The sequence below is a fragment of the Diospyros lotus genome, chromosome 4 (assembly GCF_014633365.1).
Source record: "Diospyros lotus cultivar Yz01 chromosome 4, ASM1463336v1, whole genome shotgun sequence".
NCBI lineage: Eukaryota > Viridiplantae > Streptophyta > Magnoliopsida > Ericales > Ebenaceae > Diospyros > Diospyros lotus.
In genome coordinates, this window is record NC_068341.1 from 15,460,729 (window position 1) to 15,532,817 (window position 72,089).

Here is a 72,089-nt window from a genome sequence, read left to right on the forward strand (position 1 = left end):
AAATTACATTACTCAAATCCATTCTGTAAAAAAAAATTACCAACCACAACTTATGGGGCAATAACAGAAAAAGAAAAATGACCAATTCCATGGCCACTTCAGGAAGAGCTTCCTTGAAAAGACCCGAGATCCTAACAGCCAAACATCATCCAGGCCAAGAAGGTGCAAACTTATCTCAAACGAAACTTAAATTCATTCCTAACAACACCCACAAAAGAAGTCTATGAAACTTCTGAAGTCAATCAACCACTGAATTGGCAATCACAAGAATGGGCATGGCATGAGTGGATAGGAGAGAGCGCCTTTAATAAGACAAATCAACCTCATGAAATAGATAATGCCTCAACTAGGAGAGTGAATTTAGCCCCACCCCCATCGTGGTAGACACGAACAGGGAGCCAGATTACAACAGTTTACCTTTTAAGACCAGTGAATCATAACATAAATAAATAAGAATATTTGAAAGCACCTCACAAGATCAGATCATCACCCTGAAATCTGAAGATCTACTCCAATCAAAGCCCAACAAAGGAAAGCAAAGATCGATGCTCAGTTTGAAGAAAATTCACTGAATGCACTACAACTATCAAAAGAAAATCACAAGAACAAACACTACGAACATAAGATTTTAGAAAGTAGCTAGGTTGGATAGGGAATGCAATCTCAGGATTCTCAGCCCCCAAACGGATTGCAACATTACAGAGAAGAGAAAGGAGCACAAACATGTCTGAAAGAATTGAATACATAAGAATAAACACATGTGCTTTTAGTAAGTACCTCAGATAGGCTTGGGGTTTTTGCGGTATGGACTTCCGCCATGGACGACTGGAGAGGAAGATTCGGCTGCGAGAGATGCGGCTATCGAGAATAGAAAGAGGACGAGCTCTGGAATTAGGTTTTAGAGATATACAGTGACTCAGTGGACTATACTAGAGGGAGCGCGTCGGCCAAACCCAGTGAGCCACGTCTCGTGAACCCCCACGAGCCAGCGAGTCCTCGGTCCAGGACTCGGAATTGATAAGAACCGAACCCCTTCTATTATATTCTCCTTAAATCCTTCCCTATTCAATTTTTCTCGTGGCATAAGTTAAAGTTAAAGTGATAGCCAAATAATGTTAATATCAATAAGTCATAAATTTGATAATCGATTTAAATAAGGGCTAAAAATTTATCTATAATTTACTTTCTTTGCCGAAATTAAGAACATGAGAGGTGAGGGACTGTGCAAAGACTATAATGTGAGAGTTTATTAGGATTATTTTTATTATTTAACAATTTTAATGAGAGATTACAGTATATAAAGAAAAGTGATAAAAAAAAAAAGGTGTTTAAGAGAGTGTTACTAACATTTTTTATATAAGAAATAATTATAAATGCCCTTATTATAGAACATAAATAGGTTTTAATCTATATTAACTCTTTATTTATCATGAAGTGATAGTTCCTATCATAGCTATCCTTAGAGATTAAATGAATAAATTTGTAAATGAGACAATGATACTTTATTCTTTCAATGGTTTGAGAGAGTGAAAATTTTCTTTAAATCCTCATTTTGAACAAATAAAATGGAAGGAGTAAAAGGGGAATTTTATTTCTGTCCACTAATTTAATCACTTAAGAAATTACAAATATTGTGTAACAATATTATTGAAATTAATAATTTTTCTCTATGATTTTAGTTCTATTTTTAAAAAAAAAATTGTTATTTACGTAGCATTTGTTAAAATGAATAAGATAAAATTGTATCAAAATAAGATTTGAATGTTTTCCCAATCAAAATATAAAATGATTAAAATAAGGTTATGAAGTATTTCAAATTTTTATTAAACTATTTGTTAAATTTTTTAAAATACACTGGAGAACATGTGTTTCTTTTTTTTTTCCTTATATGTAAGATTTAAGATATGCATATTTGAAAGGAGAGATAAAAACACATTTGGAAAATATCAAGTAAAAAGTCACGTGATTTTTTTTTAAGAGTTACCAGATAAATCTTAACAAAAATATTAAAAATGACAAAAGTTTGTAATGCTTTTTATATCTTACATTTTTTTCGGTCTATATCATAATTAACAAATAATACCTTAGCAAGAATAAAGTAAAAGATTTGCTAACATCTATCCAAAATTAACAAGCAATCCAAATTTATTTTTGATAAATGTCTATCTATTCTATTATATATGCAAACATCAACTTTGGGTATTATGAAATTTTATTAATAAAGTATTTGTCTAAAATACACCTATTACTTTTTTTAAATTTCACATAATACCCTTTGTATTTTGCCTTTAAAAGAAAAACAACTACATCTAAAATAGTTAAGAGATTGTTGGAAATAATTAGAGGGGTTGTGGCAGTTGATTATCTTTTATTTTTCAATGCCTTTCTAGTTTGTCATTAGGTTTAGGTGGGGCAGGGAAAAGAGAGACATCTAGATTTCTCCAAGTACATTTATTGACTATAGATTGGCGACCAGGTCTTCACAATATGTTGTTGGGTTTGATTTTTCAATTGTCACATACATTTTAATGGTTAAATTCATTTCTCCAAGTACATTTCACAATATGTTGTTATTAAGTCAAATTGCTCCAATAAATGTATTGTGTTTTTTGATGTTCAATAATATCTCATTCTTAAGTTATTAAGAATATGTTGACGAGATTTTTTGATAACAAGATTTCTTAAATGTTCCTAGTCCTTAGATTTTTCAAATAGGGATTTTGATTAATCAATTATAAATTAGTACGTAAGTTTACTATTTTGATTAATATGTGATACTAATAATAAATTATAGTGAGTCGCGTGCTAAAAAGCATGTGATGCTTATAGTAAACGAATGAGTGGTTGTTAGTTGAACAACACACTAAACGTAATGCCGATAACAAATCACATAGCAAAGTGGATAATTGTTTTGTTATCAAGTTGTGATTGTGTAACTAAACCTTTTATTTGAAGCAATATAGTTGCCTTATGTATTGGTGTATGAGATTTGTTGATGAGCAAACTCATCTAATTGCAAAGTGGGAATGTTCATCGTATGGTCTTGTATTGTTGGCATATAGAGGCAAGTGTTTGTCAATAGGATCCATAATCTTTATTATGATAAAGTGAACATCCTATGCAGTCTTCTATTAATGTGATATAAGAAGTCCTTGGACAAGGTATTAATGATAAAAAAAAAAAAGAGTTTTTTGATGTGGCATCTAATCACATTAATTAAGGTCAATCGCATAGTTATTGAATTTGTAAGTTTATCACTCTATGACTTTTGCTTAATCAAGACGTTATGTGATTGAAGGATTGTATGACATAGTAACTATTGACTATAATAGGTTCATAATGAATAGATTTCATTGCCACTTAAATTATCTTAATATGTTACTAAATGTCACTTAGGATCGTCAAAATATCTTTAAAAGATGGAGAGATTCTTAAGATGGGTCGAAGTGTTCAATCGACATCAAAAGTGTTTGATGTTATCTGATTGCTACTTGGAAGTGAACCTAGAAAGTCACTCGTAGGAAAACGAGGAATGCGAAATTAGATCTATGTCACTTGTAATGTTTTCGACATTATTAATATTTAATGGTGGGTTTTATAAAGTCATTAAGAGTTAATAACCATATTCATTAAGTGTTAATGGATCACATGCAATATATGAAAGATAACGCATCATGCAAACAAAACTGTCAATTACTTTCTACAGTCAGTCAAAAGTTTCTCCAAAAGTCGAGAAAATTGTTGATCGCTCGACATAAACTATCGAATGGTTTTGTTCGTCAGATTGTGTGAGAAAGTTTTGAGAAAAATTGGTTTTTCCACACACATGTTTCTAGTTGTCACTCATCTGAAGGCATGTTGTGGGGACTTGTTGCACTCATATTGGCTATTTCTAATTCAGTTGATGAGAAGAGATTAGAAGAAAGTAATAGAAGATTAATCAGTCTCTCGGCTATCTTGCTAGTTGTTTTTTCTTGTTGCTTTTTTCTTTTTCCAACATCATAGCTACAGATTTTGCTTAAGTGTTGAGCATACTTTAAAGACTAAAAGAAAACTAACAAGTGCTGGTAGCTCGAGATCTTCTAGCTAGCACTTAACGTAGATTTAGAGTTGGTTTTGGAAAACTAGTTTAGTGTGAACCAACTAGGCCCTCAACAACTTGAAGAGGATGAGGTATTCAAGTATAAATGATTTCTACACCTTCTCAGTAACTTCTAACCGAGTATGTACTAAACCATTCACTTTACTACATGTGATGTAATAATGCATTGCTTAAATATCCAAATATTCATATGTTTGTTATGTCAATTCCATTGCGTTTCATGAGATAAAATTTTTAAAATACACATACATCCATATGAGTTCCCCAACACCACGACCATTGGAAGGATAGCTGCAATGATCTAGAGAAACCCCAACTACCATTACCCTTCATCGCTACTCGTGAAGAAGAATAATCAATATCTCATTATTGTGGAAGAAGCCAATCAATCTCACTATCACTCCCAAATTTTTTCAAAAAAGTAGGCATGCTATTGCCCACTGCCTTTATAACCACTAACGGCAGGGGCGTATCTATGCTTGAGCTGCCCTGGGCTGAAGACCAGGGCAGCTCACAATTAAAATTAAATTTATATTAAAAAATATTTTTTAATAATAAATTAGTCTTAAAAAAAATTACAACCTACCCCAAAATATGTTATGTATAATTTTACATATTAAAAAAAAAAAAATTCAGTCTCCCCTTACATAAATTTCTGGATCTACCCCTGACTAATGGTGTCTGCAAACCACCATCACCTAGCTTCTCACCTATCAAGAAAGACATTGTAGTGGGTGGGTTGTGTAAGCTTGACTCATTTAGTCTCACCTGAGCAGGCTTTGCTTAGGTTAATTTGAATGTGTGTGGTTTAATAATTTTGGTAAATGACTTAAGGCATATTGTTTTGGCAATTTTGGGTGAATTTGCTTAAGGTTATACTATTTTTGTGTTTGTGTTGGGTTTGAATTTGAGTTGGGTGAGTTTGGTTTTAGGCAATTTGTCTAATTTGGGTTTGTGGTTGATTTGTAAGAGATTAGAGTTGGTTTGATTTTGATAATATTTTGGTGATGAGTATCTTAATACAAAATTTTAGTAAGTGTTGCTTAAATAATTTTGATATAAGTGATTTGAATTTAAAGGTCTTAACCTTCAATAGTTTAAACTTAAACTATCTTAAACAATTCTTCACAATAGTTTTGAACTTATTGATGTGGCACCACCTAAAATTACCAAAATACCCCTATGCGCCAATAGTCTTACCCGCCACATGGATCGCTTGAGAGACTGACACATGGCAAGTCAACAATCCGGAGCGGAGCCCGAAAAATCTGGGTCGAGCCACAAGACCCATTCCAACTTGACCGAGATCCTCGAGAGTCGTGCCCCCGCTCATCACGGATTTATCTCAGGTACCCTATAACAGGTCTGCATATAAAAGACAAGAGTCCTCACCAGGTATGACCAAGCTCTACAGCTCTCACAGTTATTACTACTTGCATTTATTCTACTGTTTTGAGCGTCGGAGTCCACCCTAGGAGACTCTAGCCCCGCCACTTCGTTGTCTTGCAGGCTCTATCACCGAGGTTCGACATCGCCAAGTCCGAGGTTCGATTCCCGAGGTCCATTCGCAGAGGTGGCACGTAGTGGTCGGTCCCAAAAACCATCATCATTTGGCGCCCACCGTGGGGCCGACATCCAGACTCGCCAGCCTCTTCTTTCCCTGCCTCATGCTTCAGACTTTAACTCCTCACCTCGGACCTCGGTCTTTCCAGAAGTATCACACGACTTTCACTCCTGGCCATAACTAACTACATGGCTCCCCGAAGGGATGTGACTCGTAGCCAGGCTGGGGCTAATTTAAAGGCCCCACCGCAAGGGGAAAATCCACCACCTCCGGCCAATCCAATGCCAGAGGATCGACTCACCAGGCTAGAGAATCAGGTCCAACAGTTAACAGAGTTGTTGACTAGTTACTTACACCAGAATGAACAACATCCTACACACGTGCCTTCTCAGCGTGCAGAGCACCAGTCGCCTCCTCTTATTCGGGAGCCTCGTCAATCCTGCCAGTCGGGCCATGAAATCCACCCCTATGAGGCGACAGGATCTACTTCTTCCCCCTCACGAGAATGAGGGAGTTCGCAGGAGAGGCGACTGCATTTCTTAGAGAGGCAAGTCCAGGAACTCAAAAAGGGAAAGGAAGAGCTGCCCCACCTCGGCTCTAACCAACCCTTGAGCAAGGGCATCATGTCAGAGGTTCCACCAAAAAGGTTTCGTATCCCATCCATCAAGCTCTATGATGAAAGCACCGACCCCTATGATCACGTAGAACTTTTCTACTCTCACATACTAGTGCAATCGGGGTCTAACGCGATGTGGTGCCGGACATTTTCGGCTACTTTGGGAGGTCATGCCCGGACTTGGTACTCATGTCTTCCCCATCGTTCCATCAACAGTTGGGAAGAGCTGAAAACTTGTTTCCTAGCCCATTACGCTCCCTTGAAACGCCATCGGAAGTTTTCCATGGCTCTGGTAAACATTAAACAAAATCAGGGTGAATCCCTAAGGGATTTCGTGGCTAGGTTCAATGAGGAGGCGTTGAGCATTGACGAGTTCGATCAGCGGATCGCAATGGTGGCTCTCTAAAATGGCTTGAGGGCTGGACCATTTGCTCAGTCCTTAGCTAAAACTCCACCTTGTACTTTCATAGAAGCCCTTACACGGGCTAACAAGTACATCAATGCTGAAGAGGTGATGAAGGTGAAGCGGGCTGAACAGCCTGACAAGAAAGAAAGAGAGAAGGAGAAGAAAAAGCCGATGGTGGAACAGAAGACGAACTACTACCCCTCCCGAGCTCTAGACCGCCCGGGTTTTGGGGGTGCAAGGGGAAGCCCAGTGAGTTACACTCCCCTCAATACTAGTCGAGCAGAGATACTCTTGGCACTGGAAGACAAGAATTACTTGCGACGTCTTCCCCCATTGAAGTCTCCACCTAACACTCAAAGCAAAAAGAAGTATTGTCGCTTCCACTGCGACCACGACCACGAGACAGAGGACTGCATCCAATTGAAAGAAGAGATATAGGAGCTTATCAACCGGGGTTACCTCCGTGATTTCGTTAGTCGAGGAAGTGTGAGCTCGGGCAGGGTAGAATCCCAACCGGAGCAAAGAATGAGGTCTCCTACTCGTGATCGCTTTCGAGAGCGAAGTCGAACACCGCCCCGGAGAAAAGGAAAACAGCCCACCAAGGAAGGAGGACAGAAGTTTATCTTGTACACGTTGGTGGCGGGAACAGTTCCAAGGTCTCACTCAACTGCTCCCAAGAGCATGGTAAAGGAGAATGTGGTCATCACATTCTCCGAAGAGGACCTTCCGGGCTACCCCAACTATTCAGATCCGTTGGTGATCATTGCTCAGGTAGGAGAGTGGGAGATGATGCGAATTCTCGTAGACCCGGGTAGCTCTTCAAAGATTCTTTACAAGAGGGCGTTCCTAGGGATGAGGTTCACTCCCGATCAGCTGAGGCCAGTCTATGTCCCATTGGTGGGTTTTGATGGAGTGGTGATTCATTCCAAGGGGTTGATCCGGCTACCCCTGACGGTCGGTAGTGGCTCTCATAAATCCTAGGTGGCATTGGATTTTTTGGTTGCGTATGTGCCCTCAGCATACAATATGATCCTTGGTAGGTCTGGGCTTAGTGCTCTGAGGGCGATACCGAGCACGTATCACATGGTGTTGAAATTCCCTACTCCATGAGGGATTAGCAAGGTAAGAGGAGACCAACAGCAAGCTAGGGAATGCTACGTAGCCTCCTTGAGTGCCACTATTGCCAAGGGGTCAGAGTCAGACTCAAGACTGAACCAGGATGCTGTCCCTTAAGACGGTCAGGGCCAGATGGAGACAGAACAGGGGAAAGCCCCAAGTATAGGAGCAGGTCAGAGATCGGTAAGGGGGGAGGGACAGAGTTCCGCCGCTCCTCCCATGGTGGTTACCAATTTCATCTTGAAAGGTTCGAAGGAGCCTAAGACCTCAGAGCCAGTGGACGAGCTCGAGGAAGTCTTGCTAGGGGAAGAGCTCGATTGGACAGTGTGGATCAGTTCCAAGTTACAGGAGCCCTTGCGGTCCGAGGTCCTTTCACTCTTGCGTCGGTATCAAGATGTGTTTGCTTAGTCTACACTGGATATGCCGGGGATAGACCTGGTTGTCATGACCCATTGCTTTGGGCTCTACCCTGATTGCGTGCCGATGAGGCAAAGGAAGAGGAAGTTTGCCCCAGAGTGGGCTAAAGCTATAGAGGCTGAGGTGGAAAAGCTTATGGAGGCTAATCATATTCGGGAGGTCGACTATCTAGAGTGGTTAGCCAACGTGGTCCTTGTTTCTAAGGGGTCGGGAAAATGAAGGCTTTGTATTAATTTTAAAGATCTTAATAAGGCCTGCCCGAAGGACAGTTACCCTCTGCCCAGGATTGACATGTTGATTGACGGAACAACGGGATGTCAGCTGATGAGTTTCTTGGATGCATTCCAGGGGTACCACCAAATCCCATTACACCCTAAGGATCAGGAAAAGATTGCCTTCATCACAGATAAGGCCACCTATTGTTATCGAGTCATGCCCTTTGGGTTGAAGAACGCCGGAGCTACATATCGAGGTTAGTCAACAAGTTGTTCAAGGCTCAGCTCAGTCGAAACATGGAGGCTTACGTTGATGATATGTTGATCAAGAGTCTCTTAGCTGAGCAGCATCCAGACAACTTGGAGGAGTGCCTTCAGACCTTGCGCCAGTATCAGATGAAGCTCAACCCGGCTAAGTATGCATTTGGGGTGACAGCTGGTAAATTATTGGGGTTCATGGTGCATTACCGGGGGATAAAGGCTAATCCCTCAAAGATAAAAGCGATTCTCGAGATGCCTCATCCTCGTAGTATCAAGGAGGTGTAGAGACTAACCGGGAGGATCACGGCATTAGGGAGGTTCTTGGCAAGATCTGCGGAGAGGCAATTGCCATTTTTTAAGGCCTTGACTCGGGTCCAGAATTTTGCATGGACAGAGGAATGCCAGGAGGTGTTTGAGTAGCTGAAATAATGTCTAGTCTCCCCCCTAGTCCTAGCTAAGCCACAGCCGGGAGAGTCGCTATACATTTATTTGGCTGCCTCGGATAAGGCCGTCAGTTCGGTTTTGGTACGGGAGGAGGACAAAGTTCAAAAGCTGGTCTACTGTGTGCGCAAGAGATTGGCTGGAGCCGAGATTCGTTATACTCCAACAGAAAAGTTGGCCTATGCCCCAGTCATCTCCGCTCGAAAGTTGAGGCCTTACTTCGAGGCACACCATATTACCGTCCTATCAAGTCAGCCATTGAGGCATGTGTTGGGAAAGCCGGACTTGTCGGGAGAATGCTCAAATGGGCGGTGGAGCTAAGTGCCTTCGACATCGACTATCGACCTCAGCCGGCCATCAAGGCACAGACTCTTGCTGACTTTATCGTGGAGGGCACCCTACCAGTGGAAGCAGATGAAGGAGTTTCCCAGACTTGGACTCTTTCTGTGGATGGCAGCTCTAGTGTCGGAGGTAGTGGTGCTGGATTACTGCTCCAGGGCCCCGATGACCAGGCTTAGCTATGTGCCTTCCACTTTGAGTTCAATGCCTCTAACAATGAGGCTGAGTACGAGGCGCTCATTGCCGGGCTCAAACTAGCGAAACAGATGGGAGTCAGGGATTTGGAGGTATATTCTTACTCGAACTTAATTGTGCAACAGGTCACATGGGAGTTTGAGGCCTGGGAGGACGCTATGGCCCAATACTTGGCAATAGCCAAGGATCTAATGGCATGATTTCAAGCAGTGAAAATCAATCATGTCCCACGTGCGCAGAATGCAATGGCGGATGCTCTCTCGAGGATAGCTGCTTCTTCCTTCCCCAGGAATTCTCGAGCTGTCTACATGGAGTCATTGCCCCAGAGGAGCATAGAGACAGAAGCAGAGCAGCTTTGCGTAGAAGGGGTATAAAATTGGATGGATCCGATTGTAGCACATCTAACCAATGGATGGATACCAGAGGAGGAACAAGAGAGTCTAAAACTCAAGCGTCAGGCTGCCAAGTTTCTTCTGATCGGATCAAACCTTTACAAGAAATCCTTCACTCAACCGCAGCTGAAATGCATTGAGCCCGTCGAGGCCTACTACATCTTAAGGGAAATCCACGAGGGAATTTGCGACAATCATATCGGAGCTCGGTCTCTTTCCCAGAAGGCATTTCGGCAGGAGTATTATTAGCCAACAATGATGAGCGACGCTGTGCAGTTGGTCCGGACCTGTGAGAGATGCCAAAGAACTTCCAACCTAGTTCATACCCCGGCAGTTGAACTCACCCACCTGGCTTCACCTTGTCCATTTGCCAGGTAGGGAGTGGATATCCTCGGGCCCTTCCCGCTAGCAGCTGGACGAAACAAGTACCTGATAGCGGCCATCGACTACTTTACTAAGTGGGTGAAGGCCGAGCCTTTAGCAACTATTACAGGCCGGAGGGTAAAGCAATTACTCTGGAAATCCATCATCTGCTGGGTCGGTATTCCAAGGGTGATAATAACGGATAATGGCACCAATTTGAGGACCGATCAGTGCAAGAATGGTGCCGCAAGTTGGGGATTAAGCAGCATTTTACCTTGGTGGCCCATCCTCAAGCTAATGGGCAGGTGGAGCTGACAAACAGGACCATTCTACAAGGACTCCGAGCTCGAGTTGAGAAGGCGGACGGCCGATGGGTAGATGAGCTCCCCAATATACTATGGTCCTATCGAACCACGGCATGAACGGCTATAGGAGAATGCCCTTTCACATTGTGTTATGGCTCGGAGGCTCTTATCCCAGTCGAGATTGTGGTGATGAGCTACCGAGCGGAGCATTTCGATCTGGAGGTTAACGAGCAAGGGCTAAGGTGCAAATTCGACAAGCCGCGTATAATCAGCGCATTGCTAGGTACTACAATCGATGAGTCCACGCTAGGAATTTCATGCCATGAGATCTTGTATTGCGACTGTTTGACATGAGTCATCCTCAGGATACGAATAAACTAACTCCGAACTGGGAAGGATCGTATCGAGTGGTGGAATCCTTAAGTTCGGGGGGATATCGACTAGAAGACATAGAAGGCAAGCCCTTGAAGCATACTTGGAATGTGCAAAACTTAAGAAAGTTTTATCAATGAGCAAGGGAATTCCCCGAACCTCCTTGTACTCTTTTTATAACTAATAGCAAGATTTCGAATCCTTTCCATCTAATAGTAATTTCAAAAAAGACAACACTTCGCCAAGGAAAAATTCAAGGGTCACGAGCCCTAGGCCGTCCTCAAAGGTGGACTAATGGCCACAGAAAAACTCTAACCCAACACCCTCCTTCGTGAGGGAGTGGCTAAAATCCAAGGGTCACGAGCCCTAGGTCGTCCTCAAATGTGGACTAATGGCCACGAAAAAACTCTAACCCAACACCCTCCTCCGTGAGGGAGTGGCTAAAATCCAAAGGTCACGAGCCCTGAGCCGTCCTCAAAGGTGGACTAATGGCCACAAAAAATCTCTAGTCCAACACCCTTCTCCACCAGGGAGGGGCTAAAATCCAAGGGTCACGAGACCTAGGCTGTTCCCAATGGCGGACTAATGGCCAAGGAAATGTTATAGCATAACACCCTCCTGTTTGTCGACTTAGGGAGAACCAAGGGTCGGATTAGCCCTCTTCAACTATGCAATGGATCGGGGTTCAACTAGTCTTGGCCCATATGTCCACAATCAAGAAATGAGTAGTCAAAATGGAATGACATTGTATAAAAGTACAATAGTCCAATACATGGTGATAAATGGAGTACAAAAAACCCTAGCTAGGAAAAGAGGAAAAAACTCCAGCATCAGGCGGAGCATCGTTATCGTCGGCCATCTCTGAGTCCTCCATCTCGGCCACAATTTCTTCAACAAACCGAACATTGGACATGTCCAAGTCCGGATGAGCTCGGAGCACCTCAGTTGCATGGGCTTGAAATCCCTTAGTCCAAACTTCCTACAAGTTTTGCTGGATGAACTCTTCCATCTCAGGAAGTTTGATGGGCTCGGCATACTTGCGCTCGTACTTACGAATAACTAAGTTCGCCTGGGATAACTTTGAGCCCGCCCGGGATAGCTCTGCCTCAAGCTCCTGAATATGTTGGTCCAAGGATTGTCGCTCGGAGGACAACTCATCCATGTTCTTCATCTGGCTCTCTAGTAATTCGTCATTCTCATGCAACTGTGTGTCCAGCTCCAAGGTCTTTCGAGAAGTTTGGGAAAAATGTCTAGAAAAGTCTGAAACTAGTGTGACCACCTGTAATGAACAAGACAAGTAAGGGCAACATAGCTAGGCCTGAAAAATGTTAATAAAGTAGAGGGGATTACCTGGGCCAAATAATTGCACAAGGCGGCTTCCACTGCCTCTGAGGACTGTTCAACCAGCATTTGACGGTCGGCGGGGGTGGCGAAGTGGTGAATCATGCGTCTCGCCACCTGACTATGTCGACTAAGGTCGTTTTCTTTCACACCCTAGTCAGGAACATAGTCTGGATAGTGGGGGGGACTCGGGGGCAGGCATGGGCTGTCTCGGAGGCTGGGAAGTCCTCTTCCTCCTAGTGTGGCTAGGCTCCCCTTCCTCAGCTGGAAGGGGATCCAAGGCGGCTTTCCCTTCGTGAGAGCAGGGGCGCCCTCATCCTCTGCGGGTCTTCGTTTGTTCTTCCCCCAGATGAAAGCGGTACTCACCATCTTAGTTGCAAAGGCATAGGCAAGATATCAGTGGCAAGAAAAATAACAAGTCAAAAAGTATGAAAATAGGGGGAAAATGACTACCCAAAGTGACATCGGACTCGAGACAAGTGTAAGTGGATAAACCCCCCAGGTACAAGGTACGGTCACATATCAAGGCCCGAGCGTTGATGGGGTTCAACTCCCTCAAGATCTGAATATTACGAAGCTCACCCTGCGTGATCTCGCGACTATGGACTTTTGAGGGCTGGAAAGCCCACTCGACTGGCACCCCGAAGCTGACCCCCCCGTCTTTCAAGCCAGCAAAGAAAAATCTACTCTTCCATCGTTTTACCGAGGTGGGGTTATCAACTATGAACTGAAGCTAGTTGAGGGGAGAGAAGGCGAATCGAGGTTCGATTTTACTAATGGGGATTACCTTGAACATCTTAAAGAAGAGTTGGGCAGTAGGCTCAATGTCTCAAGCTCAACAACAAAGAACGAAGGTAACCAGGCACCTCCAGCCATTGGGAGTCAGTTGAGAGGGACATAACCCCATGATAGAGAACACCTCAACTACGGGGGCCGCAAGGGGAAACCTAAGGCCAGCAACGAGGGCTTGCTCGTACACTGTGATACAACCATGGGGGGTCTGGTGAGCTCTCAGACCTCGGGGTTCACTGTATCAATACTCATCATGAATAAGGTGATATTTTCTGAGGAGGGAAAACAACTCTCTCTCAGTTATGGTGGAGTGGTCCATGGTCAGATCCTCGGGTAAGTTTTCTAGGTTGGGATCACTACTCACATGGGACTCCGAAGAGGAATGAGGTGAAACTCTTTCGGGCCACCTAAGTTTCTCAGGCCTACGAAGGGGGCCATGGGAGGGACTGGATAACTCAACGTTCAATTCCTTACTACTAGAACTAGTTCTGGAGGCTTCAGGCTCAGAGGAATAAGAGGAAGAAGACATGCTAAAATTACGAATAAAAATAGCCAAGAAGAGATCACTGATCAGGAGAATGAAGGCAAAGATCAGGGAAGAAAAACCACAATTGGGCTCGAGTCTAAGGGAGCTCAGCAAGCACGGTTTAGCTTGAGAAATCTCGAACTACGCCTGCAACAAAGAAATGCCAAAGAAACGGGTCAGTCAAGTTAAACCTTATTTTGAAGTCTATTTTGTTATTATTAACATAATAATAATAATAATAATAATAATAATAATAATAATAATGATAATGGGAGGGGGGAAAGCCCAAGGGTCGGCCATGGCCGACCTAATGCTCACCCATTTATATATATTTATATATATACATATATATATATAAAGCCAGAAATAGGGCTCCCCAAAGGGAGGTCGGCCATGGCTGACCTCGGCTAGGGCCGAGCTCACCCGGCCCTAGCCAACCTTGGCCAGGCCGAGCTCTGGCTCGGCCATGGCTGAGGGAGCTTGGCCTCGCCAGATCTTGGCAGGGCAGACCTCTGCCTGGCCTAGGGAGAAGATAGTTTAAAAAAAAAAAAATCAAAAGAGAAAAAAAAAAGCATAAGGAAAAAATAAAAGTAAAGGAGGGAAGGAAAGGCTAACCTCAAAGAATTGGTAGCTTGTCTTGGAGTGATGATTATGGGGTGGGGCCTTAGGGCTTATATAGAGGGGGCTCAAGCCCTCCAACCAAACACCCCTTAAAAATTCAAAGCAGCGAATGTTTCCCTCTAACCAAGGACCCTTTGTAATTTCAAGGTAATAAATGAGATTATTAGGCATTAATCTTATGCTTAAAAACACCCTTGTGCGTCCTGGAGAGAATTTACGATCAAATACCTCAGAAATTAAGCTACTCATCGACTCAACAAGATTCTCAACTCGGCTCAAGAAGTGAAGGGCAAATGATGTGGCACCACCTAAAATTACCAAAATACCCCTATGCGCCAATAGTCTTACCCACCACATGGATCGCTTGAGAGACTGACACGTGGCAAGTCAATAATCCGGAACAGAGCCCGAAAAATTCGGGCCGGGCCGCAAAACCCGTTCCAACTTGACCGAGATCCTCGGGAGTTGTGCCCTCTCTCATCACAAGTTTATCTCGGATACCCCATAACGGGTCTGCATATAAAAGACAAGAGTCCTTACCAGGTATGATCAAACTCTACATCTCTCACAGTTATTACTACTTGCATTTATTCGACTGATTTGAGCGTTGGAGTCCACCCAGGGAACCCTAGCCCCGCCACTCCATTGTCTTGCAGGCTCTATCATCGAGGTCCGACATCGCCAAGTCTGAGGTTTGATTCCCGAGGTCCATTCACAGAGGTGGCACGTGGTGATCGGTCCCAAAAACCATCATCACTTATCTTTTTGATCAATTAAATTTTGCAAGAATTTTGAAATATGACCAAAGTTTTAAAAGGTAAAGAAAGTAGTCCTAAAATAGAAAAAAAAATTATTTAAACATTGAATCTAATGGTAAAACTATTGACTTATTTTATAATACTATCAATTAGTTAAGTCAAAATTTCGACTCGTTAAGTCACACTGTTGACTACTTCCTAAAACAAGTCGATCAGTTTTAGTGCATGCCTTCTAAATCAATGTTTTAGGATTAAATAGTTGACTGCTTTTCAAACTTGGAATAATTGTTAACTAGTTTTTCAAATTTTAAAATAAATGGTCTACTGCATATTGAAATTAACAATAGTTTCAGTTCAAGAAATTATTAACGGCTATATTTCTGGAGTCTAATTCTTTGCTATTCTTGTTTGCCAATGACTAGAAATCTACACGAGTCGATAAAGGTTATAAATACAATCCATTTTTGTTGGGATCAATATAGCCAATCCCTAATTTGTAAAAAACTATGAGGAAAGAAAATAACCAGCCAAGTACAATCACAAAAATAAAGGAGACAACTAATTTATGTGAAGACTCCCCTCATGAGGAGTGAAAACCACGGGATTGACGTCCAATAAAAAAATTCCACTAATATCACAAAATATGGTTTACAAAATCCTCTCAACAATCACAAGAGGTAAGAGACAAAACATATAATCAAACTTATCTCAAATCATTAAAATAACAAAGGAGTTAAGGAAGAATAGACTGAACCACAAGGCAGTACGAAAATGTCTTGATTTCCAATGATCCCGCCCTCCAAATTAGATCTCCAATGGTCAAATATTAGAATCATGAGTCTAGAATGTACCCTCCAAATTTTAACTCAATGGATCACAAAAACATCATCTAATTGTTTGTTTGATCATAGCTGCATAAGCAAAAATTGAAAACTACAAGATAGTATGAAAATGGCTCAATTCCCAAGGATACCTACCTCCGAATTAGATCTCTATCGTTCAAATCCTATAACTACGAGTCTTGAATGTACCCTCCAAATTTCAGCTCGATTGGAGCACAAAACCCGTCTAATCGTCTGTTTGATCACAACTGCATAAGCAAAAATGGAAATTCGAATTTCTCCAAGAACTTTGTCGTTTTCCTCTCATTTTTCTTTCTATTTTTCTCACCTATGCATGAATTTTAAAATATAAGAGGCACAAAAATCCTAATCTCATTAAGGGGTATTTTAGTCATATGAGATAAAAATATTAGTGAAGGAAACTGGGTCATCCTTTTAGGAATACCCAACCATTACTGAGACATCCTCCAACTAGGAGGAAGCCCGACCCAACAATTTTAATTTTCAAAGGTATTCAAGAAGAAAGAGAAGAAATAGATTGAGCTTATAAAGTTTTTAATTTTACCATTGCATTGAATTATCATTGTTTTATCTCTCAAATTCGTCTAAGACTTTATCATTTATTGTAAACTTCATTTTAGCATTGTTGAAAGGAAAATACAAGTCATTGTTGATGATACTCACTAGAGAGCTTGATTGGAGGCACTAATAGTTAGTGTGATTTGGTTATGTGTGAGCTAATTTGTTTGGACTTGTGTTTGCATTGTTTTTCTCCTATGATTTGTGTTTTGGGTTGAATTGTCGATATGTTTGGGAATTTGAGTCAAGGGTGAAATTGTTAAAATAACTCCTAAAATTCTAAATTAATTAGGATTGTTTTATTTCATCTATCAGATTAATCTGATGGAGTAGTTGTTTTTCAGATTATCTTTATTAGATGGTGATTTTGATTAGGTGATTATGATAGGTTTGGACAACCTACTTCTATAGTGATTGTAATTTGGTGTCTATAAGTAGGTAAACTTGGTTTAATTATTAATAAATTGCTCTCAATAATTTGTGAACTCATATATTCGGATTATTGTGGTTGTTCGTCGTGTGTTCCACAACATAATAACTCGAGTTTTAATATATGACGTGACCAGTTATTTGATGTCGTAAAGTTATTTTATTTTGGCTAGTAGGTTATTCCGTTATAATGGAATCGTGGACATAAATTATTAAGTGGAACTATATTAATTTTTTGCAAGTCGTTATTTTCTTGGGATGATCGGCCTTGCACAGTTCTTGGTGCTCGTGCCCTCAATTACACAAAAGGAGATAAATCACAATTTAGATATTTGGCCTTTATTCAGGATAAGGATCGAACTCGCAACCCACTGAATTGACACTAGTATATTGTTCATTCGACCACTTGATCTATGCCTTAGAGGTTATGTTATTATTTTCTTGTTTCACTTTGTTTTTGTTTATGGTTTGTGCAACCTCATCCTAACAATTTGGGTTGCCATATTTTAAGCAATTTTTTGCAATTCTTTATAAATTGCCATAAAGGGTTGAATAGTAACAGTCAAAACGACGCCATTTTGATTGGAAGAAAACCCTTGAAAAGAAACCTATAGTTTCTCCCCCGCACATTCGAGATAAATCCCTCATTTTCTGTATTGCCTTTGAAGAAAGGCCCCCTATTGTTGTTGGAGAAGACAACCATCGACTGGAGAACTCGATGAAAAATGAGAATACGAGGGTTTTTGCTCTTTAGAGAACAAGAAGATAAGAAACCTCAATCTCTCTTTCAGATTCCATTCTCTTGCAATCTCATTGTATGTTATATATATATATATATAATTTTCTATCTTTTTGTTCTAGGATATCTATGTTAAAAAACACTAATATTTTCCCATCCACAGGCCTCGACGAGCTTCCCTTTGCCTTGGAGATATTAAGGTTTTAGCTTTTCCCCTTTTCATTTCCATCACGCTCAGATCCCCTCTATTGGTAAACTACGATTCCCTTTTTCTGTCAATGTTTTCAGAAATATGATATTTAATTGGATTTTGTTCATGAAAAACAAGATAGGAAAATACTAAATGCTCTTAATACTCATCTGACATGAGGGAAATTTATTCACATGCATTGATAACATTTATCCATTTTAATGTGTGGATTTTTTTTTTTATTTCATTGCATTTTCTTGATAAAAATGTAAAACTTTACAATAGCATGGAGTTCGAGAAACATAACCCCTATGTGTGTATTATTGAAATTGAGGGGTTGGTTTGGTTTTTACTTGGTTCTACTATTTGGGTTTTGTTTGAAATCATGTTCGATTTCTAGAATTTAGGGTTCATTTTTTATGTATTTTTTGGCAATATGGGAAGAATTATGGAGAAGTGAATATTATAAATATCCTTGCCTGTTGTTGAAGTAGATATTATAGATATCCTTGCTGCTTGTTGTTTCATTGCAAAAAGGTGCGTAGGATAAATTATTTTTCTTCTTCATTTGGGCTTTAGAATTTAGTTTTCAGTGATAAGATAATTTAGTTTTTTCTTTTTTGAGTATTAGTAGTAGGATAATAAATTGTAATATCTTATTGAATTTGTCTATGTTAGCAGCTTCATAGAATTTTAGTTGGCTTTGTTGACCTTTAAATAAAGGATGCCCCCATTGAGGTTGGAGTTACTGCTGAAATCAAACTGACCATGTTAATATTAGTTGCGAAATTACAGGAACCTTAACTCTCTGAATAGAAAAGTTGTGGGACAAGGTGGTAATGTACCTTGGATAACTTTTAATATATAGATTATAAGGCAAAACAAAAATGTAAGTACCTTAGAAATGTAAACATAAGTACCTTAGAAATGTAAGGATTATTTGTATTTAGATTATTAAATTATTGGATATTTATTCCCCTTAACTTCTTTTCCTTCATTGTTACTAATTGTTCTTCTTCTAGGTTTTCTTTACTTGTTATTCTTTAAATTTTTTTTTTCTCTTCCTCTCTATTTGTTGGGTTTTCTCTTTGTCTTCATCACAAACAAAATTAATCTCTCACTCTCAAAGGCGCTTCATTCTCTCGCACATTTTGCCACCATCTCATTCATTCAATGCCTTACAAATGGAATGCTTATTCATTCTCCCCCTTATGAAGGAATTTGAGCCACAATCCACAGTCAAGCGTGTCAGTGACTCTAATTTGGATCAGCAAGTTTGTTAGGGTTTTGGCAATCTTATTGTAGAATTATATAATCTACTAATAGATCTGCTTCACTAATTACTTGAACTTGCACGGAGGTAACTTTAAGTAATTTTTCCAGTTCATGGTTTGTGGATGATTTTCTATTGTTGGGATGTTCAAAATACACAAGTAGATCTTGTGGATATTCTTCATGTTTTGCATGCATATGTTTTGAAGTATGATCTATTGAAGAAGTTATGTTTTGTTAGGATTGAATTGCACAGACCAAGAATGATAAATAGAAATCAAAAGAGAAAAATAATAAGTAGAAAATTTTACATGGTTCAGCCCAACAATCTACATCCATGATCCTACCCCACAAGGGGATCTAACAATTGCTCCCTCGACTCAAATTCCCACAATTGGACCCAGAACACAGATCATGAGCCAAGAATAATGCATATCCAAACAAGTCAAGACATATATTTGCAAACACACTAACTATCAACCTCCAATTGATGATGCATTGATCAAGTTCAACAAATATTTTAAGTGACAATTTTCTCTTCAATGGCTACTTGCATCCTCCCTTCAATTGTATTCTTATCCGACAACAATAATTGCAGTGGCATCATCCTCATGGTAAAAGTAGCAGAACCCTTTTTCTACTTCAAGGTGGTAGGTCACAACGATCTTTAATGGGTCTTACAGCGTTGTTTATGGCAACATGGTAGCTCTCTCCTCCAGCCCTCCTCCGACAATTAGCAATGGTTGACGACTCTTTCCCTAATTTGCGACATCTGCAACAAATGGTGTTTCATAACACACCAAATAAAATCCTTAATTTTCTCTAAATTTTCTATCACAAATTTTCTCAAACACCAAACAGTGAAACGATGATTTGTGAAAAATCTATATCTCACAACCAACCTAGCCAAGGCTCTAATAGCACTTACTATAATCAAATCATGCAAACTAAGAATGATGGACAAGAAACAAATGAGAAAAATAACAATGCGTAAAAAATTAACATGGTTCGGCTCAACAATCTACGTCATGATCCCACCACAACAGGATAATCCATAGCTAAATCAAACTAACCTCACGTTTTCTAATAACTGGTCGCACTACACACTAGGATTCTGGTTATCAAATTGTGGAACATGTGAGACATAACTACAATAATCTAGATATATGTCTCTTCATAATAATCTACATCAATCACTAAACTAAAGTTGGCCATTTATGGGCACAAATCACAATCACAACAAGATCAGGTTTTCCAAACATATCATAATCCTTTATTTGAAATAATCACATGATAAAGATTATTTGACAGGCAATTCTCCATCACATTAATCTTATAGGATAAGATAACAATTTTAATTAAACTAGAATTTGAGGAGTTATCCTAACACATTTTGAACCATGCGGAACCATTTTAGAGTTATTGGGTTATGACATATATCAAGCTTGGTCTAATTTTTTTTTTTTTTAAAAGTCTTGAGTTAAATTGTTGTGAAAGTGATTATTGGTTCAAAGTTTGTGAATTAGATATTGTCAATGTCATTTTGTCAACAAAGAATATTACAATCTATTTTACAAATTATAATCCCCTCCATAAATTGTCTCTTGTTACAATTTGGAGTACTATCGGTCCAAGAAACCACCCAATAAACCAACAAATATAATCACTCTTTAGCACTCTCTCATCGATTCAACAAAACAACATAAACAAAAAATTAAAGAATTGACAAATGATAAAGTTAGAGCAATCAAACCACATGAGTACACCGAGATTTATCCTGGTTCGAACTAATAGAATCAATCATACATCTAGTAGTACCGAGAGCAATCCAATATGAATGAAATCAGATACAAGAGTTCCCACACTTCCTCTCGCACACGAGTACACTGTTCTCTCTTGTGATTCTTGTGATTACAAAGAACTTTTCTTGACACAAAGCCTTTCCTCTCAACACACAACCCTCTACTCGTTTATAACAGAGAGCTTTCTGAATAATGAATGATACCCTAAGCGCTAACTCGAGCCCCCTATATATAGGCAATAGGACGGTTACATCAAGGGAATTAAAAATATAACAATACCTAAAATACCGTCAACTAACAGTCACCGTTAAAAGCACTAAACGGTCACTAACAGCTGGAAGGGATCCAACCAAGATCTCTCTATCTCTTCCTTCTCGATCCTTAATACTCAATGCAAAACATCACATCTCTTAAATCAAAATCTAAATTAGTGAATCTCCCCGCCTTCAATTGGTTTGTTTTTCTATTTTGTTACTGTTGTTGCTATCTTTTGTTTGTCTATTATTTATACTTATTTCTCTTTGGGTTTTGTTATCTTCTTTTTGCATGTAGGTGCCTTAGTTTGAGAAAAAGAACTCTAAATCCATTTTTGTTTTTAGATGATTTGTTTATCAGTGTAAGACATGAGATTACTCAAAACATTTTAGTAATATGATGGATAATGACACATGTTTTATATGATGAAGATAAATAATCTATCCATAAAGGTATGAAAATTGCTAATTAAGTGGTAACTTATTATTTATGCCTAGTTATCACTAATCATAGTTAATTATTAACATTACATAGTTAGATTCACTAACTGTCTAAGTAATTATTTGTCCTTTACAAGTATTAGCATTCTTAATGAACATATAAGTTTTCTAAGCCTAACATCTCTACATGATTTATATGGACAATGTAAGATATGCATAAGAAATATATTCAAATTCAAATCTCTCACAAGTAAGTTTTGGCCCATATGATATCCCCAGTACCGAAGTCATTACATTAATCAAAACTAGCAACCAACACAATAATTTCAATAAAATGACAGATATTAGTATCCAAATGATGAAGGAATGGAGATTGGATTGATCCTAAATAATTAATTGAAAAAAAATTAGAGTTAGATCTATGTTTGATTAATGATTACTTGAGTTTTTATCAAACAAAGATCAAAACTGATCCAATCTCCAATCCTTCATTGTCCAAATATAGATGTTTGTGGTTTTATTAAAATTGTTGTGTTAGCTACCAGTTTTGCTGACTGTTATGACCTCGGTCTTGGGTATATCATATGGGTCAAAACTTATTATTGGTGAGAGATTTGAATTTGTTTCTGATTTATCTTATATTGTCCATATAATTCATGTTGAGATGTTTGACTTTAAAAACCTATACGATCATTAAGGATGCTAAACCTGGTAAAGGACATTTAATTAATTAGATGGTTAGTGATTATAGTTATGTGGTTGCTGATAATTATTGGGGATTAGTGATAATCTGGCATAAATAATAAATTATCACTTAATTAGCAATTTTAATACCTCTTTAGATATAATTATATTCTATTTATTTCCATATCATATAAAACCTGCATCATTATACATCATATTACCAAAATATTTCTAGCAATCTCATGTCTTACATTGTTAATCAAATCATGTAAAAGCAAAAATAGGAATATAATTTCTTTTCCCTCAAATTAAAACCCAAAGAGCTAATCAATTGAAGGCGTGAAAATTCATTAGATATGGGTCTTAGAGATGAAAATTTATGAAGGGGACTATAAATTGTCAAATAAATCGTAAAATTCTTTGTTGATAAAATGACATTAAGAATATTCAATTTTCATAATTTAAATGAATAATTTCAAAAAAAAAAAATTAACTCAAAAGACTTTTAAAAAGAAATTAGACCAAGTTTGATATATGTTATAACCCAATAACTCTAAAATGGTCCCACATGGTTCAGAACCTAATTTCTTTAATTGATCGAACTTCAAAATATACATGCAAAATTTGAGGAATATCAACAATGTCTACTTGTGGATCTCGAACATCCCAACAATAGAAAAACTTTCACGAACTAGAGGTTCAAAAAATTACTTAAAAGTTATCTCTTTAGAAGTTCAAATAATTGTTGGGTCCCTGGAACCCAGAATTCTTCTAGGGGCTCGCTGTGGAGGTTCTGTGCTGTCGAGATTTGAGGAAATAAAGTTGTGTCTCTGCTAACAGCTATAGCTTTTGGTACAGTGATAGGCGCTTGATCCTGGGTTTAACAATAATTAGTGAAGTTGATCAGTGATAGATCTTGATCAACTTCTATAATAAGATTGACAAAATCTTAACTTGTTGATCATCCAAATGACATGACTGCTTGTGGATGGTTGTCTTAAGTCATATATTAGGTTTTGATATTGATGAGATAATGGTTTTGATGATGTGCAAAACAATATGTTAAAGATGAAAGTTGATAGAGGTTTAATCGAGTAAGGCATAATATCAATTGAGTATATCAGAATATTAATCGAGTACAAATTCAATATTAATCAAGTAAAATATTGATAGTATTCACCATTTCAATCGGGTATAAAATCAATTATAATTGAGTTCATCTCTAAACTCTATTCTGTAATTGAATAAAATATTTTATTTACTCAAATATTAAGCTCATTTGAGTAAGCATGTAAACTAAATCAAACTCAATTGAGTATTCTTATTAGACAATCGAGTAAAATCATGTTATATTTGAGTAAGTATGAAAGAATATTCGGCTAAATTTATTTTTGTAATCGAGTATTTATTCGCAAGAGATATGTTAAGTTTCTGGAGTGTCAGTGTAATCAAATGCTCAAAATTATAGTTGCGTAAATATCTCAACATACTCGACTAAATCCAAATTGTAATTAAGTATTAATTCTCAAGTGAATTGTCAAGTCTCTAGACTTTTAGTGTAATCGAGTGTTCAATTTTGTAATCAGTAGATGTTGAAGCATAATCGACTAAATTCAGAAATGCAATCGAGTAATCATTTAAAGTCTTTTTCTCAAAAATGTAATTGAATACAAATTTTTTTTAATCAAGTAAAATTCAAAATTAGTCAATTACATCTTGTATGCACTCGAGTAATTGTCAAAATTAATCAAGTAATTTGCAAATTTTACTCGAGTAATGTTCTTGCTGTTTTTGCATTTATAGTCATTACAGCGCATTTAATGTGTGCAATTTCTGCTTTTCAGATCATGATTAGTTCATTAAATGTTGATTGATCATTTTGAGATGATTTATATATTAAAATATCTATTTCTAATCTCTTTGTGAGCTTGTTTTGAGTGAAAATATGGCAGTTACAAAGAAGTTCTTTATTCAAGAAAAAACAATTGAGCATTTAAAATGAGAACACCATATAAAGAGTTGCAGAATGAAGAAGAGATAAGAACTGAATAGAAGAGCCAATAAGCAAAAAAAAAAAAAAAGGTTAATTTGCACTCTCAAAAGAGCTTACCTCAAGTGTGCTTTGCTCATAGAAAAGAGAGATCGAGATTTGCCCTCTCTGGTTGTGCACTCTCTCTCTCTTTGAGTTTTAACCTTTGCTCTCTCTTGCCCCTTTGGTTTATATATGCACAATATTATATATATAATATAATAATTATATTAATATATATGTATATCATATATATGATGTGTTTATAACTTTATATATATAATTTGTTTTTATATATATATATATGAATATATGTGTATTTAGGATAATATATATTTTATGTAAATAATTTTTTTATGCCTCGCTTAAGCCCCAGCCTTGCACTCGACTAATGCCTAGCACGTTTTTGAACACTATATGTATGAACATGGTTCGTGTATGAATCATAAGTTTATCTCCTAATTCGAGAATAATTAAATAAATTTAAAACATATTTGGGTTGGAAGAAAAAAATAAAAATAAAGGATAAATTTCACATACCATCTTGAGGTTTAATAAAAAGATGCCAACCACCCTTAAGTTAAACCACCTTAATCTCTCTTAACTTTTATGATTTTGCATCAATTTCCTTCCAATCGTCTAAATTTTTTATTAATATTTTGTAAATAATAAAAAGTACTCATATTTATATCTCCATATCTCTCTTTCTTCCTCCTCTAAACCTCACTCCATTCTTTTTCTCACATCTATATATTTGAAACCTGTAAACTAGATTTAGGTTTAGGTTCCCAGCGACTATCGCCTTCAAAGAGAAGATTTCTTTCTCTTTCTCTCACTCACACCCCCGCGCGCACACAAAATTTTCAAACCTAGATCTAGGTTGGGTTCAAGATAAAGATAAATGAACGTAGAGAAGTACCCCTCTCTCTCATATTTAAACCTAGATCTAAGAAAATTTAATACTAGTCTCTCACGTGTCATGTGACCAAACAACTGTAAGGGAAATCATTAGATTTCTCAAAATAAACATTAATGGTTTCGATATACAACCTGGACGAAGATGAAAGATATGAGAATTATGATTGATATTTATTTAAGAAAATCCATAATTTTCTCATTTATTAATAAAAATGAAAAGTAGATTCGACTTTTATGTTTTCCTCCATCCCCTCGAGTTCTTATCTAAATTTTTGACACATCATGAAGAAGTAATCTAAAGTGATAAATGATGCCTCTCGTTAGATTATTTATTACTAACGCATCAAAAATCCAGATAAGAAGCTGAGAGAAATTGAGAAAAAGCAAGAATTGAGGACAGCCATACCGTACAATACATGAATGTGCTGTCTGCTAATTTGGAGGAAGCTCTTTTTCTTTCTTTTATTTTAGATATTTGCTAAGGGGAGAAAGATCTTTTAACTTGCATATCATGTATTATATATATGCGCGGTCTATGTATTCATCTCATCTGTACGCAAACTGTGTATCTTGGTTTCTTTCCATTTGTATGTGATGATTGAGTGTCTGATTTATGGGGTGGTTTGAGGGACATGGGATGGTGTGGCGATTAGGTCATTGATTTAACAATTCCGCTATTGGTACAGGGGACGGTTTACAGATGAGTTGGTAGTTTCTGAAATGATCATTTTGCTGTTGCCCTCTTTTTCTTCTCATCTGTTTGAATTGCAGATTTGTAAAATCTCTCTCTCTCACCGAAACAATCGCCACTCAAAAATCAAAATCCTCCACTTAAGAATCAAAATCCAATCTCCACTCTCTCTCACTGGATGATGTTGGTCACGTTGCCAGTGATGGGTTTGTGTGCGTCGGTGGAGAGCAGAGCACAGGCGTCGCCGGTGGGTGGTTGGTTGGTTTGGGTAGAACAAAGAAGGAGCAAATCATGTTTCCCCTTGGCTTTCTGTCTCTAAATTTTTATTTTAGATCTAAAATATTATCAATTTATCATTTATCACACCTGTACATGACCTGTAAACCTCCCCTGTACAATAGCTTTTTCATTGATTTAAAGCTCTGCATTATGGGTTTTGTAATTTATATTGATGTCCGGCCAAATACTTTTATGGGTTCTCTATGTGCGTGTGAAGATTCAAACTAACTTTCCTAATCTTTTTGTATGTTTGTATTTTCTTTTTAAATGCAGCTCTCTTTTAACTTATATAATGTTTTTAAGTTCATGAAGTGATAGGATAAAATATATTTTGAGTTATTAGTTATAAAATTATGTGTTTAGTAAAAAAAAAAAAAAAAAAAACTTATTGTAAGTTATGAAAAATTGTAAATAAATTCATTAAAAAATAATTATAATAAAAAATTACAATTAATTATATTTTATAACTATACATGGTAACAAGAAGGATAACATATATTATGATTTCAATCTCTATGATTAATGGGCAATAAATGTACTTTTGTTTTTAGCATTTAATCAATCTAATTGATTGGTTAAATGTCATCTTATATCTAAAAATAATATGCACGGCAATGGTTAGAATTACTCATTTAATTGATACATTTATGTTTAATAAATTGCAATGTATTTATATTTACTTTTTAGGCGACAAAATAGAAAATGATATTTAGCATACAACTAATTTTTCTTTTTTTTTTTTTCACAATTCTTGTTTTCAAAAAAAGTAATTGCAGTTTTTATTTAAAAAATACAAAAAATAGTATTTTCATATTGACATGAGCTTCAACAACTAAATATTAATCAACTGAACAACTAATACGAATAAAAATAGATGGTTTTTCAAAACAAGAGGGTCGGTCAGTCATGAATGACTATAATTGGATAGCCAACCAGTAAGCTTTTAAATTTAATCTAACGTTGACGTGTAACAAATTTGTACTTTCTTCTTGGTTTCAATATAAGTGAAGAAGAAGGCATAATTTATTATATTTCTGGGGAAAATTTGCAGTAAAAATGTATAAATTATTTAACAATTTTCTGATACCTATATAATTTAACTCTAAACTCTGTGCGCGCAAATTATCATAGCTTGCTTGAGACCAATCATAAAAGCCTATATAATACAATAGAATAGATAAAAGAAAAAGTTAGGGACTGTTTTTTTTAAAAAAAAAAAAATTCAATTTTGAGTTTTAAATTAATTTTTAATTGTATTTTGAGTTTATTTTAAAATTATTAAAAATACGTTATTTTTGTCTCTAATATTTTTCACATTTTAAAATTTTTAAGCTTGTTTGTAATAAAATTAGTCAAAACGATTTTTTGTTATTTTTAATTTTTTTTATTTTTGAAAATATATTTTTAAAAATATATAAATAAACACATTTTTATTATTTTAAAAAATTAAAAATAATTTAAAAACAATAAAAAAAAACATGATCTTCACATTTGCCTAGGAGCCACTTAAAAGAGTTTAAAAATTTGGGCATGGGGGGTTCAAATCTAAAATAAATAAATTTGGACAATTCGAAAGTTGGCATGTGGACGTGGCGGCACATTAAGTGGGCGGCCCAAATGAAATTATAAGCTAGGGCTTTTCGCCTTCCTCCGTCTCTATCAATCCACTTTACATTGAGATTTTTGATTTTCTTTTGAAAACTCGTAAACCCCCCCCCCCTCTCTCTCTCTCTCTCTCTGTGCGTACGCGTCTGCTGAAAGGAAGCCGCAGCTAATAGATGATGTGAAGAGAGAAGAAGATAGGCCAGGCCTTCTACAGCATCTTCCTGCATTCGCTAGCCATTGTCAGAGAAGAAGCTTGACCTACCAGAGGTTGCCGGTTCAGTACCTATCTGTATCTTCTGCCGTTTGTGTTCTTTGATTTGGGTGTAAACCCTAGGGTTGTTTGGTCGATTGTGCGCGTTCAATGGGGAAGAAGCAGAAGATAGTGCTGCCGCCGGAGCTTCCGCCGGAGGTTTCTGAGGAAGAAATCGAAGTATCTGACGAGGACGTGCAGTTTGTGGTTCAGAATCCGGAGTACGCTAGCGGAGTTTCTAACTTAGACACTCATTCAATTACCAGGTAATGTTTATTCATTCATTTTTTCTTTATCGAGACTATTGACTTTGTATTACATTTAAATTCTGGAGTTTTCCACTGCTATCCAATCAATATATCGAAACGGAAGCTCAGTAACACTTGCAGCGGCATGACACTTTATTTAAGTCTATGTAATATGGATGGAAGCGCACAACTTCTATCTAGAATCTACCTAATAATAATTGATTTGTAAAAAGTAACATGTACCACATAGAAGTTGGGTCAGTGTGAAACTCATTATACAGTTACTGTTGTTACTCAAGGTTGGATTTCCGAAGGTCCTCTTGTTATGATGGAAAATAGGTTTTCCGACTAATTTTGAGTATTTAACCTTTATGCACTGAAGTCCGTCTTTAAAATAATTGGGCTCTTTGGCACTAAAAAAATGTTTCCTAAGAATTAAGCAAATAAGGATCACCAAGTGTTACTAAAAGTGGTTATACTTATGTATATATACTTATATTTTAAAGTTTGTAGATATAGTTAAAATTTATTTTAGAAGGGTCTTTTATTAAAAACCAATGAGATGGTGACCTGTGCGATGCACGGGATGTATCGTCATTAATTAATTTTGAGAAAATTTTTTTGTAATAGAAATAAGAATTAATTGAATGATTTTAATACAAGCAAAATAAATGATGACCAAATAGGGAATTAACTGTCAGTTGATAAACCTCAACCTTTTTATTTTTTATTGAGCAAGAAAACTAAAAACTAATAATAAGATCTATTAAATACTAAATGAAGGAAAAAGACTCAATTAGATAAATATATAGTTTGTGTGTGGTACAACCTAATTGACTTGCAGGCTAGTAAAAAAACAAAATAGTATAGCACTCAAATCTATGTTGAGTTGTTGAAAATTTCTTTAAAAATGACATTGGTTGCACTGTAAGATATTTGTCTATCTGTATTACAAACCAATAGTTTCAAGTCAATTTTACTTTTAACTCTAGAGATGGAATGCATGAGTTATTATATTGCTTGGATGTTATTGTCAAATGCACTAACAAGATTAGTGTACATAATAATATGTTTGGTTTCTAGATCATTTGTAAAACATGCACATAACTTGGTAATTTGGAAAGTGTGAATGATACCTAACAAATGGAAGAAAAAGAAAAGCATGGATAATTAAACACCTATAATTTGGGATACTCATGGAGTTACTAATTTAAATAAAATATGAAATTGAAATTAAACAATATTATGCATGGATAATATTATTTTTTATCATTATTTTTGTTTGGTGTATGGACTTTTAAAATAATTGGGCTCTTTGGCACTAAAAGAGTGTTTTCTAAGAATTAAGCAAATAAGGATCAGTTTTCAAACTGTTGCTAATAGTGGTTATATGTATGTAAGTATACTTATATTTTTAAGTTTGTAGATATAGTTAAAATTTATTTTTAAAAACCAACGTTTTGAAACCCAAACAAGGTTATTTTACCATAAATGGAAGAAGGTCAAGTGTCAATGGTCATATTGAGGTTGAACCAGAATTTATTTTTTTTAAATAAATAAATAATAATTAGAACTTGGATATAAAAAATAAAAAATAATAAAATTCATCCCACAATACTATAATAAATTTAAAAATTTATTAAGTAACATTATACTACAATTGGAAAAGTCCATACAATAGTATTAACATGAGTTAGGATTAAAAAAAAAAAAAAAGGATCACATATCTAAATTACAAATTGACCATGATATTCAAATTACATGTCATTATAAATATTTTCATTGTGTTGTCATTCTTTATTTGGAATAGGATTTGAACCGTCTAACTTATAAATAATCCAAAGAGTTGACATCAATTCCTTTAAGGTATTCCAAATTATTGTTATTCTCTAACATTTTTAAAAATAAAATACAAAAATGTGAAGTAAAGGCTGGTTGAACTGGGTCGGTTCATGTGATTTTCATTTCAACTGGTGGGGTCACCAGTTGACTGGCTTGCCTTTTGCTTTCAACAAGACCACTTCCTAGTTTTCCTGGTTGAACCGGCTTGTCTGGTTTGGCTCTATTAATACTAGTAAAAACTTCATTTTGAGTATGTTATGGTCCCAAGTTTGTTATACGGCAATGTACTTGAACTTCAAGGAAATGATTAATTGAAAGATTGTGTTTATGTGTTTTTCTATCCTTATGATCTACTTTTCAATTTATAGATAACTGCAAACAGGAGCTTATTGTAGAGAACTCTTTGATCTCTGAGTTTAAGGAACTCAACCTTGAAGGAATTTCGACTTAATACCTTCATTAACTTCCCCTCCTTTTTTGAGTATAACTGAATTCAAAAAATACTTCCATATTTATAGTACACATGGAGATTGTTGAATTGTTAACCACCATTTGATCTAAAAACTTAAGCTGTTAGATAGAGAGTTAACTTTATCCTTTATATTATCATTTTTACTCTCAACACACCCTCTCATGTGTGGCCAAGTTTAACTCCATAACTGATCTAAACATGTGTAACAATTTAAATATTTGGTTAGATATGGGGTTTGAACTTAGGAATTTTGCCTGTTTTGATACCATGTTGAATTGTTAACCATTTGATCTAAAAGTTTAACCTGTTAGATAGAGGGTTAATTTTATCTTTTATATTATCATTTTTACTCTTAACAGAGATTACATAGCAAAGTGAAACTGACTTAAAAAATTGAAACTAAAAAAAAACTGCCATAAAAAAACTGAAATTATACTGAAAATTGAACTGCCATAACAGAGTATCTACCCCTTTCTAAGAATGGTACAATTCTTATTAAATTCAAATTTTATGGATGTTTACAAATATCTATATGTGCATGCATTGAGTTTTGGTTGTCATATCATTTTTCTTTCCATAGCTTATATATGGTCTAACAAAGGGTTTCCCATAAAAGAAGATTCTCATCCTCAACTGATTAATGCCATTCTTTTTGCAAAGGCATGTTACTCGTGTTGCTGATGTAAAAGAAGATGCTTTGGAGTCTCTATATGAAAAGAGGTTCAAAAAGAAGTTGATAGAGGAAAAAAATGAGGAAAATGGCCTTGAAGTTGATCGTGTAGATGCACTTCCAGTGAAGACTTTGGATGGAAAACTTTACTACAGGACAGGTGGGTTGTTCTTATGTTTCAATATTTGCACCTGTCATTTGCATTACCTTTATTATAGGAAAATTAACATATTTTGTATTTGTTATTTCAATGCAGTGCCAAAGATGTCACAAAAGTCTGAAAATGCAACCAGTAGAGACCAGGACATTGTTAACAATGAAGCTGATGGTGTAGATAAAAGTTTAGTGAAGTTCACAAAAGCAGAAAAACGGGCAAAGCTAAAAAAGATGAGGAAAGAGGCGAAAAAGCAAGCCAAAAATATGGCTGAAGAAGAGGAAGTGCAACAAAACCCTCAAGCTGCAGTGTTGGTATTTATCCAAATGAACCTTGTTGGTAATGATGCTTTTTTGTTAAATTGGGACAATGTCCACATGCATACATAACAAATACACATTGTGATTTATCAAAAAACAAGGTGTGATTTGAACACTAAAAGGCTTGAACATGCTGAACAGCCCATAAGAGACTAAAGGCTTGAACATAATCACTAAAAGTCTATGGTAATGCTAATGTGCTTGAGTTATTTGTAATATATACTTTTTTTCTTTAATCTTCTTCGACTTTTAAACTTGATGGATCAATACGTATTAATCTTGAGATGTTATGCTATGTTAATATTTGCCTCTGGGAAGATGGTCTAATATTTTGTAGCAAAAGAGGGTGGCTTTGTTTGGAGAAAGTTAGTAATGGAATGGAAAAGAGTAGAATGGAATACGAAATATTTTCTTGTCATTTGAGAGAGTATGGGATGGAAAGTAATGTAAAATGTTTCTCCTTGTTTGGGAGTACTATGGAAATGGATTGAATTGAAGGATATTAAATGTCAAATAACCGTTAATATCCTTTTAATGGAAAGATTGTTATTAACTTTAGAGTAGATTTCACCTTTTAAACACTATTAAGGTTAATGTTGCCAACACACAACATTAAGTTCCATCCATTCTCTCCCAATTCGGGGGAGACAAAAAGTAGGTTTTTGGAGGGCAAGGGATGGATTCCATCCGTTTCCATTCCATTTCATTATTATTTTCTCTCTTCCAGACAAGGAAAACCCTCTTGTATCTATTTTTTATTCCACCCCTCTCTCTCAGATGCAATGGGAGTGGGAGATCACTGAGGATAGAGATGGCTGAAGGTTTAGAACTCATGCAGCTGACCCTACCTAGTTAGATTAAGGCTTGTGATTGTTGTGAATAATTCTTACAGTTGACAAGCCAAAAAAAAAAAAAGGAATAATTCTTGCAGTTTGAGTACCAAAAAACTTCCCTTTGTTTTGTTTTTTCCTCATTATAGTATGGAGATGCGTAAACCGCCTAATCCATTGTGTTCATTGCTTGGGCCATTATAAGGACATTGATTGAAATATTGTTTTGCAGGTAGTTTCACTATTTTATGGTCTGTCTTTATCAACTCTGACCTTTGTATTCCTTTTTGTATAGTGTTCTCTTCCGGCAGCCAAAAATGTTCTCTTCAAGCCTTTTTGTGGTTATTGCATATGGCATAAAGTTAGTATTTCTTTTGTACAGGCTGAGGTGGAAAAAGAACTCACAGCTGAAGAAGCCAATGAAAGTAAAAAGTTTAAACTTGCTGAACTTGGAACAGACCTGCTTACGGATCCAGAATCCAACATTAAATCCCTTAAAGAGATGCTGGAGATCTCTAAAGATGCGGATCACACTATAGCAGTTCTTGGACTGAAGTCTTTATTGGCTGTTTTCAAAGACATTATTCCTGGGTAAACTATTTTGTTTCATTTTGTAATGTTTCTATTGCAGTGTTCTGTCTTTGAGTTATTGTCTCAGTCCTTCTGACTCATTTTTGAATGTGTGCTACAGTTATCGCGTTAGGCTGCCCACTGAGAAGGAGCAGCAAATGGTTGTTTCAAAAGCTGTTAAGAAAATGCGGTATTATGAATCCACCCTCCTATCCGTTTACAAGGTTTGAATTGTCATTTTGTGAATGGCCTGTTAATTTTGATTTGAACTTTATACTCTGTTTTGATGTTTTTCGTAATGTACATGAGCAGGCCTATTTGCAGAGGTTAATAGCCTTGGAAAAGAATGCCTCATTTCATCGTGTGGCTATTCGCTGTATCTGCACTTTATTAGATGCAGTTCCCCACTTCAACTTTCGTGAGAGCCTGTTGGCTGCTGTTATTAAGAACATAAGTTCCCCAGATGAAGTTATAAGGTTCTGATCTGATCTTTATCCTTTATGTGTCAATTTCATTATGAGATACAAAAAGATGGAGAAAATTGCTGAAGAACCGCTTTATTGCAATGTTGACTGTAGCTTTAAAGTTCAATTTGATGCATAGGATTTATGAATCTGGTTTGTGTCCTGAATTTATATGTTATCAGTTTGGATTATCTTCCAACTATCAGAGCCATTATGGTCTCAACATTTAATATATCAATAATTCGGGCTGAAGTTAAGCTGGCATTTTTTCTTTTATATGGTGAATAATATTATGTGGTTGGGGATAAACAGGTTACGGTTGTGATATAGGGTCTGTCAATTTGTTCTCCTATGTTTGCAGATAATGAAATGTCTTTACCATATACGGGCATTTCCTCAACTGAATTCCTTTTCTGTTGCTAGATTAACTTGGATTCTTTAGTGTTCATTATTTTTCTCAGATAAAAAGGAGAACCTCACATCAGAATTTGTGGGGGTGGATGGTATAGTCCCATTCAAACACTCCAACTTTGGAACCAAAAAAACTTGTGAGCATTTGCAACATCTTTATCCCGCTTCTTGCAATGCCAAATTTACCTTCAACTTCAGACCGTCTCTGTAGTTTCTCTGCTAGACTTGTTCCAGCTGGAGAAGAATGGATGTCTGACAATATACTTTGTTGTTTTCTATTATACTGACATCATATAGGTAAGGCTGCAAATAGTGAACCCATAAGAGGCTTTATTACGATTTCCATCTCTTATTCCTTGGTATTTTCTACCCCACGTCCTCGTGATTTTTTCACAACTTGCATTCTTTACCATAGCTCAAGTGTTAGGACCCTAGGATGTATATAGCTTATAGTAGGGTTGAGTGTGGCAAATTATCCCTTAGGAGGAGTAGTTAATTCTGTTAAGTTGTTAGCAGTAGTTATTTTGCTGCTTGTATTTTCTGTTAAACTGTTGAAATAGCTATATAAAGCTACTAGGGCTGTCGTAGATGCATTATTCAGAAATATATCAATTGAATCTTTGGATTTTCTCTCTTCAAATTCTCTCCCTCTCAGATTTGTCTCTTTCTCTCCCTCAACTTCTCTTCCTCTCTTTCTCCCTCTCGATTCTCTTTTGTTAAAGTTTGCACTAAGTTAGTCCTACAACATATAACATCTATAGAAGAGAGTTCAAGCAAGAGGAAGCTTGGAAACACAAGGTAGTTAGTTCTTTTAACGGTAACTACCAGGTTTGTTGTCATTGTAATAACCACTTCTATCCTTTATAAATAGACAGCTGGTTTGAGTTGTTTCTATATCTTCAGTAATCGTGTACGAGTGAGAAAAGCCTAGAGATTAGATTTTGTAATCTCTGAGAGATAGCTCATTCAAGAGTTGTGAGTGTGTACCGATAAGATAGTGAATCGTGCCCTTTGCCCTTTTTCAATCTTGATGTAGGGTCGTTAAGAAATTAGTGATTTGAACCAGGATAATTTTCGGTCTCCTGTGTTCTATTTTCTTTGTTCAAAGTTTTGTGGTGTGTGTTTGAGATTGTGGATCGTGTGGGACGCTCAAGTCCTCAACATCTTTGATTCTCCCTCTCAATCTCCCTGTTTCTTCCGCCTCCTATTTTTCCCTCTCTTTCTCTAATTTTGCCCTAATTCTTCCTAAAATCTACCCTAATTCTTTGCTTTAACCCTAGGATCTTAACAATTTGGTATCAGAGCCTTGCTATCCTCGAAAGCTGATTGCAAGCGAATTTTGAAGAAGCTGCAACTAGGGTGATCAATTTCAAGAGGTGGAATCGGATCTATCGCGTAACACTTCATTTCAATTGAAAATTGAAGATCGTTGACTAGTTAGGCGATTGATTCTAACTAGTTAGAAATTCTTGTTTGACTTTTGAAGGCGAGCAGGCCAGGTGATTCCGACGACTCCTAGAGTAGTTCTAGTTGATAAGAATTTGCAGACGAGCAGGCCAAGCGATTTCGATTGGAAGTCTGATGACTCATAGAAGCAAGTTCTGGAGCAGATTCAACTTGTTCCATGACGCTCGACTTTGCCTGCTCTTGATTTCGATTTGACTATTGAAGACGAAACAACAAGTTGATTTGGGGTTGCTTTCTGAGACTGTTGCAATGTGTGTTCAAGAAGGTGGCCTCAGTTGTGGAGACAGGCATCTTTAGTACATTCTACAAAGTCGAGCCAGGCGATTTTTGATCACCTCTCGGTTTGAATTGAAAGGCGACACAAAGCTATCGCCCCTCGATAGTTTATTGTTAGAAATTGGGAACACTGGCAGCCTTTAAATCACCCAAGAAACCACTCAAACACCTCACAACACACTCACAGCTCACCCGACCAACATACCACAACACAACCATATACTAAAGAACAAAAATTTAACGCAAGAACAGAACAAGAAATGAAAACATCAAACCACACAAGGAGACAAAGATTATCCTGGTTCAGGCAGACTTGAACCAGCCCTACATCCAGCCTTCAAACCCGAGCACAGCCTCTTTATTTGATAGATGATCAGTACAACAACTCCCCTCTTTCTCTCTCACGATACAAGCCTCTCCCAAGAATGTACAAAGACTACTTACACACACATATAGCCTTCCACTCTCAAAGCTCTCATGAAAAACAGAAAGAGAACATGTGGCCTCTTAACCCCTAGCCCTCACTGCCCTATTTATAGACAACAGTGAAATTTCCTAGGCACATAATTGATATTTACAGTTTGACCCTCAAACTTTGAACTAATTACACTTGAGGCCCAATGCCTATCAACTAACCATTTAACCGCATATAAACAACTGCACAAAATACTATCACTAACTCAGACAATCTTCAACATTTATGTCTGGTGGTTTCTTTGTTGATTAATTTCCGGCGAATCTACGCTGTTGATTTCTGATGCAGTGAATTCCAAATCGACTTAAAAGTAGAGACTCGAAATTTGATTTGAGTATAGGAAATAGTTGATTCTCGGAATTTGATTCCGATGCAAGGGGGTTGATTGTTAGTTGATAACTGAGGCTTGGAATTTGAAGGCGAGTATGGGAAACGGTAGTGGTAAGCGAGTTCAACAGATCTAGGCCGATTCCTCAATTCTAAGTATCCTAGTGGTGGAATTCAAAAGACCAATCCGATTGAATTCCTAAATCTACTACAAAGTAATGATCCTCAACTATTGTGTTGTAATTTTTGACGCTGATCCACTATCGCTACATGGTGAAAACAGCGAATTAGTGAAGTGGATACAGAAGAGAAGCAATTTCAGAGGCAGATTCCTCTGACTTCTCCTTCTCGTTAATTTCTAACACTTTAAGCTGCTCATTTCTGTCGATTCTAGGCGACTTCTAAGATTGTGTCAGCAGAGTTCCTGTTCCTTGGCCTTCAACTTGTATTGCTTGTGAGATTTTTGCCATGGCTGATAGCGTACGCATGAAAAAATTCTAGTCTCAACTATAGTAGAAGAATGCTATAGTTTTAGTTGGATACAATAGAAATCATGAGGAGTTAAGTCAGAATCATGAGACATAGGAAAAGAAATTTGATAATGAGTTTAGTCAAATGCATGAGGAAATAGGCAGTGTGATACGTGAAATGCGTGAGGAAATAGGTAGTGTGATAAGTGAGCAGCTGGAGGATTTCATGATAACAATCGCTAGATAGAATCATGTTTGACTACTTGCTTGTTTGCTTTCTAGAGAATATTTTGATCCACTTATGATAAGGGAGGGACCATATCCTGTGATTGGTAGAAATCCTCGAAGAAATGGAGACGTTGTTAATGAAGCATTGTAATCTCAGGACTTCCTTTAAATGAAACAATTTAAGGAGAACTCAAGATTATGGAAAGTTGATTCATTGCTTACCTTCGATTTTGAGTAGAAGTATTCTGATTTAAGCAGTATTGACAAGGAGGATGACTCAATATTAGAGATGATATTGGTGGTGAAATTCATTCTCCAAAGGAAAACTATAAGGATCAGGTTGTTTGGACAGAAGATCCAAAGGAACAACTTGATTCCTTTGAAAAAGAAGCTTCTGAAGAGGATATTTGAGATGATATTATTGGAAGTTTGGATGATCAAGAGGTGATTGATTCAGTCAATCAATTCCCAGAAATGAAAGAAGATAATAGAGAACTTTTGAAGATAGAGATAATAAGATTTGGATCTTTTGAAGTTGAAATCGATTCAATCTTTTACCACAAGCAATTGAGTGAAGGCACCAGTTGCAGTTGTCAAAACTAATGATGTGCCTAGTGAGAGGTTCCAAGAGGAAAATAAGGAACTATTAGGCAGAGTGGTAGAGAAAGGAAAGTTTATTACATCATCCTTGGTGCCGAGTCCATTGTCTAAGGGACCGGCTAATGTCCTAGTTTGGGACCTTGGAAGGAATGGTTATGGTAGAGGAGGTCCTCAAAATATTGTTCTTTTGCCTATGGCTTCTTTGCTCTTGGTCCAGGAGGAGGCTACGAGAAGGTCTCCTGTTTGTTTTGATCTGTACATTAATTCTCTCCTTGATGAACAAATTCAAAGTTTCAAAGTAGAAATTGCTACTTTAAGTTGCAGGAATTCATCCTCAGCTGAGATATCTGCCAATGTTGTGAAGGTGTGTGGATTTGATAAGGAAATATGGAGACAACATGTAATTGGAGGACAACTATGGAAAAGAACTGAAGCAGGCTTTACGATTGGAAACAAGGTTTTACATGAGTTGGACAATTCAATTTCTCAAGGAAGGTTATGGTATTTTGTGCCAGTAAAGCAAAATACTGTTCTGGAGATGCAAGAGATCATGGCTTCAACAAGTAAATCTCTAATGAGATTTCAGCTAAGTGAAATAGCTGAAGAAGCCAAAAGTTCTGCTGTGGAGAACAAGAGAACAAAGCTCCTGCTGCTTTCTTTGTTCTTACTCCAGCTGGCCAATTAGGATTTCTGTCTACTGTATTAAAGGATGGATTGACGATTGGAATTGGTGTTGTAGCAACTCCGAGTTCTGATGCTCTTAGACAGCTTTTGTCTGAGCATCTGAAGCGAGTCTACATTTCTCAATTGCTTTATTTGAAGGTTATGGTAGATATTTTTGCAGTAGAGAATGGCAGTTGGTCTGTTCAAAATCCATTACTGTAGTTATGGATGGTCTGACAACCTTACTTGTATAAGATGGTGATGAACTATTAAAGGAAGTCTGACACAGTTAGTCAATCCTCTGGACTCCAAACAGCCAACATCAAAGGAGCTGTGATGGGGAAAATTTGTGTGAATAGCGGTTGGCATGTTTCAGCTGCTAACTTTTACAAACAGAGAGTGATCGATTCTGGTTTTGTCCTAGTCGATGATTACAAGAGAGCTATTGAGAACTTGTTATGCTTACAGAGGTTTTTCAAAATTTCTCCATCCAAGCTGTGGAAGAGAAGGAAAAAAGAGCGAAGATTGGGAAGCTGTAGCGTTCCTAAGCTATTTACAGCATTGCTGCTCCATCTCTCTAAGAGTTGTCTTGTGAGGTCTTGGATTTCTTGAGAACATGAAATATTTCAAGGCGGGAGGAAATGTCAAGATACTAGGATGTATAATAGCTTACAATAGGGTTGAGTGTAACAGATTATCCCTCAGGAGTAGTTAATTCTGTTAAGTTGTTAGCAGTAGTTATTTTGCTGCTTGTATTTATGTTAAGTTGTTGAAGTAGCTATATAAAGCTACTAGGGCTGTTGTAGATGCATTATTCAGAAATATATCAATCGAATCTTCTGATTTTCTCTCTCCAAACTCTCTCTCCCTCTCGGATCTGTCTCTTTCTCTCCCTCAGCTTCTCTTCCTCTCTTTCTCCCTCCCGATCCTCTCTGATTCTCCCTCTCGATCTCCCTGTTTCTTTCACTTGCTTTTGTTTTTCCCTCTCTTTCTCTAATTCTGCCCTAATTCTTCCTAAAATCTGCCCTAATTCTCTGCTGAAACCCTAGGTGAACCCTAGGATCGTAACATCAAGCTAAACCATGTCCTGCCATCTGTAGATGCATTCTCATTGGCAGTGTATCAACACTCCTTTAATTACTTATGAAGACTTAATGCCCCTCTGCAGTATTTTCTAAAGTTATTTTTATTACCTTTTCTTCATGTTTATTCCTAACTTTTTCCTGATGTATGGAATCCCCTGTCCTTTCCTATTCAATTTCTTCCCCTCTAATCCATCTCCTATAAGTAAGGTTAATTGGTCATTTGATGGGGTTTAAATTGTTCCCTTCTACATTGTATTGTGGCTTAGTGGGAAAATCAGAAAAAATAAAAGATGGCTTTTCCACAATGTAGCTGGTATAGAACTCTACAGGGACATGAGGTTCAATTACCAGATCAAGCTATTCATTCCCTTTTGAAGATGGTACTTAGGTTGTGTTCTAATTCTCTTGGCTGTTAATTTCCCTTTCCCCCTTGGATTATATCCTATAAAAAGGGTAGAAATACCTGGTGCCATTATTGTGAGCATGATGACTTTTTCTTCAGATAACAATGTTTTCCATTTGTTTACAGGAAGTTATGTTCTCAGGCTGTTAAGTCACTTTTTACCAGTGAGGGGAAGCATGGTGGTGAGGCTACTGTGGAGGCAGTTAAATTGATAGCAGAATATGTAAAAGCTCACGAGTGCCAGTTACATCCTGATTCCATTGAGGTATCAGATTTCTTGTTTGGTTGCTTTTATATGAATGTTCTTGTCTCTTTTTTGCGATTTAGACTCCAGATTCTGTCTCTGCGTCATTTAGGTTTGCTAGTTTATTGTTGAAAGGAGTCTAAGAAGATGAGCATTCCTGACTCATTCCATTTTATGTTTGCTTTGAAGAACATTTTGATCTCCTGATTGCTTGCTTCTATTTCCTTATTGTATATTTGTATTATCCTTCTATTTGCTAATTCATGTGTGCATGTGTGGGTTTGCACCTTTTGCATCATTGTTCTACTAAAACTTTTTGTGCTGGTGTGTGGTGCAATGGTCAAATTTGGAAAGCCCTTTCTTGTGACTGCAGATAATAATACTATATATATGTTTGCTATGTTTGAGCTTTGAGGTATATTTCAGTACTTTTTCATTATAACCAGAGCAGATGCTTATAGTATCTGCTCTACTTAAGGTTACATTTGGATGGAGGTATTTCAAATGATGCCTTCTGGAATTTTGAATTTGAAATGCCTTATGAAATGCTTGCATTTCAAATTGTTATTTAAAATGACATTCTTTGAAATGTAATTGTTTTGAATTTGAAATGCCTTATGAAATGCTTGCATTTCAAATTGTTATTTAAAATGACATTCTTTGAAATGTAATTGTTTGGATTAACTATTATACGGGAGAATTTCAAATTCAATCACTCTAATATATATATATATATATGTATATGTGTTTGCGTATATGTAAATACATTCATATTATACATATGTTGCCAAACCCATATTTTTGCCCCCTGTACTTTCACGTTTTTTTTCGTGTGGTCACATGAACTTTTCATTGTTTCGATTATACCTCTGTACTTGCATTTTCAAGTCAATTTAATCCTTGTATTTTGACATTTTTTTTCATGTGGTAATCCAAACTTTTCATTGTTTTGAATTACACTCTTTTACCTGCATTTTCGAACCAATTTAACTATTGTACTTTGACGTGTAAAAAAAAAAAAAAAGGTAATGTGAAATGAGTTAGCACTTTGGGCAGGAACTTTGGTTGATTTGTTAAGTTGGAAACATTATCAGCATCTGTCTTCTTTCGTTCTCGTATTCTCTTACTTTCTTCACCAAACATATTATGATCCTTTGGACATGATCAAGAAAGGAAGCATCAACCCATTGAAAGAAATTGCAAGCACCATACAACATATCCAACCTTTATCCCACTATGTGAGGTCGGCTACATGAATTCTAGACTTTCATGTATTTCTGTCTTTTGTCATATCTTCATTTAGATCCATATACTTCATATCAAACTTTAATGTTTCTCCCAAAGTTTTCTTAGGTCTGCCTCTACCCCTTTTTTTGACTAATTGTGATGCGGTCACCAGTCAAGACTCGGCCCAAGGCCGACCCAACCAAACTGGAACAGTATCACCAAAATAATAGTGCCATAATGTTATTTTAATATTTCTTAAGTTTTAGAATTCTACTTGATTTAGGATTTTACTTCATGTTTCTACTTGATTTAGGATTCTACTTCATGTTAGATTAGGGTTTTGTTTTTTATTAGGATTGTAGTTAATTTTTATTTATGATTTATTTTTATTAGGATTCTAGTTGGATTTGTTTTCCAAATATTAGATGGATTTGGATTAGCCAAATACTATAAATATGCATAGAACCTAGGGTTTGTAATCAAGTTTTCTTAATACAAGTTTCAGCAACCTATTTGGGTTTTCTTAGCAAAACAGTCTTGTTTTTGCGTCTTCTTGAAAGCCAAAGATTCGGCCATTGAAGTTTTCTCTTTCAAGGGTTTATTTTGATGTATTTTTTTCACACACGCGCTACACGCTGCGTCAGGTGGTATCAGAGCGATTCATCAACCAATCAGATGGCCAATCTTGAAAGTAAACCGTAGCAACCAGCCTCATGACAGTAATCGGGGGCTGCCTGTGGTTTGGAGAGCAATCGAAGAACAACAAGAAATAACTCGTACAATGGAGCAACAATTGGAGCGAATCCGCAACCAATTGGACGTTTTACAACGAGTTAAGGATAATCGGAACCGGACTAATGGTGTGAATCAAGCCAGCTATGTTAAACCGGGAAGACCAACCATTAATTCTGTCTTCATTAATCCTAGAAGACCAATGATGGATGATAGCGACGATGAGGATGATCTTGGTCATATGATAGCCAACCCTAGTGGTAAAGGGGTTAGGAGGAATGCGCACCAACACAACCATTGGGAAAACGATAAGTATAAACTAAAGAATGGCTTTTCGATAAGTTTGGAGCTTGATTTCGAAGATTATGTTGTCCCAGCAACCTCAACGTCTACAAACTCAGGTCTGATTTATGCTGCTAACATGACAGAAACTCCAAGGTTATTGACTCATATTTGGGTATTTTTCAGTCTTAAGGGCTCAGACATTGCTTCACAACCCAATGATGGTGGCGTTTCTTCTTATCGACTTGTGACTGTAAAGGAGATGGAGGTCATGGTAGTAAATCCTTCTACAGTTTATTCAAGCTCTGGCATGGTTGAATCGAAGACAATAAGAACATATTCACCTTTGCGATTACAAAAGCAAGATGGTCACAGGGGTCTCTTTGTTGATAGGGGTGTTGGATCTCCCAGGCTAGTTAACTCAGCTGCTGCTATAACTGATCAAGTGCTTACACCAGAGGAGGATTCAAGCATCAATATTTTAAATGATGGAGAGACTACTAGTAGTCATGGAATACGCCTTTATTCGAAACAGTAGCAAAAGAATGCTTCTCCAGGTAAGAAAAATCTACAGATGAATTCGAAAGCTGTTGAGGAGTCAAAATCAAGAAAGCTGATGAGAGGAGAATAACCTGTGATAAGATTTACCAAATTAGAGAAGTGCTCAAGATGGAATGTTCAACATCTTCAATCTAACAGTAATAATACAATGGAGGTAGAGGGTAACAAACATGGCAATGGCTGGACCCATGCCAACGCAGATATGGCTGAGAAGGGGAGGAATGTCTTTGCTCATGTTCCCTTAGCAGAAAAGTTCAAGCGGTTCAGGAAGATGTCAAACAAAAGTTGCACAAATAAAAAGTATAAGGCGACAACTAACAAGCATAGGAAGCACAAAGTATTTGAGATTGGAGATGAAGTCATGATATTCTTGAAGAAGGAACGGATTCCAGCAAGACAACAGAACAAGCTCAAGCCAAAGAAGTATGATCCTTACAAGATTACAAAGAAGATAAATGATAATGCTTATGTTGTGGATTTGCCTAATCATATAGGTATTTCCAAACATTCAATGTGGCTAATCTCTCTTTGTACTTACCGGATGTGGATTTGTTCAAATAGGATCAAAATTCGAGGTCGAATTTTTTCTCAAGTGAAGGTGAATGATGCGGTCACCAATCAAGACTCGGCCCAAGGCCGACCCAACCAAACTGGAACAGTATCACCAAAATAATAGTGCCATAATGTTATTTTAATACTTCTTAAGTTTTAGAATTCTACTTGATTTAGGATTCTAATTCATGTTTTTACTTGATTTAGGATTCTAATTCATGATTCTACTTCATGTTTCTACTTGATTTAGGATTCTACTTCATGTTAGATTAGGGTTTTATTTTTATTAGGATTCTAGTTAACTTTTATTTATGATTTATTTCTATTAGGATTCTAGTTGGATTTTGTTTTCCAAATATTAGATGGATTTGGATTAGCCAAATACTATAAATATGCCTAGAACCTAGAGTTTGTAATCAAGTTTTCTCAATACAAATTTCAGCAACCTATTTAGGTTTTCTTAGCAAAACAGTCTTGTTTTTGCGTCTTCTTGAAAGCCAAAGCTTCGGTCATTGAAGTTTTCTCTTTCAAGGGTTTATTTTGGTGTGTTTTTTTCACACACGCGCTACACGGTGCGTCAAATTGTTCCATTTCATCAACTCTCCTCACAGGAGCGTCTCTTGGTCTCCTTCTCACATGACCAAACCATCTTAGTCTATTCTCTCTCATCTTCTCCTCGATTGGCACTACTCCTACCTTATTACGAATAACTTCATTTCTAATTTTATCTTTTCTTGTATGGCCGCACATCCATCTTAACATCCTCATCTCCGCTACGCTCGTCTTTTGCTCATGTTGGTATTTGACTGCCCAACATTCTAAGTCATATAACAAGACTGGTCTTATAGCTATCCTATAGAATTTTCCTTTTAGTTTTAATGGGATTTTACCATCACATAACACCCCCGATGCATTTCTCCATTTTAGCCAACCTGCCTTAATTCTATGTGTGACATCCTCGTGAATTTCTCCATCTTTTTGAATCATTGATCCCAAATATCGAAAATGGTCTTTTCTTTGTAAGATTTGGTCCTCCAATTTTATTATAACATCCTCCACTCTTGCATTCTTATTAAATTTACATTCCATATATTCTGTTTTCTTTCTACTTAATTTAAATCCCTTAAATTCTAAATTGTTTATCCACAACTCAAGGTTAGTGTTCACTCATTCTTTTGTTTCATCCACCAACACTATGTCGTCTGCGAAGAGTATACACCATGGCACCTCTGTCTGGATATCTTTAGTGAGTTCATCCATTACTAAGGCAAATAAGTATGGATTTAGTGCAGAACCTTGATGCAGTCTTATTGTAATTTTAAGCGGTTCAGTGTCCTCTCCGTATGTTCTGATCCTTGTCTCTGCACCGTGATACATGTCCTTAAGGGCTTGTATATAGGCTATTTGGACTCATTTCTTCTCTAAAACCCTCCATAATACTTTTCTAGGGACTCTATCATAGGCCTTTTTCTAGATCTATAAACACCATATGTAGGTCATTTTGATGATTTCGATACCTTTCCATTAGGTGCCTCAGTAGGTATATAGTTTTCATTGTTGACCTACCAAGCATGAAACCAAACTGATTTTTCGATACCTCTATTTCTTTTTTGAGCCTCTGCTATATTACTCTCTCCCAAAGTTTCATGGTATGGCTCATTAACTTAATTCCTCTGTAGTTTTCACAGTTTTGAACATCTCCTTTGTTCTTGTATATAGGAACCAAAGTACTCTTCCTCCACTCATCTGGCATCTTTTTTGTTTTAAGGATCGCGTTAAATAATTTCGTTAGTCAGGAGATGTCCTCTTCTCTCATGCATTTCCATGTTTCTATTGGTATATTATCCGGTCCCATCGCCTTATGATTTTTCATCTTTTTTAATGCTTGCCTTATTTCATTTGAACTTATGCGTCGATGAAATGTATATCTCACGTCCCCTTCGGAATTACTAAGATGTCCCAACCTAACTCTTGTGTCGCCACCATCAGTGAATAATTTTGTGAAATACTCCTTCCATCTCTCCTTAATCGCTCCCTCATTCACTAATACATTTTGATTTTCATCTTTTATGCATTTCACTTGATTTAAATACCTTGTTTTTCTTTCTCTTGTTTTAGCTAATTTATATATATCCCTTTCTCCATCTTTTGTATCAAGTCGTTTATGTAGATTCTCATATGCTTTTGACCTTGCTTCACTAACAGCTCTTTTTGCTGCATTTTTTGCTTCTTTATAATTTTTTTAATTTTCTTCATTGTTGTATTGATATACTGCCTTATAGCAAGTTTTCTTATTTTTAATTTTCAATTGTACTTCTTTATTCCACCACTAAGACTCCTTAAGATTAGGGGCTCTACCATTTGTCTTTCCAATGACTACCTTTGCCGTGCTTTTTAGGGCATTAGCCATTTCTCTCCACGAACCACATTCCAGTTCCCGTGCACCAAAAAATAGTGCTTTGGCATCTTGAAACACCATAGAATGTGTTACAATTCACTTAAGACTAGATCTAGACTAAAGAGAATGGTAGAGAGATGTTGCAGTGATGGGTTTTGTTGTGTTGTCTTCGAGTTGTGGTGCCATCCTAACTAAACAAAAAATATCAAGTGGGAGATGGAGGAAGGGAGAGAGATGTTGATAAGAGAAGGAAGAAAGGGTGTTTGGGGAAGAGAAAAGGGGAGTGGGGTAAAAGAGGAAAGAAAAAGGGAGTGGGAAAGGGAGAATAATGGCCTGAAAGAGAAAAGGAATGTCGGGCGAAAAAGAAAAAAGGGTGGAGGGGAAAGGAAGGTGGCTACTGCAAGAGGGATGGTAAAAGCTTTTGGTAATATTTTCTTTTCTAAGGGCTAAAAAAATTGGTGGGCTTAGTTATAATGGAGAAAAATGTAAAAATTATTTTAGTGGAACAACACCAAATATATAACTTTATATAAGTTATTATAATGGAAAAAATAAAATTTATTTTTTGGAAGAAAGGAGATAAGCCTAAAATTAAGTAGGAAATAAAGAAAGACAAATTAGCAATAAAATAAGAAAAACAATGCAACTCCCCCTATAAGGTTTGTGTATTGGAATGGCACCACACACCTAAGGGAGGGAGGGGTGAATTGGGTGTTTAATAATTTTTCCAGTGTTGTAAAAGTTTTCAAGAAAAATATGAAACAGTAAGAAAAAATGTAGAAATCATAGTATGCAAATGACATAAGAATTTAGAGTGGTTCAGCTCAACTCAATCTACATCCACTATCCTAGCTCCCCTAGAGATTTTGAAATCCAATATAAAACTATTAGGTTGCAAACCACAACCTTTTACTCCAACTAGCAAACCTTTCTAGTTCTTCTAGCTCAACCCGCTATGAAATGTAAATAAAGATAATGAGAACAACCACTCTCAAAAACACACCACTCTCTAAGTTAACAAGCTAATACAAGGCTTTTGAAAATAATTTACAATGACAGAAATCGCCTTGACATAAAATGAGAGTGAAAGATAAAGCACAAGAATGCTTTGAGAATGTATAATGTGAAACTTGAAGGCCCAAATTTCAATCTCTCTCTTTAAGCTTCAAATCTTCTTCTATTTATAGGTTTTGTTGCCCCTTCTGGAAGATATAGCTGTCAGAGACAAAAAAATTGAGAAATCCGACCTGTAGAGATCAAGTATAATTAGCCGTTGAAGGTTTTGTGACAAAATCAATCGGCTGATTTTCAAAACTTTAATTGGGTTTGTCGACAATTTTTAAAAAATCGTCGACAATTCGTATTACTTTTGACTGGAAATGATGCAATAACCATCGACAGCAAGCAACTGAGAGCGTGCCAAAAGAACAATTGACAGTTTATAAAAATCGGTTGATAGTTTTTACTTTAAAGATTATATAAAGGTGGAGATATAAGAACTAGTCGACAGTCTTAAACATATGGTCGACAATTTTTATAGGTGAGTTTGACATTTGACTTTAAATGAATATTTCAAAACTCTTTTATTAAAGTTTTGTGAAAACAATGATCATCATCAAAATTAATACAACACCCCCCACCAAGAAAAAGACAAGACCCAAAATGTTCTCAAAAATAGTTTCTGAATGTATATTATATGTTTTGGAGGCATTCCACGTTGGCAAATCAAAGAAGCCTACCCCCCTTGTACCATGTTTCGTGAAAAATGACTACCACATCCCTATACCACGTTCCATGTATCAAGTGTTTCACAAATCGGGTAACTATGTGCCAAACATTGGATTTGGGATTTTGAATCCCAAATCCCACATGATGTGGTTGCATGACCCCATCCAAACACAACCTAAATGAATTCTTAAGCTATGCTACCAATACTGAAATGACTCTTTGCATAATTTCATGTTGAGTAGCTTTGACTTTGTTATGAGATGAAAGTTATAGGAAGAAGCTGTATTTTTAAACTCCATCCGTGTTAAGACTAATTGATGATGATCCCCCCCCCCCCCCCCCCCCCCGCGCACCCAACAAAAAAAGAAAAAAGAAACAATGCGACTTTGTGGTCCTTGGTACTGTCTATTGTTTGACCGTTTGAGCTTCAAGAGGGTTTTTCCAACTCAAGACACTGGTATAAGTGTTATTCCTTGAAAAAGCTAGATGACAGTGTGTTTCCCAGGGTGGATAATAATGTCATTAAGTTTCATCCCATTGAACATGTTATATCTTTCCACCTTTTAACCATCTTGCATCCTTGCTAGCCACATGCCCTCTAAAACTGACTGATTTTAGTGGTGGCAGATGTGTTAGGAGGTTAATAATTTGGTTTTATGATTATATGCTGGAGAGTGAACAACTTTGTTCTTTTTGGCTAGGAACTTGGTTATCTATCACATAATTTGTTAAGAAAGAAGCATTGTCGAAATTTTGTTGCAAATATGGGAAGCAACTTGACATGAATATTTCAATTCTTTTAGTTGTGATATGCCTTCAGTGGATCATCAAGGTGTATGTGTGTTTGAATATTCATAACATGTAGTTTTCAAGTTTAAAAGAGCATTTTAGAGGTCATTTTAGGAAAAGAAAAACATATTGTGTTGTAGTTTGCATCGAGTTTAAGCCTTAGAAGAAACCAGTGAAGTCCATAGTATCAAGTGGCAGAATATTCTAAGTATAGTTATGTACTTATGTATGGGGGTTATAACAGGAAATGTGTAGTCTTTTATTTCCCTTGTAACATCTGCCCAAAATGTCTATAAATAAAAGACATATGGCAGCCATTTGGGGCGATCATTCATTCTAATGTGCAAGTGCAGTGTGTGAGAGAAAAGCTAGAAGAAAGATAGACTTTGTAATCTTCAAGATTGACTGTAATCGTGTGTATGTGTGAGAGGGGCTCTTGTGTACTGGTTTCGTTCATTCTAGTGGATTACTCTTGGATCGAAGAGGCTGGATGTAGGGTTGCTTTTAAGCAATTCGAACCAGGATTAACTTGCGCGTGTTCACTTGTGTGGTTTGGTTGTTTCTATTTCATTTAAATTCTGTTCTTGCATTTCAGTTTATTATTTCTATTGTTGTTTCTAATTCCAACTAAGAGTGAGAGAGATTGGCATTGAATTGAGATGATCCTAGTGCTCCTAATCTTAATTTATTGAAGCTTTAATCCATTGGTTGACAAATATATTGAAATGCTATAATGCACGGAAACTTCTTGGGGGTGTCGTTCCGGCGTTTTCAAAACGTTTTTGTTTCTAAAATGCAAAGAAACGTTTCAGGGCTACTTTTACAATTTTCGAAACTTTTCGTGACTATTTTGTGATATTAAGAAAATATAAAAAATATGTTTTCGATTTGGAAACTCATTTTTATCCACAAATAGAGATAAAAAAATTTCCGTCTCTAACTTAAAATTTTTAATTTTTTCTATAATTTGTTTCCAAAATTTGTTTGAATGCATTATAGAATTTTTGTTTATTTTTAGATTGAATAACTATTTTTTATAATTTTCTATATTAAAAATTATATTTACAAAAAGCCTCCTATATTTTTTTTCTTTACGCGTTCCCCCCGCATATCCATTTCTTACTTTTTTGAAAAATGGCATTTTCCAATTTCTTACTTGTTTGTCTGGAGTGGTGTTGGATGCATATTCTGAAGTACTTTTTTGGAGAAAGGTCTGATGTAGCTACATATGTACATCTATGAACTGAACCCAAGATTAATGAGTCAATGCAATATTCTAACAAGTATTACGACTATCAAGCTTTCCTTGTAATTTATTTTATTTTCATTTGTGGTATTCACTACTTCTTTCTTGATGCTTTCTCAGGTTTTCTTGTCTTTGTCATTTGATGAGGATCTTAGAAGGAATGAAATGGAGAATGTGGATAACAAAATGAAAAACAAGAAAAATAAAAAGAGAAAGAATTTTGAGGAGCCTAGTCAATTGCAACAGAATGACAAAAAGAAAAGTCGAAAGGAATTAATGTCAAAAACAAGAGACGAGGTATTATATACCCCAGAAATATTGATGTCTTTTTATAGGTTACTTTCTGTTCATTGCTTGTCACAAGGTTCTTAATGTATTGCGTAGGTTAATGCTGACTTTAAGGCTGCTTCGTTTACCCAAGATGCCATGGAACGGAGAAGGATGCAGACTGAGACACTTTCTGCTGTATTTCAAACATATTTTCGCATCTTGAAGCATGCTATGCAGTTGACTGCAGCAAGGTATCTATCAGCATTACATTTATTTATTTCTTGGGGGGGCAGGAGCAGAGATTAGGAATTCTTTAGGGTGTTAAGTGTAGGCACATTGGACATAAATATTACGAACATGGACAAACCTAATTACAATAATTGAGTATAAAATAAAAAGGTTTTTTTTTTTTTTTTTGGTGGAGAGGGGGGTTGGGGGGGCGTTGTTTAGGAAGCTTTAAGTGACCAGAGTATGTGCAAATGTTTATACCTTGAATTTATAACTATGGAGGTTATGAGGGAAGGGGAGGTGGGGAAGGAAGCAAATGGAGTCTTCCTTCTATATCTAGACTAAGTAATTTTCACAAGAGATTTTACAAGTGTCTTACTGAACTGCTGGAATTGATATGAGACTACCTTTCAAAGTTTCCAATTGAACTAGCTAGATCTGGATCTGCTGAACCTGAGGCATAAGGAAAGAAGCAAGGTTGGGTGCTCTATTTCTTCTTGCTTGTGGCATAATATGTAGTACAGTTAGCTGAACATAAAGCCAATCAAAGTGAAACTTGCCCCTTTCCTTTGAATGGTAGGAGCTAAAATCCGGCTACGTTGGGGTAGACCCAGGGGAGAGCTATAAATTATTGGGCCATTTTCTAAAATCCTGCTGTGTATACACACTCATACCGCGCCAGCCAGGGTAGTGGTCGAAGATGGTATGGGGAGACATTTTGATACTAAGTGGTGGTATTTGAAATCCTATCTCCTGAATTCTATGTTTCTTTTAGTCCCATTCTCAGGGGAAGTACACAGGTCCACTGGAGTTTAGTAGTATCGATTCTAGGGCCTTCTCTCTTATTTCTTATATGAGGGTGCTTTTGACAGATTTGTCTGCTGGGATTAGGGATGTGCTACTGTGTTCCTAACTCTGTGTCAATGTTTTACTAGAAATTCAAATTGGGGTCCCTTTTGTGCTTGTTTTGTCTGTTTAATTCTCTACGAGAAATGCTTCTGCTTGGAGAGAGGACACACAAGGAGGATTTACCTGGATAATCGCTTCTTTGACTGAACAAAGTATGTGCCAGAGAAAAATAAAAGAATAAGAACTGAAAAGTATGAAATAAATAATCAATAAATTACAATAAGGAAGATAATAAAATGAAGAACATATTTCTGCCCCAGGACGTGGCATCCCCTCAAGCAGTCTCCCTCTCCTATTTTTCATTACTTGGCATAGTGTTGATAGATTCTTGCTAATCTGTAAAGCACTTCTTGCATTCATTCAAAAAGCAAGGGCCCAGTGTTATCTTCTTATCCTTTCGTTTTATCTCTTCTGCTTAATTTGGCTTCTTCTTTTGGTTAGCTCTGAAGGGATTTCAGGTTCTTCAGCTGGCACATCTGATGGTCACCCTTTGCTTGCACCTTGCCTAAAGGGAATTGGAAAATTCTCTCATCTAATTGACTTAGACTTTATGGGGGATCTGAGAAATTATCTACGGAAACTTGCTGGAGGAGGTAGCAACTCAACTAGTTCTTCAGAGAAAAGTTTGAGACAACTGACAGTCTCTGAAAGGCTGCAATGTTGCAGTGTGGCTTTTAAAGTGATGAGGAACAATCTAGATGCCTTAAATGTTGATTTACAGGACTTCTTTGTTCAGCTTTACAGTATTATATTGGAGTACAGACCAGGAAGGTTGGTAGCCATGCTTTCTAATATCTACTCCATGCCGTTGTTTATGCTATTTAGTAGCCAGTTCAATATTTTCTGCATTGAATCCAAAGGTCAGTTTTTGTGCCACTAATAACCTTGTATGCAATGCATTGCTTCTAGGCTATTTAAACAGGCCAGAGGTCTAGAATTCATGTAGCCTGCCATGCTTAGTGGGATTAAGACTTGTCCTTCTTCTTGTTGTATTCCTTAGCAGTATTTGAATGAATTTTGTTTTTGGTTGCTCTCTCTCTCTCTGGTGTGCAATATAGTCTTCATTCTTTTACTCTCTTCATTTACCTTTGGAGATGTCCTATATTCTATCTGTACATTGGAGCTGACATTTTAAAACAGTTAAATAATATTTTTCACTGCATTGTGCATGGGTGGTTATACCTTTCCCATGTGTTTGTGAAGCAGGGATCAGGGTGAAGTGTTGGCTGAAACTCTAAAGATAATGTTGTGTGATGATAGACAACATGACATGCAGCGTACTGCTGCATTCGTAAAGCGTTTGGCTACCTTCTCTTTATGCTTTGGATCTGCTGAGTCCATGGCTGGTATCCTATGCCACTAACATGCAATTTTATGCTTGCCAATTTTTATTTGCTCATGATGGTTCTAGATGTCTTAACAGTAGTGATTCTTCTTTTTAAACTGCTGCAGCTTTGGTGACTGTAAGGCATCTTCTTCAGAAAAATGTCAAGTGTCGGAATCTGTTAGAAAATGATGCTGGAGGGGGTTCGGTTTCTGGTTCCATTGCGGTAAAGCTTTCGTGCTAATCCTGTTTGGATAGTAGAAAATTCATTGTCCCATTAAAACTGACTTTCCTATTCTTGTCATGAAGCTGGCTTCACTTGAATTTCCTGAGATCTTACTGATGAACAATTTAACTCACCATGCAGAAGTTTCAGCCTTATGCTTCGGACCCAAACCTTAGTGGAGCCCTGGCTTCGGTTCTTTGGGAACTCAACCTTCTATCTAAGCACTACCATCCAGCTGTGTTGACACTAGCATCGAACATTTCAACCATGAGCACCGCTCACAACCATGTTTATCATTCCAACATGTCACCTCAACAAGCTTTCCTGGAATCATCACTCGAACAAGAGTCATTCAACCCGAAGATTGACACAGGGAAGCTAAACAATAAAAGAAGAGGATCTGGATATGGATCTGGCAAGTCAGATTCTAATGGGATGAACCCTGGTACGACGAATTTGGGTGATGAAGGTATGGTCAGGAAGAAACTCTCGGAACATTTTTGGTTAATTCATGATATCAACAAAAATAAGCAATTAAGGGGCGAGTTGGACCGCACAACACAGTCCTTGCAATTATACGAACAGTATAAGAAGCAAAAGAAAGTGAAAAAAGATGGTTTGAAACTGAGGAAAGTGGGAAAATCGTAGCTTGCAGCGTGCTGCTGGATGAAGTTTCAAAGTGATAGAACTCAAGTCTGCGGTACTTGAAAATACTGGGGAAAACATGATAGCGCAAGGACACTCTGGAGCACAATATCTATATTCAGGGAGGCTGGTATTATGATTTCTCTTTATTGTACTTCATATTTACAGAATTTCATGAAGAGAACTGTTTGTAGTGTGGAAACCTCTATATGTAAAGCAACTCTAAGGCTGGTAATGCTTCCTCCACCTTTTGGTGGTTAAATTATCGGTCAAATTGTTCCTGCATAAAAAGATAAGAGAATATCTTTTTTGTTTGAATATGGATATGTAGTGTTAATGTGAATGCCTTGCCAATAGGTAGAGATGGCAAAATGGGTTTGGCCCGACAGGCTGGCCTGTTGGGGCCCGGCCCAGCACCGGGCTAGGGCCAGCATTTTGCTGGCCCATTTAAGGCCAGGCCGATTTGGCCTGGCCCGGCGGGCCAAATGGTGGCGGGCCGGGCTGGCCCGCTAATCGGCCACACAACCTCTCCCCCCCCAAACAGCCCTCGCCCTCGCCCTCGCCCTCGCTCACCGGTCGTCGCCCTCGCTCACCCTCTGTCTCACCCTCGCCCTCGCCTGCGCCCCTCGCTTGCCCTCTGTCGCCTGCGCCCCTCGCTCTTTGTCTCTGGGCGGGTTGGGCTGGCCCGTGTGGCCCGTGTAGGGTCAGGCTAGGGTCAATAATCTGCTGGCCCATTTTTAAGCGGGCCGATTTGGCCCGGCCCGCTTGGCCCACGGGCCACTTGGTGGTGGGTCGGCCCGGCCCGTTTGCCATCTCTACCAATAGGTAAGGTGCACTCGATGATATGGTTATAATGAAAATGTACTTCCAGTTGGATCTATTTATGCAATATCGTGGAAGGGTTTAGCGTCGCCTAACAATTCTTGATCAGCAAAATGTAACATTATATCTGCAGTTCCTGTTGTTACTCAAGGTTGGAATTCCCAATTAGTTCTTGTTAATGCCCGAGTACATGGGGCCTTTTGGCCCTATAAGAATGTTTCTAGAATGATTCCCAATTGCTTCTCATAGCTGTTATCGTTAGGGGTAAACATTCATTCAGTTCGAAAATTGAATCAACTGAAATTCAAAAATTGAAAGGTAAATTATATGAAACTCTCCTGATGTGCAATTTACCCTTGTGTTTTCGATTGTATCAATTTTTTTTTATATTTTTAAAATGTTGTAATCAGTCCTAATTTATTGTTATTTTATATAATAATTTATGTATAAAATATATAATTCTACATATATAATTTTAATATATCAAAAAAATAAAAAATTTTACATTAATCAACCAACAGATTGGATAAAATTATGTAAAATAATAACAAATTGTAGCTGATTGTAACATTTTGAAAGTGTAAGGAAATTTTTTAATGCAATCGAAAGTACATGGGGTAAGTTGTACATGACCCTAAGGACGGGGGGTTTTATATAATTTACCCAAAATTGAATAAACCTAAATTGACTTTACTAATTGAGTCGGATAGAGTAAATTTTTTTGTTGATCAAACAAATTGAACCAAGCAAAGAAAATTTTAATTGAACAAGTTGAAATTTAAAAAAGATGCATATTTTTGTTTTTTAATTTGATCAAGCTAAATGAAATCATGATGTAATGTCAATAACAATTCAAAACATTAAAAATTCTAAGTAAAAAAGAAAATAACAAACCAAATTATATTACAACATTCAACACAAAATTAAATTTTAAGAAAAATAAATAATTTTCAAGTTTCAACATTCAACAGACAAGCAATAATGTTACTCTCTAGCCAAAGTTTTGCCCGGATTGTAAAATGTTGGGCCACTCAAGGGAAGGGTGCAATGCAAAGCTCAAAAGGGCAAACAGTAGGGAGAAGATCGCAATGGAGCCACCAGTTCCCACTGAGACCATTATTCAACCTGTTGGTCGGACAACTGAGATCGCCCATCTTACCCATTCGGGTTTGGCATCTGATATCCAGGAGGTAGCAGGGCAGGTGCCATCCCAGGCAAAGGAAATGGCCCCAAATCCTCAGGGTATGCCTTCTGTGATTCTTCAGGGTATGCCTACAGCAGTTATTCCAGTTCCTCTACAACCGCATGGGCAGGAGGGGTGCAAGGGGACTCAGCCTGAGCTTCCTTTTCAGGAGATCAAACGAAAGAAGAAGAAATCTCCCAAGCAGTCTAATCAAGGAGTCGAGCAGCATCCCCATGCTTCGAACATGCAGCCTATTTTAATGTCTGAGCAGCAGGGTAAGGCAACATATAAGCCTTCGAAATTGCAAAAAGATGCTACAGTGCGAAAGGGCAAAGAAGGCCTCGGAGATCAGGCTACTATTCCAGCTAGATTATTGGTTAAGAAGGGTCACTTGCTTCTTATTGCCCCATGAAGATTGCATGTTGGAACATCAGGGGCCTTAATAGGCCCCTGAAGCAAAATGGGGTTAAGCACCTCATTAATCAACAGAAGGTTGATATTGTCGGCATTTTGGAATGCAAGTGGATCGGTCCAAGTTTCAGAAAGTTATGTTTAATAAATTCCCAGCATGGCAGGAAATGAACAACTTCCAGCTCCACTCAGCAGGAAGAATTGTGGTTTTGTGGGACCCCTCGAAAGTTCATATTGAGCTTCTGGATGGCTCCCCTCAAGCCATCCATTGTGTAGCCACATGTAAGGTAACATCTATCTCATTCCGAGTTAGTTTTATCTATGGCCTTCACTCTATTGTTAGCAGGAGATCTTTATGGAGTAATATTTGTGACATTGGCATGCAATGCAACTCTCCATGGCTTATTCTCGGAGACTTTAACAGTGTGCTTAAAGAGGACGAGAAGTGTAATGGTTTGGCCATCTCGACGTATGAAACAAAAGATCTGCAGGAATGTTGCGTTTTGTTGGGGCTATCTGACATGCCTTCTATTGGCTGCTTCTTCACCTGGAGCAATAACACGGTTTGGTCTAAGTTGGACAGGGCTATACTGAATAATGCTTGGCTCTCGGCAGGCTTTCTCGGGCAAGCTAACTTTCTCCAACCAGGCTGCCTATTCGATCATTCTCCATGTATCGTCTCCCTGCTCAACCAAGCCGATTTGAAAGGAAAATGTTGAGAACTAACAACAAACCTTAGGGCTCTTACAGTATTTCAATCGCCGAAGATTGATGAACAAAAGCTGGAAGCAGAAATAAAACATACACGAAACTGAAACAAAAACGAAAGCGAGACATAAGAGATTTTACCGTGGTTCACCTCAAAACCGAGGCTACGTCCACGTTGAGCTCTGGTGAGGAGAGCTCACTGAACTATGAGGAAAAAAAACCCGAGATTACACCCACATATAAAGCCTCTTGATCACTCTTTACGTACAATGGTTCGATGAAACAAAACTTGCTCTAAAATCACTTAATACAGATTAAAAGGCAACCTAATCGAATCATATAAACATGCTCTATACAAAGCATTTATAGAAGAAAAAGAAACAGAGAGCAAACCAAAAAAACCCTAGCCCGAGGGCGAGAGCCAACCACCGAATACCTGACTGATCCTTCTCCTTCTTCTTCTCACCTTTTTCTCGATCTTTCATCTCATTTGAACACATCCCGAGGCAAGATTAAAAGCAGCAAAGAATGGCTGGGATTGATCTTCATAAAGCACTGAGGGGCGGTTGAGATTCAATCGTGCAAGCACGATTGATTATTCCAACAGAAATAGCAGAGATTAGGATCGGACAGGAGAGAGATCAAGCGGGCGCTGATTGAGGCTGCTGATGGTTGCCACGTGCCGCCATCCAGCAACTGCCAATTGGCCAGCTGCGGTTGCAGCACGTGGCCCTCCAACTAGCTAAGAGGGACGGCGTCGTTTGATGCTTCATAACCAGCAGAAAACCTTTTAGGTTTTTTAATATGTGGGCCTCCCATGAAAATTATCAGTCTATTGTCAGTGATTCGTGGAGCCAATTCATTTATGGGTCTAAACAGTTTGCCTTGTGTAAAAAGCTTCAGAGATTGAAAGGCCCCCTTAAGCAGTTGAACACCCATCACTTTGCCCACATTTCAGCTCGTGCAAACAAAGCTAATGAGGAGTTGAAAGCTGCTCAACTGGATTTTCACAACAGTCCCCATGATGTGGATTTGCAAAGCAAAGTTATTGCTCTAAGGAAACTAGCGACAAACTTAAGTGAAGCTGAGCACCAGTTCTATGCCCAGAAAGCTAAGAGCGCTTACATTCAGAGCAGTGATAGAAACACTAAGTTCTTTCATGCCCTAGTCAAAAAGGAATGAGAGAAAGAAATTTATTATAACCATTCGTAAAAGATGATGGATCATTTACTGCCTCGTATCAGGAAGTGGTGGATGAGTATGTTCAATCTTTTGAAAAGCTCCTGGGGACAGCTAACCCTTGTGAAGCGATTAATCCAAGTATCCTTGCTGCAGGTCCAATGGTTTCCCAAGAGCAAGCTGCCAGCCTTGTTAGTCCGATTTCCCAGTCAGAAATTAAGGAGGCCCTGATGAGCAATGGGGATGATAAGTCCCCTAGTCCCGATGGCTTCTCCTCAGGTTTTTTCAAAAAGTCCTGGCCAACAGTTGGAGATTTATTTTCCCAATCAGTGCATGAATTCTTTGCATCCGGCTCACTTCTAAGGCAGTTCAATCATACTTCCATTTCCTTCCCCAAGTCAAGTCATGCTTAATCAGTGGGGGATTTTCGTCCTATCTCCTGCTGTAATGTGGTGTACAAAGTAATTTCTAAGATTTTGGCTGCTAGGCTCTCTTCCATTCTTGGATCAATTGTGGATTAGCCCCAATCCGTCTTTGTGGAGGGTAGAAGTATGGCGGATAATATCCATCTCGCTCAAGAGCTATTAAGGAAGTATTGCAGAAAACGCATTTCCCCGCGTTGCTTGATAAAGATTGATTTGAGGAAAGCTTATGACACAATTAATTGGGATTTTCTCATAAATGTGCTTCATGGGTTGGCCTTCCCCTAGAAATTTATTGATTGGATTATAAAGTGTGTCTCCTCGGCCTCATACTCTATCTCGATTAACGGCAGCCTGCATGGCTATTTCAGGGGCAAGAAAGGCCTTAGGCAAGGGGACCCCCTTTCCCCTTGTCTCTTTGTTCTTAGCCTTGAGTATTTATTGAGGTCCATCAATATTGTCACCGGGAATTCAGATTTTAATTATCACCCAAAGTGTGCTAATTTGAGGATATCCCATTTAGCCTTTGCAAATGATCTGATGTTTTTTTCTAGAGGGGACTTAACTTCAGTGAGCATTTTGATGGAAGCTCTTTATAATTTTGGGTTTAAGTCTGGTTTGCAGGTGAATAACTTAAAGTCCAGCCTATTCACAACAGGCATTATGGGCCACAAGCTGCATGATATCCAACAGGTGGTGAATTTTCCAATAGGTGTAATGCCCTTCTGGTACCTTGGTATTCCGCTAGCAGCCAACAAGCTCAAGGTTATGCATTACGCCCCTCTTCTGGACAAGATTGCTGCTTGTATTTGCTCTGGGACTGGTTTCTCTTTCTCATACGCAGGAAGAGTGGAACTCATTCGTGACGTCCTCCAAGGTATTGACTATTTTTGGCTGTCTATTTTACCCGTCCCTGCTGCTGTTATTGACTGAATTATCAAGGCTAGCAGATTATTTTTGTGGTAGTCCAAGCACCCCCTTGTTGCTTGGAGAGAGGTGTGCCTCCCTAAAAAGGAAGGGGGCCTTGGTTTTAAAGACCTTAAATGCTGGAATTATGCCCTCCTTTCCAAAGTTTTATGGAATATCCATTTGAAAAAGGATGATTCCTTGTGGATCAAATGGATTAATCATGAGTACCTTAGGAATGTTTCTCTTTGGGACAGAGCTCTGAAGCATGATGCACTACAAGAAATTGGACTTTTAGTGACCACATTTAGTGATGGCCAATCAAAAGTCATCACTAATTCCAATCTTTAGTGATGATCAGATAGAATCCATCACAGATGGCGAGCAATAGTGACGACCAGATGGTAAGCAATAGTGACCACCACATGTGGTCGTCACTAAATATGCAACCTTTAGTGATGGTAGCGTAATGTTGGTCACTTCTTGAGTCCCCTCTTGGCCATTGGTCCCCTAAAAGGCATCAATCATTTCCACTTCTTGCGACACCAAGGAGTATAGCTCCCACGAGCTTGTTAAATTTGTTAAATCATCCTCGAGATTCAAATTCAAATAAGTCTTGAGGGTTATAGGATCTGGATTATTATATGCACACCAGTCGGGGGCCTAGAATTCCTCTGCCTCGCGTAAAGACTAGCTCAAGGAATTGCTCCATGGGATGCTAGGATTCTAGAAAAGAGCGCGCAAGGTAGAAGCCATACTTCGTGAAGCAGTTCCCGTAGTGTATTCTCTTTACTTGGCAATCCATTAAGAGGCAATAGTCCTTCACTACCTCCATCCTAGCCATAGAGAATTCCTCTTCTCATTGAGCCTTGAGGAGCTTGATTTTCTTCTTGTAATGAGCAATATCATCCACCCGCAAGGCATGTTCTTACAAGAGGTTCTGGTGTACCCCCCTCACTTTGAAAAGTTCCTTTTCCAGCGTTTTCCTGGTTTTGTTGAGCTCCTCAATCTCCCTATTCATGCTTGAAGAGTCGACACAAGCCTCTTTTAGCTTGGAGCGTAAATTGTCATTCTCTTGCCCCATCTTTTGAATGTTCATTTGAAGAGAGCGCTCGTGTTCCATCCACTGGACCTGGGTCTCCCTCCATTATTTCTTCTCTTCCTCCACTTTATTGTGGTATGCCCTTCTAATGGAATTAAAGATCACTAACCCTTGGACGCCCTAGACATAATTGTGATGTTAGAAAGACCAAGAATGCTATTAAAAAAGGAGACAAAGATGCAAGTGCAATAAAGCCAATGTACCTCAATTAGTTTTTGCTCGAGTCCATTTGCGACACTAGGCCAAATGCCAAAGAAATCATGCTTGTCCCAGGGTAGCACGAAAGCATATATCATTTGAGCATCAACCCCGAGGTCCTTTACAGAATTCGTGTAGATCAACCTAGGGTAGAGCTAGAAATGGTTGCCTTTTAGCTAAATGTAATTAGGAAGAGGTACAGTGGTTAAGGAATGATCAACAATTGGAGTGAGAATTGGGGGGGAAGGGGGTAGTCTGAGAGCTCTTCTCTTAAGTTTCTTCAATCTTTATGATAAGGGACAAAAGCTTGTCAACTTTCATCCTAGATCTGCTGAAGGTCATCATTAAAGGAGGTGTGGGAGCAAGAAGCTTTCCCCTTTTGGGAGCCAAAAGCATTAAGAGAGTCTCTGACATGCCCTCAAAGAATGGTGGGTCAGCCACAGGCACTCCTACTGACATGATTGATTTTTCAATGATAAGAGGGTTCATCAAGGTCCTCGCTCCTGACTACTTAAGTCGTAGGTGCTTGCAGGATGAGTTGCCAGTTTTTTCCTTTGGAACTAGTGAACGAAGGGATGAGAATCTTTCCTACTTGGTGGGCGAGAACACCCAGCACACCCTTTGCATATCTATTCTCTAAAATGATTCATACTTACAAAGTAGAGGATTAAAGCAAAATATAATTTAGTTATTGACACTAGTGAATGAAAAAAAAAAAACTTCTACGATACTAAAGGTCTACCCTCAGGAGGGGGCTGCTCATATGAAACTATGAAAGCATGTTAGGAGGAGGCAACCCTTAAAGAATCTCCCCTATCTTCTTCCTTGGAACCCTTATCATCTTCATCGTTACCCTCGTCCTCCTAGCTCTCGTCTTTTCCCCCAACCTAAAAGGTATCCTTGGGCATAGCTAGTGGCGACATAAAAGTGAGATCGGATGGCCCGGACATGTCCTCGAGCTGAACGCCCCAACTTGTAGCTACAATATTCTCAGGGGTAAGAAAGTCAAGTAGATTGCAAGGCCCAATAGCGCACAATCTTTCTATTATTCTACAATAGGTAGCCCAAGTGATCCCGATGTCTAGGAGCTGCTCTTTCAAAACATTCCATTCGTTGTCCCAACACCAACGGAGCAGTGCATTCCAATTAGGAAAGGCTCAACCACAATCCATTTGTACTCAAAATCCATTTTGTTTTGGAGTTTTAAGAAGAGTAGGGATATTCCTACGATCCTTTGAAGGGTAAAAAAACAAATCGTTATTCCACCCTCCTTAACCTATAGTAGCATCTGAATAAGTGGACATATGAGAGAACACCAATTCTATGCACAGTATGGTAAAGCCAATCAACTGGGTCTAGCAGTTAGGATGAAGCTGGGCTAAGATGATACAATGATATTCCAACCACTCTATGCCAAAACTAGATAAAGAGAAGTGAAGACCTGCATGAAAAGAAGCTACGTAGACCCTAATACCATGGCCCTCTACTAGGGTAGTGCCCGACTCTTCTAGCATGGGGACCTTAATGTGGTAGTCGTTAGGAATTTAGAAACGAGATCAAATTTGGGCTAATTCCTACTCTTTTACTTAGGACCGCTTTCCAAAAGATACATAAACACCGAGAGTAGGAATAGGAGGGATCACAACATTCTTTTTATGACTCATGACAAATACCTTATGGGACGACAAAGGCAAAAGATAGAGGCCGAGAGAGGGTCAACTAAGGTAAACTCAAAGACAACAGATGAGGGTCTTTCGAGGTTAAATAAGGGAACTTGGGAGTAATAATTATCTAGAAGACTTCTCAAGTGAGTTGTTAAATCGAAAGGCCCACTAGTGGGAGTAACAAAGTAAAAAACACCCTGAAAAAGTGAAGATCACGTGAATGATGAAGTGAAATTCAAGGTGGAGGAATAAAATCAAAGCAACCTAAGGCATATGGGTTAAGGTCACTTATGTTTATTAGTGGCTGAAATACACATGTAAGGGTCACTCGTGGGTCACTTATGCTTGTGGTTGAAATACAAATGGGAGAGGTCACTCGTGGGTCATGTAGATGGCAGAAATACATAAGTAAGGGTCATTTGTGCCTGTTAATAACCGAGACATGCATGGATGAGGGCTACTTGGGGGTTTCTTGTGTCCTGGAATACACAAGTGACAGTCACTTGTAGGTCTCACAAACACACAGGTGATGGGATTATGTAACGTGTGTTAAGAGGAAGCCTTAAGTGCAAGTGAAGCTTGGGAGAATTCTCACGTGACATTTGTCAAAGCAATCACCAAATGAAGGGCCAAGTGTCTCATTTTATAGTGGTTCCCAGGGGCCAAAGTGCACAGAAATTCGCAATAGATAACTTTGAGAGACATGAAGTTAGAGGAAATTTGCACATAATTAAGAGAACAAAACCCAAAAAATGCCCTCTTGATAATAAAGCAGTGGAGCAAACAAAATACTTTTCCTCTCAGGATGCTCGACTGAAAGAGTAAGAAACAATTGTTATGCCTGAAAAAATAAATCCGCAACACGGCCAAATAAAAAATTAGTTGAAGTAGGCCAAAAGAGCCAAAAATCAGTCAAAATGTTCCACGGTAGGCCAAAGGCCTGAGGAAAAGGGCACTTGGGCCAAGTAAGGGCCACTTGGGGGTATGCCCAAGTGAGGCCACTTGCTTCCCTCCTATAATACCTGAGAATTTCCTAAGGACCTGAGTATAATTATTTTAGGGCGTAGGAGAAATTTTCCTAAATTTGGAGGCTTAAGTGTAAAGTTTTAAAGTTGTTGGGTTGAAGTGAAAATTTGGAGAACTTGAGAGCTTAGGGAAAGAGGGCCAAAGTGCAAAGAAGCAAAGTTTAGGGACTAAATGGCAAAGGCAAGTGTGAAACCTGCTAGCCGTTAACCTCAAAAGGCTACCATCAGGAAGGTCGTATCATGGCCGGTTGAGGCTACCTAGGGCCATCATGGCCTAGGCCAAGGCCTTGCAGTGCAAGGGAGGCTGTGATTGGACGGGAACGCGGCCAGAAATGACTATAAATAGCCCGAAGAAGATGAGGGTTTGCATTAAATTTTCAGTCATTCAATCCGTGCATTTTTGGAGAAATCAGAGGGTTTTGTTGGAGGGCTTGATGTTCTACCCTTGTGTTTAGTTTTGATGATGAAAAAAATACCTTGTTTTATCCCTAAGTCATGGGTCAAGTCTATGGTTTTCAACAAAAATCAATTTCAAGTGCTTTGTTAAAATGAAAATAAAAAAGATTTATGATTTCCTATATTAGTTGGAGATTTGCAAAGTCAAGTATTTAGTCTTAAAAGAATCTCCTAAAATGTTTTTCAAATTAGCTTTGAAGTCGTTGGTCAACATAGAGCTAAAATTGTTCTAAGACAAAAGACCAACTTGAACATAAATGTGTTTAATGAAAATCCAATCTTAAGTATGAAAAATCATTTATATTAATCTCATACTTCAAAATAAGTTTTCATATTTTGAAACATGCATGAAAGGTTTTGGCTTGAAACTTAATCGTATGAAAAATCCTTTAGTTCATGCATCATGTCTTGAAACTCATTTTGATATCGTTTTAATATTTTTCTAAGTTTGAAAAACTAGCACCTTATAAGGAGACATATATGAAAATGTTTTCTTTTTAGAAAACTAACTCCCGGTAATTCAATAATTAACATTCATTAGTGATAAAATGATTTTTAACGAATTTTTCAAGAAATAGAAAGTGTATATCTTGGAGGTGGTAAAATCGCAAAATCCTAAGTTCCTACTAAAATCCAAATTCTACTTTTTTATTCTTATGGATTTTGATTTTTTAGATATTTTTATTGAATCCAAATGAGGGGTACTTTCTTATTTACATTTATGTATTAAAGTAAATGGAAGGTAAAATATAAATTAAACAAAATGTAAATATGTTGTAATGTTTTCAAAATTCATTCTGTTGAAAATCTTCCTCATCTGTCGATTGTGTGCTTCAATCTGTTGACTATGCATAAGGATAGTCGACTATACTTGTTCAGTCTGTCGACTATGCTTGTTCAGTCTGTCGACTATTTTTGCATCTGTCGACTATTGTTAAAGGATAGTCGACTATGTTTGTACATGATATTCAAAATTTTCTTTGTAATTTTTTATCTGTCGACTATGTAAAAGGATCTGTCGACTATGAGAAGTTTTGGTTGAAAAATAGTCGACTATGCTTTTCTGTCTGTCGACTATGGCTAGTTTTATTTGATAAAATAGTCGACTAACCTATTTTCTCTGTCGACTATGTGTTTCGCAGAAAGTTTCCAACGGCTATTTTTTCAAGTCCAACGGCTCCAAACGACTATATTTCTCTTCAACTTTGTGGGACACTAATATATACTTGTCATGGATGATCAAGAGAAGTCTAATGGACAGAAACGAGATGATCTAAATATTACAAATCATTTTATTCGTGCTTACAGTGTTCTCTGTGCTTTCATTGTTATATTTTTCTATGCAAGGCTTTGTTCTATCATTGTAAATCTATTCTTAAGCCTAGTTTTCATTGTGAGAGAACTTGTAACTAAGAGTGTTAACTCTTAGCTTCTCTCTTTCATTTGTATCGTTGTTATTTTCCTATCTTGTGTAGCTAGAGGGCCCATTTGAGTGGGAGGTTGTAATTCCTAGTCTCGGACTAGAGGACCTACTCGGGTTGAGTAGGGGGTTGATAGTGGATGGTTTGAAAAATCCTTGGTGAGGAGCTAAGGTAGTGGATTAGGCTTGGGTTAAGCCGAACCACTATAAATCTTTGCGTTCTCTCTTGCTTATGTTTCTTTTTATTTGTTTATCACTGCTAGCATTTTATTATCCTCACTTGCATTGAGTTTTTATTTTCAATCAAAAGGATTTCAAAGTTCTATCAATTAAGTTTTTAAAATAACCAATTCACCCCCCCTTTTGGTGTGTGCCATAGAACCTATTGTTCTAACAATTGGTATCAGAGCCTAACTCTTTATTTCAAGGTCTATCAACCTGAGGAGAGATCCATAGCTCTTAAGGAAGGTTATCCTATTAATGTGGCACCTTATTTTGATGGCTCATTCTATGATTTTTTGAGAAAAAGAATTTATGTATTCATGACATCCATTGATTGTTATCTGTGGTATATTGTGGAAAAGGGTTTTGTTTTAAAACCAAAGATGGAATGGGATGATCGTGATAAAATGAATTTTTCTTTAAATATTAGAGCTATGCATATTTTACAGCATGCCCTAAGTGATGATATTTATGTTAAAGTTTCTAAATGCTCCAATGCTAAAGATATTCTAAACACTCTTGATTCATTATATCTTTCTAACAAATGTTATGAGCAAGTTGATGAAAATTCACAGGTTGAAAATTCATTGAATCATCAACAAATAGAGGAGAAAGGAAGTTCCTGTGCCTCTAGTGAAGAAAGCTCAAATATGTGTTTCATGGTAAATGAAGAAGATGAGGTAACCTCTACTTCTACTCTTGTTATTGATATTGATCATGAGTCCAGTTCTTCATATGCTTATAATGATAACAGTGAGAATGATTTTCCAAATGAAGAGTTATTGAATGCTTTGAATGATTTATATGAAAATTTTGAAAAGCTATGTTTGAAAAATAAAACTGTTCAAAAGAAATTAGATTTATTGTCAAAAAAATTGGAAGTTTTAAAATCTAAAAATGAATACTTGATTACTTCCAATAAAGAATTTTTAAAGGAAAAAGTTTTGGAAGAGTTTGAATTGAAATCCTCGAACAGTGCATTAAATGAGAGATCCATTTCAAAAGAGGAGATTACAAATTCATGTGATTATGAACTAGGTGTTCAAAATTTCAATAGTCAAAGAGCTAATGTCAAAAGCTCACATTCACAGACCTCTCATGATGTTAAATGTTTTTACTGTTGCAAGAAAGGCCACATTGCATTTTATTGTCCTTTTAAAAGGAAACCATCCAATGGTCCTAATTTGAAATGGATTCCTAAGAGAAGTAAGGTATCTAATGTTTCTGATTTTAATCCTCAAGGATCCAAACATGTTTTGATACCTAAAAACTCTTATTTTAAGAGGAATGTGCATAAGGATAAGAAGCAATTAATCTTCATAAAAAGGAATAAAAAATCTTTTGCTTCACATCCTAGCTATTTGTATCATTTTAGAAACAAAGGTTTTGAAAGAAACGATCCACATAAGTTTAAACAAATTTGGGTTCCTAAGAAGGAGCTCTATGCTAACTTTGGTGAACCCAAGGTGGTTTGGGCACCAAAGGCTTGTGGATGATCTCCTTTTGCAGGTTGCTTGTCATCCAAATATATCACAAAGAAAAATCTTTATGGATGAATCAAGCATGAAGGAAAGAGGAAGTGAACAAGAAGATCACTCCTTATTTTACCAACTAGGTGTAAGAAAGATTTTATTAATTAAAATCTTGGTGGTACATTTCTATCCCTAAATTCTCTATGTTTAATAATTTTGATGATTTTGAATTATAAGTGTGCCATTATGATTTTGTTGAAAATTTCTATTCATAATGTCAAATATATTGGTTTCTCAAAATTAAGGGATATTTAGAGTGTTTTGATATAGGCAGTGACTAAGGGGGAGAATAAAATTTGTTTCCCTAAATTTTGTGCTAGAAAATATTGTCTTGATAAATGGTCTTAAGCTCAACCTAATTGGCATATGTTAATCGTGTGACAAAAGATATCAAATATGCTTTAATGCTAATTCATGTGAAGTATCTTGTCACAAAGCAAATGAAATGAAGATCATAGAAAATAGGATAGAAATTGTGCATAGACTTATTCTCATCTAGCATAAGAGAAATGCCTAGTATCATTCATCTCCCATCTATTTATCTATGGCATAATGAACTAAGTCATGCAAATATGAATATGCTTCTATAATCTATCCAAATGTGATTTTGTTGAAAGATTGCCTAAGCTTAAATATTGAAAAGACCAAGTTGTGGTGCATGAATGAAAGGCAAATAAATAAATATATAGAGTCAATCTCTAGGTCTCTAACTTCACTTTATTTAGATATTTTTGGTCCTATGAGAACACTAAACTTAGGTGAAAAATAATACGTGCTAGTTATTATGAATGATTACTCTAGGTTCACTTGATAATATTTCTTGCTTCTAAGAGTCAAACGTTTAGACAAATTTGAAATCTTCTGATAAATGAATATATATATATATTTCAAAAATTTCAAGTGATCATGGGGAGAATTTCGAAATGAGCAATTCAAACACTATTGTGAAGAAAAATGATATTGGTCATATTTTTCTAGTGCTAGAACAAAATGAGGTAGTTGAAAAGAAAGATAGATCTTTACAATAAATGGCTAGAATTGTGCTATGTAATAAAATTCCTTTTTAGTCTAACACATTAACACCTCATGCTATATGTTGAATAGGATTTCTATAAAGCTTATCTTAAAGAAAACTCTTATGAGTTATAAACCAAATATTCCATATTTTCATATTTTTGATAGTACATGTTTTATCCTTAACAGTGGTAAAAACTCTTTAAGAAAGATTTGATGTTTAGAGTGATGAAAGAATTTTCTTAAGATATTCTACTCAAAGTAAAGCATATAAAGTATTTAATAATAGAACTCTTGTAGTAGAATAATCTATTCTAGTTATAGTTAATTATGTGAGGGTTGAAGTTTTGAAACCCAAGGAAGGTGGTGATAAAGAATTAGGATAAAGATTTGAAAAATTCTCATTAGATCATTAGAATCAAATCTATCAAATGATAATAAGCTTAATTGCTTAATGAAAAAAATGTAGCTCATGAAAAGAGAAAATCATCATTTCTAAGAGAAAATGTGTGCAAGATAATGAGATCATAGAAAATATTTCTATAAAAATTAGAACAAGATCTTCTCATTAGAAATAAGTGTTAATATGATGTCTTTATATCTCAAGAAAGCCAAAAAGCATTAAGAAAGCCTTGAATGATGAAAATTGGTTTATGGCTATGCAAGAAGGGCTAAATAAATTTGAAAGAAGTGGTGTATGCAATTGGTTCCAAAACCTAAAGATCACCCAACCATATGAACCAAATGATTGTTTAGAATCAAAATGGATAAAAGAGGAATAGAGCTAGATTAGTAGCTTAAGGGTATAGTCAAGAAAAAGGAAAAGATCATGATGAAACCTAAGCTCCCGTAGCAAGTCTAGAATCCATAAGAATGTTGTTGGCATTAGCATGCCACAAATCCTTTAAGCTCATCAAGAGAATGTCAAGAGTGTCTTTAAGTGGTTATAAATGAGGAAGTGTACATGGAACAAACTTCCAATCTTAAGAATCCTCAATATGAGAATTATGTGCTCAATCTCTTCAAGGCACTATATTGTTGAAAACAAGCCCCTAAGTCATGACATGAAAGTCCTAACAAATTTATTCTAGAGGAAGAATCTAAAAGAGGTCAAATAGATATAACATTACTCTAAGCCTCATAGCAAGGACATTTTATGAATCTACAAATAATCTATGTAGATAATATTTTTTTTAAATCCTCAAATAAATCTCTATGGAATCAAAGTTGCTAATCTAATGCAAAGGGAACTTGAGATAAGTATGGTATAAAGAAGATGAAGGGATCCTTATGTCTAAGCAAAAAATTACATATTCTTAAGAAATTTAATATTTTTGAAAAGTTACATCTCAAAAGAATAGTACATCAAGCCTAAACAAATATGGGAAATGCCAAATGGTGGAAAATGAGCTATATAGAAATATAATTGGACCATTGCTATATTCTATAGCTAATAGGATGAACATTGTGTTTAGTGTTTGCCTATATGCTAGATTTCAATCCAATCCTAAGAAATCCCATCTTGGAGGCAAAATGGCTAACAAGAACACTAGTGATCCATGTCAAGTTATAAGATATTTCCTAGTGTCTCTGTTTAGAAGAAACTCAAATTCCATTCCATTCTTGTTCACTAAAAGTGAATATGTAGTTGCTCGAATCCTATGGATGGAACAAAAAGACTATAGCATAAATCCCCACAATATTCCAAATCAAATGTGCAAAAATTCAAGGAATCTTGCTGAAAAAGAAAATATCAAATGGTATCATGTCCAAATCTATTGGAAATCAAACTCTAGATAAATCCCTATCAATCCTTGAGTTCAAGTGATTTTATCTGAAGAATTTTCGATCCTTCATGTCTCTCAAATCTATCATTGGTTAAATCAAAGGGCTTTGCCGTCAATCTCTTAGATCTCAAAAAAATTGATGAATGATATATTCTTGATGGCATATAGTATTCATGTCTTGAATCATTTATAATGCTATTTTTCTTGTATGAAATAGCTTGATTATCTTTGTGTGACAAATGAATACTTGAGTATGAAATCATGCTTTATTTGCTAAAGGATCATCTTGCTTTTTGAAGTTATCTATATGTAATGATCCTATGTGATTACAAGTATGGCTAAGATTATCAAAAGACAAATGCATGTTCTTAAAGCCTATCCTTTAATATGTCTTGCATTAAATCTGCCATAACTTGTTTAGATTTATATTTTTGGATGATCACTTATTCTTTGAACATATATATATGAGTGCATGTGGTTCATTCCTCAAATTTATGATCATTGTCATATTTTACTCTTGCGAAAATCATTTGAATTGAGACAAATTGCTATTCCATTTTTATATGAAAAATGTCTCTATATCTTAAAAACCTCCCGTATAAGTTTAAGGGGGAGTTTTTCAAAAGAGAGTCTTTCTATTTGCTTGAAATGATTTATTCCACTCCTATATTGATCATTTAATGTATATCCCTCTTATATGATGAATGGCTATGCATTTGATCCAGTGCTTTGACTATTTAAATATGAGTGATTACTTTGAAAGATATAGATTGACTTTGATATGATCATGAGTTTGCAATATGGTATGAAAATTTTTTTTTGGCATCTCATGAAAAATGTTTTTTTTATATATATATGACATGTGCTGAAAAATTATGTTTGATATTAACAATATCATCTTAAGGGGGAGCTATCTCTAGTTTTGAAAACTATCTTTACTTGATTATGTTTATCTCCAATTCATTTCTATTGAAAAGCTTTTGGTTTAAGGGGGAGATTATCTATTTTAAGATTTGTGAAATCGTTTGAAATGTTTTTATTTCAAAATGAAGTTTTTCAAACTATCGTTGGGGGAAAGTTAAAAATGGGGAGAAAGATTATCTTTTGGTTTAAGGAATAATCTATTTTTTCAAAAGCCTTACGTTTTTGATTTATTACAAAAAGGGGGAGAGATTTGTGAAATTGATTTTAAGTTTTGTCATCCTCAAAAAGGGGGAGATTGATGTTCTACCCTTGTGTTTAGTTTTGATGATGAAAAAAATACGTTGTTTTATCCCTAAGTCATGGGTCAAGTCTATGGTTTTCAACAAAAATCAATTTCAAGTACTTTGTTAAAATGAAAACCAAAAAGATTTATGATTTCCTATATTAGTTGGAGATTTGCAAAGTCAAGTATTTAGTCTTAAAAGAATCTCCTAAAATATTTTTCAAATTAGCTTTGAAGTCATTGGTCAACATAGAGCTAAAATTGTTCTAAGGCAAAAGACCAACTTGAACATAAATGTGTTTAATGAAAATCCAATCTTAAGTATGAAAAATCATTTATATTAACCTCATACTTCAAAATAAGTTTTCATATTTTGAAACATGCATGAAAGGTTTTGGCTTGAAACTTAATCGTATGAAAAATCCTTTAGTTCATGCATCATGTCTTGAAACTCATTTTGATATCGTTTCAATATTTTTCTAAGTCTGGAAAACTAGCACCTTATAAGGAGACATATATGAAAATGTTTTCTTTTTAGAAAACTAACTCCCGATAATTCAATAATTAACATTCATTAGTGATAAAATGATTTTTAACGAATTTTTCAAGAAATAGAAAGTGTATATCTTGGAGGTGGTAAAATCGCAAAATCCTAAGTTCCTACTAAAATCCAAATTCTACTTTTTTATTCTTATGGATTTTGATTTTTTAGATATTTTTATTGAATCCAAATGGGGGGTACTTTCTTATTTACATTTATGTATTAAAGTAAATGGAAGGTAAAATATAAATTAAACAAAATGTAAATATGTTGTAATGTTTTCAAAATTCATTCTGTTGAAAATCTTCCTCATCTGTCGACTGTGTGCTTCAATCTGTCGACTATGCATAAGGATAGTCGACTATGCTTGTTCAGTCTATCGACTATATCTTGCATCTGTCGACTATTGTGAAAGGATAGTCGACTATGCTATTTCATCTGTCGACTATGTTTGTACATGATATTCAAAATTTTCTTTGTAATTTTTGATCTGTCGACTATGTAAAAGGATCTGTCGACTATGAGAAGTTTTGGTTGAAAAATAGTCGACTATGCTTTTCTGTCTGTCGACTATGGCTAGTTTTATTTGATAAAATAGTCGACTAACCTATTTTCTCTATCGACTATGTGTTTCGCAGAAAGTTTCCAACGGCTATTTTTTCAAGTCCCAACGGCTCCAAACGGCTATATTTCTCTTCAACTTTGTGGGACACTTATATATACTTGTCATGGATGATCAAGAGAAGGCTAATGGACGGAAACGAGATGATCTAAATATTACAAATCATTTTATTCGTGCTTACAGTGT

At 36.9% G+C, this 72,089-nt stretch overlaps 3 protein-coding genes and 1 long non-coding RNA gene across 7 annotated transcripts in view; 3 read left to right on the plus strand and 1 right to left on the minus strand.

The window, feature by feature from the left end:
• Positions 1–953, minus strand: part of LOC127800584 (cytochrome c oxidase subunit 6b-1-like) — a 7,824-nt gene extending 6,871 nt beyond the window's left edge. Inside the window, exon 1 of one of the 2 annotated variants that reach the window (XM_052335284.1) lies at positions 778–953. In XM_052335284.1, the coding sequence (XP_052191244.1) occupies positions 778–819 (42 nt within the window). In that variant the 5' untranslated portion in view covers positions 820–953. The remainder of the gene's footprint in view (positions 1–777) is intronic. The other variant, XM_052335285.1, reaches the window with a different exon arrangement.
• A 5,336-nt stretch (positions 954–6,289) lies between these two features.
• On the plus strand, positions 6,290–7,126 carry LOC127799692 (uncharacterized). Its single transcript, XM_052333914.1, has 2 exons — positions 6,290–6,676; positions 6,719–7,126. Exons 1-2 carry the CDS (start codon positions 6,290–6,292, stop codon positions 7,124–7,126), a joined length of 795 nt encoding a protein of 264 aa, XP_052189874.1.
• A 10,509-nt stretch (positions 7,127–17,635) lies between these two features.
• On the plus strand, positions 17,636–26,950 carry LOC127799464 (uncharacterized). Of its 2 annotated transcripts, none has more exons than XR_008022633.1 (2): positions 17,636–17,982; positions 26,008–26,950. It is a non-coding gene; the product is annotated as an uncharacterized LOC127799464 (long non-coding RNA). The 2 variants fall into 2 exon arrangements; XR_008022632.1 differs by having other exon boundaries at positions 26,093–26,950.
• Positions 26,951–27,970: 1,020 nt separating this feature from the next.
• On the plus strand, positions 27,971–53,800 carry LOC127799636 (nucleolar complex-associated protein 3). Of its 2 annotated transcripts, XM_052333843.1 has the most exons (13): positions 27,972–28,412; positions 31,369–31,538; positions 31,635–31,846; positions 33,065–33,273; positions 33,374–33,476; positions 33,565–33,728; positions 40,248–40,386; positions 50,001–50,177; positions 50,265–50,401; positions 51,729–52,058; positions 52,494–52,633; positions 52,740–52,837; positions 52,979–53,800. In XM_052333843.1, exons 1-13 carry the CDS (start codon positions 28,258–28,260, stop codon positions 53,483–53,485), a joined length of 2,541 nt encoding a protein of 846 aa, XP_052189803.1. In that variant the 5' UTR covers positions 27,972–28,257; the 3' UTR covers positions 53,486–53,800. The 2 variants fall into 2 exon arrangements, with proteins under 2 accessions (XP_052189804.1, XP_052189803.1); XM_052333844.1 differs by lacking the exon at positions 51,729–52,058 and having other exon boundaries at positions 27,971–28,412.
• Positions 53,801–72,089: the final 18,289 nt, after the last annotated feature.

Excerpts from the sequence above, each read along its gene's own strand:
- LOC127799692 (XM_052333914.1), top strand. The coding sequence starts at position 6,290 with ATGTCAGAGGTTCCACCAAAAAGGTTTCGTATCCCATCCATCAAGCTC. Across the intron at positions 6,677-6,718 it reads TCGATCAGCGGATCGCAATG|TCCTTAGCTAAAACTCCACC; the intron begins GTGGCTCTCTAA and ends CCATTTGCTCAG.
- LOC127799636 (XM_052333843.1), top strand. The coding sequence starts at position 28,258 with ATGGGGAAGAAGCAGAAGATAGTGCTGCCGCCGGAGCTTCCGCCGGAG. Across the intron at positions 33,477-33,564 it reads CCCTCCTATCCGTTTACAAG|GCCTATTTGCAGAGGTTAAT; the intron begins GTTTGAATTGTC and ends GTACATGAGCAG. Across the intron at positions 40,387-50,000 it reads TACATCCTGATTCCATTGAG|GTTTTCTTGTCTTTGTCATT; the intron begins GTATCAGATTTC and ends ATGCTTTCTCAG.